Source organism: Muntiacus reevesi, chromosome 3, assembly GCF_963930625.1.
Source record: "Muntiacus reevesi chromosome 3, mMunRee1.1, whole genome shotgun sequence".
Lineage (NCBI taxonomy): Eukaryota > Metazoa > Chordata > Mammalia > Artiodactyla > Cervidae > Muntiacus > Muntiacus reevesi.
The window spans coordinates 199,495,709-199,567,797 of record NC_089251.1 but is presented as its reverse complement, the minus strand read 5'-3'; positions in this window follow the sequence as shown (position 1 = coordinate 199,567,797).

Sequence of the window (72,089 nt, the reverse complement as noted above, 5' to 3'; positions counted from 1 at the left end):
TTTTCTTCTCTGAAGAAATGTTTTCAGCCTGTTTCCTTCTCTGAAGATTAAGTGGGAAGCCAAGAACCCAATCCACTAAGTCAATCATTTTCTCCTGATCAAATGCCCTTTTTCTTCCCTTACATCAGTGTAAAGACTAGGCCCCTCTTGTTATGTTTATAGTAAGTTACAGTATGAAGGCAAGTAATATAATAAGAAAATAATTACATATATATATGTATATATATAATTATAATCACTAAATTGAGGAAACAGTTTCCAATACACCAGTAGTATAGTAAGAAACAAATGTATGCATCTCCAAACTGGGGAAACATGTCTAAATCCAAATAGGAGTCCTCAGTCCCAGCTGATGGAATTCTCCAGGCTAGAATACTGGAGTGGGTAGTCTTTTCCTTCTCCAGGGGATCTTCCCAATCCAGGGATCTAACACAGGTCTCCTGCACTGCAGGAAGATTCTTTGCCAGCTGAGCCACAAGGGAAGCCCAAGAATAGTGGGTAGTCTATCCCTTCTGGAGTGGATAGTCTATCCCTTCTTCAGAGGATCTTCCTGACCCAGGAATCAAACCGGCGTCTCCTGCATTGCAGGCGGATTCTTTACCGACTGAGTTATCGGGGAAGCCCAAAAGATATGCAATATCTTAATAAGCAATATATTAACAAAATGAAGTCAAATACACATCAGCAAATTTGGGGAAACACTTAAATCCAGATTCAAGCAAAGTCGGAGGTCCCTCAAACAGCAAACTGGAGTCCCCAGTTAAAAGGTCTCAGATAGTGCGTCCACCTCACGGGCGAGACCTCGGAGCACCATCTGAAGGAGTACCATGAAGTACTATGGAGTACCATGAAGCACTATGGAGTACCATGAAGCTCACGGCTTGGCGATAAAAGTGGGACTCCTTATGGCTTAGCTTGTAACCATCAGCTTACGTGCAAAGATGCAGCTCTGGCTATTACCTTAAATGCTTGCATTTCTAGTCCTAAGTCTCAGTGTTTACTGATCCCTGGGAACTGGCCAGATTCCCATGCCCAGGAAGCTTCATGACTTATTCCCTTCCTTGTGACTCCCTCCCTTCCTTATCTGTTGGTTCCCAAGACCTGTTTCCACCGTTTGTGCAGTTGGGCATGTAACTCCTTCAGGGCAAAAGGTCTAGTGTTGCCTCTGCAGTCTGAACAAGACGACTCCTTTCCCCAACAGAGGGCCTTGGCGGTCAGTTGGTGGATGAACAGAGATCTTGGGCTGCATGGTTTTTCAGGGAGCTTAGGTGGCCCAGATAGTACGGTGTCTATCAGGGGCAGATGGTCAAAACTGTCTGCTCTCAAACATCTAAGAGGGTTCTCTGGGCCACCCTGCAGATGGTGAGGTCACTATGGTTGGGTAGGACATTTTACAGATGGACCTCTTGGAAGCACTCACATCCTTGAGTGTCTGGCTGTGTGCATTTGTTGAAACTCATTGAACTTGATAAAAAAGAGATGCATTTCAGTGAGTGTAAGTTATAACTCAGTGAACCCAAAGCCAGGGCTTGGTGACAACCTAGAGGTATGGGGTGAGGAGGGAGGAGCCATCAAAAGGAGGAGACATGTGTCTCCTATGGCCTATGGCCGATTCATGTTGATTACGGCAAAAACCATCACAATATTGTAAATACCCTCCAATTAAAAATAAATCACCAGCCCAGGTTGGATGCATGAGACAAGTGCTCAGGGCTGGTGCACTGGGACGACCCAGAGGGATGGGATGGGGAGGGAGGTGGGAGGGGGGATCGGGATGGGGAACACATGTAAATCCATGACTGATTCATGTCAATGTATGGCAAAAACCACTACAATATTGTAAAGTAATTAGCCTCCAACTAATAAAAATAAAAGGAAAAAAAAATAAAGTAAATAAATAAGAACGATGAAGTAAAAGCATGCCCTAAGCCCTAAACATCTGGAGTCCCACTCCCTGGGTTGCTCAGGCTGGTCGTCTCCAACCAAGCTACCCTCTTGACCTCTGGACTGATACCATTCTTGGTTACCTTCCCTGGTAACCAGGAGCTGGTGTGATGGCTGAGGGAGAGTTACATGTGCTTCGTGATGACAGTGGAACCGGGAGTCCTTTGACAAGCTGTGCCCCCGTCTGTTTCATTACCTGAAGCTGCTCCTGTGGTTGCCAGCTGAGCAGCCACAGAGCTGCCACTCAGGTGAGCTCAGATCTTGGAAGGGAGGCAGCCGTGAGCCTGACCGCAGCCGCTGAGGCTGCCAGAGCTGGAGCTGCAGGTTTTACAGAGGCCTGATGTTTTCAGGATTCCTCTCATTTTACCTGCCATATGAAGCGTGGAAAGATAATGCTCGAGACCCTGTTCTCTAAAATTTGATGCTGAGTGCTCATCTGAAGCCCAGTGGCATCAGATTCTCATGAGCATTGGGTAGCCAAGGCTTGGCACTATTCCTGACCAGCAGCAAACCTTGAGCAAGTCACTTAGTTTCTCCAAGTCTCAGCCTCCCCACTGGTAAAATGGGAATGATAAGATCTGGCTCATGAACGGGGCTGGGTTTTGCTAACTCTCTCTGAATTACTTGTAGCTCAAGACTGGCTCCAGGACACTCTCCTCCTGGATGCAGCTCAAGTAACCTCACTGTCCCTGTCTCCCATCCCTTCCTGTGAAGTTCACAGCCCCGATGGCCTCAACCACACTAAAGTGTGTTGCTTTGGACTCACCATTGTTGAGTCAGGAGCTCTCCTCCATTAGAATGTAACCCGCTGTGGGTGAGGACCAACTTTTATACCACCTTATCCATCACACTCTCCTTGGTGACTGCATCATTCCCTGGTTGAATTTTTTCCATAACACGCACCATCATCGGAAATAATCTCTTTATTTATTACTTGTCTCTCCCACTATACTGTAACCCTTCGTTTACATTTACCTCCCTATCCCCTAGTATCTAGAAAGGTGGGTGCCACAGAAATCACGGGGTCTCAGTAATATCTGGGAACAGATATGCCCTTCAGCACTCCCCAACTCCCAGCGTAGAGCTGAGCATACCTTGGACTCAGCATGCACTTTCTGGTCTGTCGGCTGGTTGATTGAATTATATGTAGAGCCAGCCCCTGTCAACAGATGGTCAGGCATGGGATTATGAAGGTCTCAGGTGTCTGGCCTGAATGAGGGACATGGCTGATTTTATGGGCTCATTTGTGGTTGCTGATTGTAGCAGTATCAACAGAAATGGCTTCGGCTACAAAGGACAGCATCATCTATCACTAAGGTCTCTCGTCAGTCTGCTTTGAAAACTGATTTTTATGAAAGAGGGTTTTAATGGGAATGCCAGGCTTGTGGAGTGGGAGTCAAAGATAGAGATGGAGGATGCTCTTGAGGCCTTTGTGTACCTATGAGTAATTTTTATTTTTTTAGAATTTAGAGGCAAATTCTAAAGGGGGAATTGGCAGATTTTATCCTCCCTTAGTTTTCAAATAACATAAATCTTGTTTCCTCAATAAGATTCTAGGTTAGGCCATCAATTTCCTTTCTTTTTCTTTTTCATCATTGTTTATACCAGGATATTGAATATGGTTCCCTGTGCTATACTGTAGCCTTGTTGTCTGTCCACTCTCTGTACAACCGTTTGCTTCTACGAATCCCAAACTCCCAGTCTATTCCTCTGCCGCCCACTCCCCATCTTGGCAACTAAGAGTCCTCTGTGAGTTTCTTCTGTTTCATAGATATGTTCATTTGTATCCTATTTCAGATGCCACATGTAAGGGACATATAGTATTTATAGTATTTGTCTTTCTCTGTCTGACTCATTTCATGTAGTATGATCATCTCTAGTTGCATCCCTGTTGTTGCAAGTGGCTCAATTGTCTTTTAGGCAGAAATGCATTTTGTGGGAATGACCTTTGCCCCAGCCTATGTGACAAGACAGGGCGTTGCTGCAGTGCCATTGATGGTCAACAGGACCACGTCCCATTCCTCCTTTAGGTCATTTTTGCACCCCACCCCCCACCCCTTCCTGCCAAGGGTAGAAGTTTCCAGAATCAGTGAGTCTGCCTCTAGGTCATCTCCTTCTCTAGGTATATAGAACTTCTACTGCCTGACCCTTAATGATGTCAGTTCATATGCCTGAGACCACACAGCTGGTAAGCGATGGGGTGGATTTGGCCACTGGGCAGTTAGACAGTGGGCCCGATAGTAACCGTCTATTATGCCGTCCTGCCTCTCAGGAGAAAGGGAGCAGTGAGAGAAACCACAGTCTCTAGGACCCAGGCTGGACCCTTTCAGCCCAGGAAGTCTCTTCCACAGGAGTTATTACTTATCTGCACATGGCCTCTAGCAGAAACCAAGTGAAACCCAGCAGGAACCAGACAGATCCTAGGACGTAGCTCCTGATTCCACCTGACCATGCAGGCAGGATGTCTACAGAGTCAAGTGAACCTATTGGACAGTCTGTCACCTAGAGACACAGATCTGTGAGTTGCGGGGGGAGTTGTAGACTTTCTGGAGGAGGCAGATGGATGTATTTCAGAAGATGGGTGGGGCTTCACTGTCTAGAGAGGTTGGTGTCCTCGGAAAGTGTCCCGGCTGTTAAATCTAAGTGCCCAGGTGGAGGCAGGTGTGAGCATGGGGTGGGGACGGGGAAGGCAGGGTGGAGATAGATTTGGGTTCTTGTCCACCCTCTTAGGTGATTTGATCTCTCACCTCCAGCTGGGTCCTGTTGCTCTCTTGGCACCCCAGGACATCCAGCATCAAACTGTCTTCTGATCAGGGTCTGGAGCCAAAACCGTGCTTCCATCATCAGAAAAGTGTCGGTGGAGGGAGGGTCCAGGGCAGACACCATCAGGGAGGCATCAGCTGCATCCTTCTCCTCCTGCCCAGATCCCGTTTCTTTCACAGGGAGATGCTCTCAGCTTTCAGCATGGCTATGATCCCAGGACAAAACCAGGTACAGTCAGAGGACAATGGGCCTGCCACGGGGCTTTGCTAGCTCTCTCCTACTGAACTTGTGATCCTGCCAAGATGGAGATGATCACATTCAGTTGTTTAAGATTTGAAATAAAATTCAGCTTTGCTCCACTGGATTAGAGAATCTCCAAGAAAATTCACAGAAAGAAAGATACTAAAATGAGAGGCATCCCCTCATTCTCAGCAAAGGCTGGTCCCTTCAGTCACAGTGTGTGAAGCGGGGACTCTCAGGGGCGGACCCTCCGGCTCCATTTCCTCTCCCTTCTCTCATTTTAGCCATAAAAATACACTTTGAAATGGTTTTGCTCTTGAATGTGTTTCTCTCTATTGTTGAAAATGACAACGCTGAAAAACAAGGAGAAAAAAAAAATATATACACCGTATCCTGGAAAATTGCATGATTTGGTGTTGCAAAATCCTATATTTAGTGCTTCACTGGAACTCTTGTGGTCCAGAGCCACAGTAATCGGTATAATTTCCCATAGGAGATGTATTTAAGGGAGATCTAAGTGTTTGGTCTTTCTCTGGTGTTGCTGATGATGACAACAATGTAAAAATGCTAACTTTTTAGGCATGGTGTAAACCCATTTAATCCTTCCAACAACTTATGAGCTGCTACTGTCTTTTTTTCTTCCCCCACATTGTGCACATGTAAGATCTTAGTTGCCTGACCAGGGATTGAATCCACACACCCTGCCTTGGAAACACAGAGTTCAAACCACTGCACCATAAGGGAAATCCTTTTATACCCTCTTGTTTTGGTTCTGCCTAGTGGCATACAGGATCTTAGTTTCCTGATCAGGGGTTAAACCTGAGCCCCCCTGCATTTGGAGTGTGCAGTCTTAACTGCTAGACCCTCAGGAAAAGTGAAAAGCGGACACAGTCATGTCCAATTCTTTGTGACCCCAAGAACTGTAGCCTACCAGGCTCCTCCATCCTTGGAATTTTCCAGGCAAGAGTACTGGAGTGGGTTGCCATTTCCTTCTCCACAGGATCTTCCCGACCCAGGGATCGAACCCAGGTCTCCTATATTGCAGGCAGATGCTTTACATTCTGATCCACCAGGGAAGCTTGGACCACCAGTGAAGTCCCCCACTGTTATTTTTCAAAAGAGATCACTCAGGCTCAGAGAGATTGGGTAGGCAGTTAAGGTTCCCCAAATGGGAGATTTCTCCTGACATTCACACCCTGGTTCACCTGATTCCAAGACCATGAATCTTTGCCATCACACTCTCAGCCGTTGTCAAGTAGAACGGCCACTGCTTTAGCAAAGAATTCTCCACCTCTCTCCAACCTGGCGATGTTTTCAGAACATGATATCAATAGCAATTAATTCATAAAGTCACCATTCTCCTTCAGAAAATCCACTGATCAAGAATTATTACCTTGTAAGTGACACATTTTTATTTAATTAAGAACGCTCTGGAGATGGCATGTAATTTCATGCTACATCTCCTTGGCTTGCTTAATACTTTAAAGCAACTATATCACTGAAAGGATTTAAAAGAGAAATGGCTCCAGGGGATATAAAAATCCTTAAATGTGTGCATCTAAATAAACTGGTCGCACCATTAAAGGACAGAAAAAAGATTATTAAACAGTCTGTAATTAAACTATTGATTCTTTCTGCATGAATTAAAAAGCAAAAAAGTATTAATTAACAGTGAATATATGAGATTAGGCTAGGAAGATACTGAAGTGAAGCACTCAGTCCAGTGCTGAGTAGTCTGTTGTTTTCCATTTAGAAGGTTTATGTTTGAGGAAGAATTATAAAAAGACAAGTTAATGTTTCTACTTGAAGCTGGAATTGTTTTACTTAAGAGCTGGGGGTCTTTTCTAGCATTTCTGTGAGTTTCTGGCGCTGCGGGCTTGTGGGGGTAGGGGGGATCAGGAGACCATGGTCGGTCACCACCCTTCTCTCTGCAGCGGATGGGCCAGCATCCCGCCCCATCCTTGTGTGGCGCTCTGCTGCAGCGCGGCCAATGCGGCAGCGAGTTCTGCCTGTAGACGCCCCGCTCCCTGCTCACCGTTCCACCAGAGACTCGTCTGTCTTTCCCAGGAATCTGTCCTTTGGGAATTCTTGTCTTCTTTGGGGCTGACCTGTTCTGCTTGTTGTCTTTCAAAGTAGTTGCGTCTACCTGCAAATTGGTGGGAGTGAATTCAGCAACATAATCAAGTGGTCATAAAAACTACAACCAATTTAACTTTATAAAATCAGCTGTTCTCTTTTCCCTGTTATGGTGGTTGCCCACGGGGCTTCGCTGAATTTGTCATATTCCTACTGGTCCCGCTGAGAAATAAAGGTTGTGCTTAAATGGAATTCACGTGGCAGAGATATTCAATTGTACGTGGAAGGACTTTATTGAAGTATCATTCATTTACAATGTTTTGTTCATTTATGCTGTATAGCAAAGCGTTTCAGTGATACCTGTGTATACATATTCTTTTCATTAAGGTTTATTACAAGGTATTGAATATAGCTCCTTGTGTTATTCAGTAGGACTTTGTTGTTTATCTATTTTATTATTATTTTATTTTATTTATTTATTTTAATTTTTATTCAAAGGTTTATTACAAGATATTGAATATAGCTCCTTGTGCTATACAATAGGACTTCGTTGTTTATCTATTTTATTTTATTTATTTTTTCAATTTTTGTTTTATATTGGAGTATATTTTACTTACAATGTGCTAATTTCAAGTGTATAGCAAAGTGTTCAGTTATACACATACAAATATCTATTCTTTTTCCATTTAGTAATTATAGAAGAGTGCATAGAGTTGCCTGCACTACACCTGCACTACACCATAGGTCCTTGGTTATCTATTTTAAACATAGTCGTGTGTATACGTCAATCCCAAGCTCCTAGTCTATCTCTCCCTCTGCTCTTCCCCGCTGGCAACCACACATTTGTTCAAGTCTGTGAGTTCAAGTCTGTGAGTTTCTGTTTTGTAAACAAGTTCATTTGTAGCAAATTTTTTTAGACTCTGCATGTAGACGGTATAGTGTGATGTTTGTCTTTGTCTGACTTATTTAACCTAGTATGATCATCTCTAGGTCCATCCATGCTGCTGAAAAATGGCATTATTTCATTCTTTTTTTATGGCTGAATAATATTCCAATGTATACATGTACCGCATCTTTATTCATTCATCTGTGGATGAACAGTTAGGTTGTTTCTATGCCTTGGCTCTTGTGAATAATGCTGCTATGAACATAGGTGTGCGTGTATCTTTTTGAATTACAGTTGTTGGTTTTTTTTGTGTGTGTGCATAGTTTTTTGTTTTTGACTGTGTCACACAACTTGTGGGATCTTAATTCCCCAATCAGGGATCAAATCTGTGCTCACTGCAGTGGAAGTTTGAAATCTTAACTACTGGACTGTCAGGGAATTTCGTCAAATTAGTTTTGTTTGGACACAAACCTGGGACTGGGATTGCAGGATCATATGGTAGTTCTGTTTTTTTTTTTTTTTTTTTAAGGAACCTCCATACTGTTCTCCACATTGGCTGCACCAATTTACAAGCCCACCAGCAGTGTAGGATGGGCCCTTATCCCCCTGTATGTGGAAGGATTTAGTGTCCTACAGATAATGCAGTCCATTCACAAACTCTTAACCCAGTGTTGTAGAAAGATGGCTATATGATCAGAAAGAAGACAATAAGAAACAGTCTGCAGGTGGAGCAGAGTGAGGTGGCTGCCGTGGGGAAGCCTACACCGCGAGGGTGCTGGGGCCACCAGGAATAGTGTTTATTTCTAGTGGAAAAGCATCAGCCATGCACGCAAGAGACCTGGGAGAGTCATGCCTGGAGGCTGCCATGGGGAAATGGCCCTTCAGCGGAACGAGCCTGGGGCTGAGAAGGTGCTGAAAAGAGATGCATTTTTCCTGTCAAGGGAACTTCAGATACACAGTTCCTCTGAGGGGCAGGGACCTCTGAAGAATTCATGCATGATCCTTATGAGACAATTGTCTTTAAATCCTGGCCAAGCCCAGAGAGCTCTGAGGCTGGGCATCAGAAGACGATGAATGGAATAAGGACCTCCCTGCCTCCTCCCATCTCCTTCCTCCCCTGACTCCAGTCCCTGAATGGGTAGATAACTTAAGTAGCAAAGAAGACGGAGTCATAAAAGGGACAGATGGAGACCCAGCGAATTCCACCTAACTCCTCACCTTCCTTTTCTGCCCCAGCCCCTGGCCAGCAAAATGCATGAGCTGGGAGAAAAGGAGCTTCCATTTTCACCGAGAATGAAGTTTGTGACTATTACGGGGAAGCCCATATTTCTTCTTGAACCGAGCGTGTATTTATGGCTTGAAGCTGTGGGGCCTCTGTCTTCCTGGGGGTGTCCAGTGGGTTACGTGAGCACTAACTGGTGTGAACAAGCAGAGCCTGGGGGAGGCAGTTTTATAATTTCACTCCAGAATCCTGTGTCTTCAGTAAACTGGTCTCATAACAGGTTCTTCGGCCCCTGTTATGTGCCAGGAGTTAAGCTGAGGGCATCGAGCATCTCTTCCTACTTCGTCCTTCTCACAGGAGGCCCATAAGGCGGATACAGTCCATCAGTGAATACTCCGACTCTCCAACACGCAGGGCCCTGGGGCTCAGCCAAACTGCAGGGATCCCTTTGCTCCAAGCTTTAAACACAATTGTACAATTGGATGCCATCACTCCACAAACGGAATGCATGAGCTTCCCTGGAAGAGCCTGGAATGTTCTTATTTTGTGTGTGTGTTTTTTTTTTTCCCATAAAGTATGAGACGATGGATGAGTCTCCCTGGGATGCCCAGCTGCTTCTGTGCCACGGGGCTCAGCTGGGTTCTGAGCCACTGGAGCAATTGGTTTGCATGGCAGGGACTGTACTCTCTGCCTCTTTCTATTAAGTCCAGATTTAACTGGCTGGACCAAGTGGCTGGAGACTCTGCGCTCCGACCAGGCAGGGTGCCATCCCGACAGGTGGGCTCCATGGGGCAGATGCCAGGGAAGTAGGAGGTCTGAGGAACAGGGTCCAGACAGCTGCCACGGAGCGTCAGCAGAGCCCCTGGGGTTCAGCCCCTCCCACATGACGGCCGCTGAGCAGTGAAGTCTGCAGGCCCCGAGGCGTCACCCCTCATGCCTGCCCTCCCCCACTGCATCTCCTCTTCAAGTAGCTGCTGCTTCTGGCTTCTGGTGACATTTCGTGGTTGGATTTGTCTTTGGATTGGAATTATTGCTCATTAAGAAGATAGATCCTCTTACGGGGGAAGGGCTGCCAGGACCAGATGCTGGCAAGTCACCTGTTGCTCCCTCCATGGCTGAGGAATCACGAGCCTATTTGTGTGATCCAGAAATCCATGTTGATTCACTTGCCATTGAGAAAACCCTCACAAGCCACACACTCATCGCACTTGTCCTCAGATGCACATTCTAAGATGAGTACTTTCCCAACTGATGGATGAGGTAGACCAAGTTTGGACCAAAGCAGTTCTTTTCCTCCACAGCAGTGACGCTCATCTTGGTTTGCATACTCGAAATGATTGCTATAAAATCCTTAGTACTGTCATAGTGTCAAACCCAATTTTTGTTGCTTCTTAAGGATTGCTCCCAATGAGATGAAGTTTGTGTTAATTGTAGAGATGTCATCACAGGTACTTTTTGTTCCTCACTTAGTTCCAGTATAAGAAAATTTGGAGGAAGCATGCCTCTTGACCCAAGAATCTGAAAAACAAGAATCCTTGCTATGTTTTCAAACAACTTCTAAGATTTTCTCTCTTAGAAATGTAAATGGAATAATATGTACCTTATCCCTTCTTGCTTTGACTGCCGGGAAGCTCAGCACCATATTTGGAGACTAATTTTAACGACTGTATGGCAATAAAATATCTCTTCCCTGGGTATTATATTCTGGTTATATCATTTTAACAATTTTTCTGATTCTGATTTTTAAAATCATATTTCTATGCTAGTTTACTGAATCTGTATATATAGCAAGTTGCTGTAAATCCTTTATGGAAGTGATGGAGGAAATATATAAATATAAAGAGCAAGATACAAAGATGGATCTCTTTTGATCTCAGTTTCTTTTTGAGTTTTTGTTCATTCACTGTCATATCCGACTCTGTGACCCCATGGGCTGTAGCATGCCAGGCTCCCCCTGTCCTTCGCTATCTCCCTGAGATTGCTCAGATTCATGTCCATTGAGTCAGTGATGTTGTCTAACCATCTCATCCTCTACTGTCCTCTTCTCCTTTTACCTTCAATCTTTCCCAGCGTCAGGGTCTTTTCCAGTGAGTCAGCCCTTTGCATCAGGTGGCCGGAGTATTGGACCTTCAGCTTCAGCATCAGTCCTTCCAATGAATATTTGTGGTTGGTTTCCTTTAAGATTGACTGGTTTGATCTTGCAGTACAAGGGACTCTCAAGAGTCTTCTCCAATATCACAGTTTAGAAGTATTAATTCTTCGATGCTCAGCCTTTTTTATGGCTCAACTCTCACATCTGTTCATGATTTACTGGAAAAACCATAGCTTTGACTAGAGAGACTTTTGTCGGCAAAGTGCTGTCTCTGCTTCTTAATATGCTGGCTTTTTGAGACACAATGGCAATAGATGACACATTTGACAAAAAAAACACCTTGCAAAATTTTAAAGTAGGTGGCCAAGGGCTGGCTATCTAATTTTTTAAAAATAGTTTTATTTTTCATTTTGTTTTTAAGTTTAACTTTAATAGCAGGTTCATTTCTTATTTTTAAATTTTTTTTATAGAAGTAGAGTTGATTTATAATGATTCAAGTGTACAAGAAAGTAATTAAATTATATATAAGTATACACATGTATATTTTTTCTTTTTCAGATTCTTCTTCATTATAGATTATTATAAGATATTGAATATAGTTACTTGTGCTATACAGTAGGACCTTGCTGTTTGTCTGTCTTATATATAGTAGTGTGTGTATGTTAAACTTAAATTTCCAATTAATCTCTTTCCTTCTTTCCCCTTTGGTAGCCATAGTTTCTTTTCTGTGTCTGTGACTGATTCTTGAGTTCTGAACCCAAATTAAGGATGTAAAACTGTCCTGAGGGTAGAGACAGAAACCTGGGGAGAGGGATGCGCTTGAGGTGATTCCACCTCTCTTTGTCCCAATTGACGAAGAACCTTAGCTTCCCACGGCCTGTCGGGCCTGCAGGGGCGCTGTGACGGCCTCCTCCTGTGGACGTGGCCGCGGGCCCACTGTCCAGCTGCTGCCTGGAACTATGGGCGGCTGCCGTCAGGCAAGCTTGCCTTCCAGAATATTCAGCACACAGGCTGGGAGGTTGTTCCTCATGGGCAGGAAGGAAGGGAGCTCCCTGAAAGGAGGGTTGGCCCAGAGCCGTTTAACATTCTGCCCCAAAGACCACCCTGGGGAATGGAGGATCGCCCCAGAGGGCCAGTGTGACAGGCCCAGGGACATCCCGAAGCAGCAGTGGGCTTGGCCAGACGGGGACGAGGCTCCGGCAAGACCACCGCCCCTCCCGCGAGGGAGTCGTCAACTGCTGCTGCTGAGTCGCTCAGTCGTGTCCCACTCTGTGCGACCCCAAAGACGGCAGCCCACCAGGCTCCCCCGTCCCTGGGATTCTCCAGGCGAGAACACTGGAGTGGGCTGCCATTTCCTTCTCCAAGACGTCGTGAGAGCATCCAGCAAAGAGCAGACAGCTCTACCCTTTCCAGGCCAGAGAAGGAACCTCCCCCCGTGACCACATGGAGGTAGAAAGTCCTCCTTGTTCACCCTTTCTGTCTGTTCCTCCACTCTGAGGATGGGGAGGGGGCTCCCCATCCCGGCTCCAATAGGAGGGCAGGATGGACTTTCAGGAGGGACAGAAAAGAAGTCCCAGCCCCCTCTCGTGTACCCCCCATTCTCCCCGCTCCTCCATCCCTCGGCAGCCCCCTCCTTTACCCCCAGCACATCCTCAGGGAGACAGGAAAGCCTGGACATTCACCTAGGCGCCACATTTCTCTTACTTTATGGGCCTGGGCATTCCGATTTCTGCATTGTGACTGTGAGTGAGAATTTGCTGTCCTGGAACATTTTATTTCCTAAGAAGATTCGCTGCTTTACACTTTTGTCCAGGGGCAGGGAAAAAAACTTCAACCCTAGTCCTATCCTCCGGCCTTGACCCAAGTTCATCAATTTGACAAGAGGCATCACAGGCAAAAATAACATTTGCTCTCGGACGTATCCCATAGGTCCTGCGTGCCCAGCGTGCTGGTCTTCACCGTGCCGCCACCCCCGTATTTGCCGCAGAAAACCTGGATCAGTACCCAGTCCATGCCTGTCCTCGCGTCTCACCTCAGAGCGCTTGCTTTTAGAGCTGTGATATCAAGGGCCAGCCTTAGGCAAAAAACGCTCTTTGCATCCTTCCTCCTTCATCTCTTGTGACCTTTCTAATTTCTCCTTTCCTCTCCTCCCCTCTCCTCGCGTATCTCCCCTGTGACTTGTCAAGGTGCCCTTTGCCCGATGGGGGCCCCTCAAGTCCTGGTCTGAGAGTCCTGTGACGGTTCAGTCTGACTCTGAGCCGGGCGGACACCCCTCTGTCTCCCAGCAAGTGCAGAGTGCTCAGCTGCCCGTTTCCTCCACATTCACACATCCTGAGGACTCAGCTCCTCCGCGTTCCTTTGTGTTGTGAGCCGCAAGGTCTGAGGCATCTCCTGATTCAGGTCAGAACGGCATCCCCAGGGGCAGGCTTCCTGCCAGGTCCTACCAGAGCCTGCCATCCGAGTCGCGCAGTGTTCCGGGCGCTCACCAGACAGCAGGGGAGACTGATGCTCTGCGGTGATGCAGCGTGTCCTGGGCCCCGCAGCTGACAGGGATGGGAGCCAGGGCTGGAAACCACAGCGGTCTGAGGCCGGCCCTTCACTCTTCACACCACGCAACTGCCTCCTCCAGACTTAGATGAAAGGCAGCAGGCGAAGGAGGTGCTGGGGACACTGATCCGGTCTTTGGGGGAGATGACTCCAAGGAAGGGAAAAGATGGAGACAGTCTGAAGGTGGAGAGAAAGGAAGGCTGAGTTCTTCAACAGGAAGCCGGGAGGGACAGGGTCCACGGGGCTGGCCGGGGTGCCAGAGGGGCTCTTTGCCGGCCATCCTGCTCATTTCTGATGCTAGGACACCAGGAGGAGTGACATGGGCCTCTGCTGCCCACGTGCTGCGATCTGTTTGTGCACATCCGCGTCTGCTTTCATACTGGGCTGGACCTCAGGCATGTCCTGGGCCAGGGCTCACAGATTTGGGGGAGGAAGCCTAGGGAGCTGGGGGAATGAGAACTGGATGTGCCAGGGCAATGTTGTCCAGTAGAAACTCAGTCTGGGAGGTACGTGCATAGTCCGAAAGTTGTTAGTAGCCACAGGAAAATAGGGAAAAGAAATAGGCAGAACTAAATATAATGTATATTTAATATTAATATACATGATGTATTGTATGTATATGCAATATACATACTATATAATATGTATATTTAATATGCATGTATATTAGATGTTAATTATTTAATACAATGCAGACATTCCCTGATTCATTGCACTTTGATTTCTTGTGTTTCCCAGATAGCGCCTTTTTACAAACTGCGGGTTTGTGGCCGCCCTGCTTTCAGCAAGTCTGTTGGTGCCATTTTTCCAGCAGCATCTGCCCACTTCGTGTCTCTGTGTGACATTTTGGTAATTCTCACAATGTTTCAAATGTTTTCATTATGATTGTACTTGTGATGAAATTTTTGTTGTCACTACTATGGCTTGCAGGTGATAGCTTTGTTTTGGAATAAAGTATGTGTGCCGTTTTAATTAAGGTATACACTTTTTTTTAGACACAATGCTATTGAATGATTAATGGGCTACATACAGTGTATATATAGCTTTTACATGCAATGAGAAACCAAAAAAATCATGTGATTGGCTTTGTTGAAATATTTGTTTTATGGTGGTCAGCAGAGCTGCTATATGGTGGTGGAACTGAACCTGAAATATCTCCAAGGTATGTCTTTATATTGAAAATTTTTTTCAATATGTAATGAGATTACATTATAGTATATATTATATTAATGAAATATTTTGCTATTTCTTTGTTACTAACTCTCAGAGTTGGTATGTATCTTATGCTTGCTTCGACCAGCCAGTTTTTAAGTGCTCAAAGCCACATGTGGTCAGTGGTTACCATATTGAACAGTGTATTATTGGATGTAGCCATTCTAGAGAAAACCCAAGACTAAGGTTGGTATAGTGGAATATCCTTTCCTCATTGAGGGTCTGGAGCCTCACATGGGTCCCTGGGGTCAGGGGTTGGTCCAGTGGGGAATGACCGTCAGTGGCCCAGGGATGAAGATGGGATACATTTCAGCAGGCACCAGAGGTCAACACTGATGAAGCCAAAGCAGCTAGAGACCCTGGGCGTCCATCCCATCCCCAGCGCTGGCCTGTGGTCCTGCATGCGGCTTCTCTGGGTGATGGCTGGTCCAGCTCAACTCCAAGCCTCAAGACTGCGGCAGGCACCCTGGAGGGGAAAAGGCAAGCCACCCATTTCAGATCTCATCACATGCCCTGCCTTCGCAGGGGTCATATCTAACCCTTCATTTCCCCACTGTGCAGGCTCTGACATCCTCTGTCATGCCAGCCTGGGAGACAGTATTTGTGTGATTTCCTCTGCTCCAGCTGCCTTCTGGGTGTTTCACCCAGGGAAATCCAGGTGGGCTGAGCCCAACGGGAGCTGCGGCCCTGGGGAGGGTGTCTCGGAGGCAAGGTTCAGCTTCTGGCTTGGCTGCGTGGCCTTGGTGTGTCTGGTACCTTGGCTAGGAAGTGGGAGTCTGATGATGCTGGGAGAAGGTAGATTAAATTCCCTTCTGGCTCTGACTTTATTAAGCTTCTGTCATCTCTCCCTCCCTCTCTTCTTCTCTCTGTCTGTCTGTCTGTCTCGTACGCATACACACACACACACACGGCTTGGTTGTCCATGATGTTGGGGAGTAAGTGTGACATTTGTGAGCACCCCATCCCACCCTACCCCACACCTCCTTTTGGACTCTTTTCCATCTTCCAGCAGTTTCTCCACAACCCAGCACATCCTGGTGTTGCTATATCCCATGCAGGCAGAGAAAAAGCAACTCTGGCAAACCCATGCCTATTTAAGACCCAGATGAAGTCTAACAAATCATGGTTCCTCAACACACTCTGGATTTTTCATATCCAAGCAGAATCCCCAAAGTTCTCTCTCTGGACAGCATCGCTCACCTCATCTCCCGTACACTTCTGCCATCCTAAAAATACCCTAGCTGGTCTTCATTCTGCTTTGAAGTTTCTCCCTCCCACAACTGAAAGAGCCAGTCATTGTCCACCCAGGGCTATTTCTCTCTAGGAGTAGCCACGCAGGTCGTGCAGTTGTGGACCAACTGGTGGACGTGTCTGTCTCCTCACTGACCAGGAGCTTCTCCAGGAGAAGCACAGTTTATATTCATTTCATCCCCTCAGACCCAGAGAAGAGCAGACTAGTATGTGTTTCAACTAGATGTTGGTATTAGGGAACTAATTTTATACCTCCTAAGATGATTTCATCTTAGGAAATGCAGGAGGAAACCATGCCTAATCCAAAGGTACGCCTTGCAGAAGACTGGACTTGAGACATCTTGCGGGGAAAGCATATTTGAGAGACCTGGTGAATCCTGTGCTTTTCTAATGATAGATCATTGCGAGAATATATGTTTGATCCCTGGATTGGGAAGAGCCCTGGAGGAGGACATGGGAACCCACTCCAGTATTCTTGCCTGGAAAATCCCATGGACAGAGGAGACTGGCGGGCTACAGTCCACACGGTGGCAACAAATCGGACATGACTGAAGCCACATAGCACGCACACACACGCATGCATGGAGAATATGCAAAGAACTCTCTGCTTATTTGATGCTTAAAAATTAAAAGGATGGAGACTTGTTAAGAATCTGCCTTGCCATGCTAGGGACATGGGTTCGATTTCAGGCTGGGGAACTAAGATCCCGCCTGCTGCATGGCAACTAAGCCTGTGACCTGCAACTGCTGAGCCCAGGCACTCTGGAGCCCGCGTGTCATGACCAGAAAGAAGCTCACTCATCAGCTAAGACCTGATGCAGACAAGTAAATAAACAAATGTTTTTTAAAAAGGTTATATTTTTTCTAGGAAAAATATTCATACAAGCTTGTATCATTGTAAGAAGATTTAGAAGCAAACTACACTTTTTGCACAGGCACAGAACCAAAGAGGGATTTGTTCCCTAAGTTTTTTCACAAATATGTAGAAGTAAACTCACTCACCACTTGAGAATGGCAGTATTTTCAGGAGCAATGTCTCAGTACAATGGAGGTCTGGAGGAATTCTAGAAAATGCAGGGTCAGACTTCAAGTCATTGTGAACTTGCTGAGGTGACATCACTGAGTTAATTGAGAGGTTTTCATGATCATGTCCCCATCATGAATTATACATGCATCTCATATTTAAAAGGATGCACTGCTCTTCTGTTTTATAAAATGGTTTTTCATTTTGCATTGAAGTATATATTGGTGAAAGCAAAATTTAGAATTCCTTGACTGTTAGAAAGAGACTGATGGTTCTTATGACTCTAGAGTGGCTCGTGATTGCTGCTGAATGTCAAGAAGGAAAGAAGCACATATTGATTTGTTCTCTTTCAGATGAGTTCCTAAGTTTGAAACCAGCCAGTTCCTAGCAGGGTTACTGATTCTGTGATAGTTTTCTCCTGTGCTCCTTCCCACTTTAAATGGTGTTTTCAGTGTATGAGTGCCCCAGGAAGAGGCAACGGAGAAAAAGGGGACTGGTGGCAAGAAATGCCTGTGGCATTTAAGAGATGCAGTCTCAACTTAGCACAAGTGATGGGAGCGGGGAAGCCTGCTCCATCCCAACCTACTTGTGAATTTCCCATCATCCTCAGCACAGGGATCTGGACACCTGCCTCCCTGGATGCCAGCCTGCCAGCAGGGTCTTGCTACAACAGGAAGAATAACCGGAAACATGGTTCTTCTTGTGTGGACTCAAGTAAGACTTGTGTAGCCCCTTCAGAGATGGAGGAGAGAGTTAATCCCTGAATTACACGCCGAGGAACGGTGTTCCTTCCCAAAGCCCAGAGCTGATCCACTCTGGCTGAATAAAGCTATTAGATGGGTGAATTCATTGTTTTAGCCGAGTAGATAATTCTCTAGCACTGAAGGAATGATCGCTTTGGGTTTATGTTCTATTTCACACAATGTGCAAGGGTTTATAAGTTAGTGTTAATTAAACTTTTATTACTTGATATAAATCGATGTTTCTAAGTGCCTTCTGTAGATGTCAGACAGCCTTTTAAAGAAAATAACTCCATACTAGAAGCTGCCCAGATCGGCATCCAGAAGCATCTTGACCATCAACAGGTTGAAATTTCCTTTGGGAGGATTGGATGAGTCACGTGCTGGTATTTGACTGACAGGTTCTCTCTAGGAAAAGTTGCAGCAGGGAGTGTAGGTGGGGGTGGGTGTCTGAGCCTGCATTTCCCCAGCCAAAGTGGCTACATATTTCCAGGGAATAAGTAGTAAGAATGGTTGCAACTGCCTGACCAGCACTAGTCTGGGAGGGTACCTCTCCGGCTGCTGTGTGGCTGTCTCTTTTTGGGGGCAAGACTACTGTTTCCATCCTCAGGGACTCCTGGGCCAATTCCCGCATGTGATACACGTGGTTTCCTGGCCTGGGAACAGGCTGCAGGGTCTGCTTGGCTGATGTTCCTATATTCAGCTGCTTTTGTTGCAGCTGGGAGGTAAAGACAGTGAATATGCTGGCAAAGAGTTTATTTTAATCTTTAGGATAAAAACTAGATCCCCCGAGCCTTTGTGTTTATAAAAGTAAATGTTTCTGAAATAGGAAAAGACTTACGACTAGCTCACCAGGAGCCAAACCAATCACCCACAGCTCCATTCAATTTGGCAGCATTTATTTGTCATAATCCCCTTGAGACTGATCTTAATACTGAATATGTGTTTGCTCCTAATGTGTGGTTACTGTACTTTTTCCCAGGGCAAGGATCCCATTGTCAGCCTTTCTTCGGGGTCATCAGATAATTTAAAACAAGACAAAGTCTCACTTGGTTAACGAGTCCTAGGGGGTTTCATTCATATCTTGACGTCCATCTGGGCATCTTAGGTACCAGGGTGCCAATATCTCTTGTCCAGCTCCAAAGTGCAATTCTGGACATGACTCAGGCCCAGTCCCACTCAGTTGCAGGCCACTTCTAACACCATCGCCAACAGGGAGTCTGCCCATGTGTTTGAAGTCGGCCGGCCTGTGATGGCACCTGTCACTTGTCACACATTTACCCTGGGGACTTCCCTCCCATCTCCGTGTGAGCTCCTGGCATCTTGGGACATTTGCTATGGCATCCAGGAACTGGAGTAACTGATGCTATCTCAGACAAATCATCTGAATGACAAAGATGACACATAATTAAGTGTAAAGCAAAATATTCTGAGGCAAAGGGGCTTGTTATCATATGTAGCTTATTTAGTGATAAGAATTTGTAGAGCAAAGTTTGGTAAACTTACCTAGTCCTGGAGCGACTCTGACTCCACCTTTTCAGTTCTGGTCCAGATGTCCAAGGGCCTGATGGAGCTCCGCTCTGCACTGTTGCCTATTGTAGCTGTGTAGTTGCTGACTTCACTGGGAGTGATACGTACCCATATCTGGTGTGTGTTAATATCTGTTTTCCCTTCCTTTTGTGACACATGGACATCATGCTTCCTTGCTCCTTGCAGTTAGATTGTGACTACTTCTGAACCAGGAAATGAAGGTGGAAACAATGGGTATTGATCTGAGTGGAGGCAATAACAAGCCCATGTGATTCTCTGAATGTCTCTTGCCCGCTTCACTGAGCTTGGAAGACTCCTGCGGGAGTCTTCAATCAAAGACAATCAAAGAAGCCCAAATCATCAAAGTCTTGGGTGCCACTCAGGCCTACACTGAGCAAGAAATTACCCTCTATTGTGTAAAACCATTGAGGTCTGGAGGATGTTTCTTACCACAGTGGATGTGGGTCCTATCTTGATGACTGTCTTTAGAAAGTGCATTTGTATGGTGTGGTGCGTGTGTGTGGGTATCAGCATGGAGGTGTGTGCCTAGTAGGGACCAGTGAGAGTGAGTCCTCAAAGAAATTTCCATGGTTGGATGAAGATACTGAACTATGCTAGAAAGGGTTTGGCTTTTCACTAGGACTAAGGGAAACCAGGATCTTCCCTAGTAGCTCAGCTGGTAAAGAATCCGCTTTCTATGTACGAGACCCTGGTTCAATTCCTGGGTCAGGAAGTTCCCCTGGGGAAGGGATAGGCTACCCAATCCAGCTTTCTTGCCTGAAGAATCACCATGGACAGAGGACCCTGGCAGGCTACAGTCCATGGGGATGCACAGTTGGACACGACTAAGTGAATAATTACAAGGGAAACCATCACTGAGAAATGATTGCCTTAGAGCAGAAGTCGAAACGGGGGAGGGCTGTAGGGAGATGTTCAAACCAGAAAAATGTGAAGCATATATGGATCTTTGATATTTGGTCCATAAGAAATGGGACTAATTTTTATGTTTCAAGGTTATGTTAAATGCAGTTTGAGGAACCACTTACCAAGGGTGGTTCTTCAGACACATGTTCACATCCTCTTGAGACTTCTCATTATAACGTATTTGGGTTTGACTTCCAATTGCCAGCTGCTTTGCCAGAGGGCTTTCTTGAGTGGCCAGAGCGAGTTCTGCCCACTGTCAGTGTTAGCGTAACAGCTCTGAGAGCCTCTCTTAGCCAATGTGTGAGCAGAGGTGGCTTGTAAATATGCTAGGTTTCCTGTGGTTTCTGCTTCCTAGAGTTCTCGTCGCCCACAGGGGTGGCTTGTTTGAGAATGTACCTGTGAAGGGCTGTCCTCCTTGACTTGCCTCCCTTCTCCACTCTTCTGCTGGGGTATCCTGGAGGTACTTCCCCAATAAACTTCTTGTACTTAAATGCTTATCTCTGCCTGTGCTTCTGGGGGAATCCAAACCAAGACAGTTCTTGAGAATGAATGTTCACATCTGCTGAGTTAAAGAAAAATAAGGATAGGGGCTTTTGCACATTCTTGCATTGAAATGGGATGATAATCATGTAAACATTGGCTAATGTTGGAGTTGCGCTCCATAATTTGTAAGGTCCTTTCAAATATAAGCAAGACAATTACCTTGAGAAGTAGATTCTATTTTCTTATTTTATAGAACTATTGGGGCATCTCCCCAGGTAGCACAGTCATAAAGAATTTGCCTGTCAATGCAGGAAATACAAAGAGACACAGCTTTGATTTCTGGGTCAGGAAGATGCTCTGGAGCAGGAAATGGCAACGCACTCCAGTATTCTTGCCTGAAAAATTCCATGGACAGAGGAGCCTGGTGAGGTAAAGTTCATGGGGCTGCAGAGAGTTGGACATGACTAAGCAACTATGCACACGCACATAGAACTGTTGGAAGTTCATATAAGTTAAGTGCTTTAACCAAAGCTAAAATGGAGAGAAAGAATTTGTCACCTGTGTAGCTTTCAGTTCAGTTCAGTTCAGTTCATTTCAGTCTCCCAGTCTTTCTGACCCCATGGACTACAGCATGCCAGGCTTCCCTGTCCATCACCAAATCCTGGAGCCTACTCAAACTCATGTCCATCACGTCGGTGATGCCATCAAACCATCTCATCCTCTGTCGTCCCCTTTTCCTGCCACCTTCAATATTTCCCAGCATTAGGGTCTTTTTCATTGAATCAGTTCTTTGCATCAGGTGGCCAGAACATTGGAGTTTCAGCTTCAGCATCAGTCCTTCCAATGAACACCCAGGACTGATCTCCTTCAGGATGGACTGGTTGGATCTCCTTGCAGTCCAAGGAACTCTCAAGAGTCTTCTCCAACACCACAGTTCAAAAGCATCAGTTCTTCAGCACTCAACTTTCTTTATAGTCCAACTTTCACATCCATACATGACCACTGGAAAAACCATAACTCTGACTATATGGATCTTCATCGGTAAAGTAATGTCTCTGCTTTTTAATGTGCTGTCTAGGTTGGTCAAAGCTTTTCTTCCAAGGAACAAGCATCTTTTAATTTCATGGCTGCACTCACCATTTGCAGTGATTTTGGAGCCCCCCAAAATCAAGTCTGTCACTGTTTTCATTGTTTCCCCATCTATTTGCCATGAAATGATGGGACCAGATGCCATGATCTCAGTTTTCTGAATGTTGAGTTTTAAGCCAAGTTTTTCACTCTCCGCTTTCACTTTCATCAAGAGGCTCTTTAGTTCTTCTTCACTTTCTGCCATAAGGGTGGTGTCATCTGCATATCTGAGGTTATTGATATTTCTCCCGGCAAACTTGATTCGAGCTTGTGATTCGTCCAGCCCAGCATTTCGCATTATGTACTCTGCATAAAAGTTAAATAAGCAGGGTGACAGTATACAGCTTTGACATACTCTTTTCCCGATTTGGAATCAGTCTGTTGTTCCATGTCCAGTTCTAACTGTTGCTTCTTGACCTGCATACAGGTTTCTCAGGAGGCAGGTCAGGTGGTCTGGTATGCCCATCCCTTTAAGAATTTTCCACAGTTTATTGTGATCCACACAGTCAAAGGCTTTGGTGTAGTCAATAAAGCAGAAATAGATGTTTTTCTGGAACTCTCTTGCTTTTTGGATGATCCAGTGGATGTTGGCAATTTGATCTCTGGTTCCTTTGCCTTTTATAAATCCAGCTTGAACATCTGAAATTTCATGGTTCATGAACTATTGAAGCCTGGCTTGAAAAATTTTGAGCATTACTTTGCTAGCATTTGAGATGAGTGCAGTTGTACAGTAGTTTGAGCATTCTTTGGCAATGAAATGAAAGCTGACCTCTTCCAGTTCTGTGGCCACTGCTGAATTTTCCAAATTTGCTGGCATATTTAGTGAAGCACTTTCACAGCATCATCTTTTAGGACTTGAAATAGCTCAGCTGGAATTTCATCACTTCTACTAGCTTCGTTCATAGTGATGTTTCCTAAGGCCCACTTGACTTCACATTCCAGGATGTCTGGTCTATGTTGGCGATCACGCCATCATGGTATCTGGGTCATGAAGATCTTTTTTGTATAGTTCTTTTGTGTAGTCTTGCCACCTTTTCTTAATATCTTCTGCTTCTGTTAGGTCCACACCATTTTTGTCCTTTATTGTGGTCATCACTGCATGAAATATTCCCTTGGTGTCTCTAATTTTCTTGAAGAGATCTCTAGTTTTTCCCATTCTATTGTTTTCCTCTATTTCTTTGCACTGATCACTGAGGAAGGCTTTATCTCTCCTTACTATGCTTTGGAACTCTGCATTCAAATGAGTATATCTTTCCTTTTCTCCTTTGCCTTTAGCTTCTCTTCTTTCCTCAGCTATTTGAAAGACCTCGTCAGACAACCTTTCTCATTTCTTTTTCTTTGGGACGGTTTTGATCACTGCCTCCTGTACAATGCCATGAACCTCTGTCCATAGTTCTTCAGGAACTCTGTCTATCAGATATAATCCCTTGAATCTATTTGTCACTTCCACTGTATGATTGTAAGAGATTTGATTTAGGTCACACCTGAATGATCTAGTGGTTTTCCCTACTTTCTTCAATTTAAGTCTGATATTGGAAATAAGGAGTTCATGATCTGAGCCACAGTCAGCTCCCAGGCCAGAATATTGGAGTGGATAGCCATGACCTTCTCCAGGGGATCTTCCCAACTCAGGGATCAAACTCAGGTTTCCCACATTGCAGGTAGATTCTTTCCCAGCTGAGCCACAAGAGAAGCCCTATGTAGCTTTCAAGCTGGGCAATAGGATGTCAGGGATGAGGAACAGGAGTTGCAAGAGGTGGGGACTTTGTCACAGGACATGTCTCTAACTCGCTTCCAGAGTGGAGGGAGTTCAGCTCTGATATCCACTCAGCCTCAGGAATTAAGTTTGATGAGAGTTGTTTCAGCATAAAGGAGGCGCATCTTGTTTCCCATTCCACACACCTAGATTCATGAGCTTCTGCAGGGTTTTCTTCTACCTGGATTCACTTCACTTGGGTCCTGGATTTTAATTTGGAATATACAGTCTCTCTATAAGCTTGTTAGGGCTGCTGTAACGAAATATCATAGGCTGGGTGGTTTAAATGACAGATATGTGCTTTCTCACAGCTTTGGAGTCTGGAAGTTGGGGATCAGTGTGTTGGTGGATTGATTCTCCAGAGCTCTCTCTCTTTGTCTTGTGGACCGGCATCTTCTGCCGTGTTCTCATGTGTCTCTGTCCTAATCTCCTTCGCTTATAAAGACACTAGTCATATTGCATTGGAGCTCACCCCATATGACCTAATTTCACCTTGCTTACCTCTTAAAGGTCCTATCTCCAAATATCCTGAGGTACTGAGATTAGGATTTCAACATAGAAATCTTAAGGAATACAATTTAGCCCACAAACAATCTCTTAATCCACAGATCAAGGACTTGGAATTTTAATTCTGTTTGGAAGCTGAACCTCACCTTTTCTACCAGCCCCAATGGGTTGGAAGGAACTTGATAGCCTTGTTTGCTCAATTTTTAAAATTTAGTAGATACTGATTATGCATCTCCTATGTGTCAGGTCCCACAAATGGAAGAAGAAACGTAGTTGACAGAGGGTCACGATATAGTGGTGATGCTGAAAAATGCAGCCTCTGTTCTTTGGCGCAGAATAGAGACATGAAGACAGAGTTTTGGAGGAGTAGGAAGGGTTAGTTTTATCGCTTTGCCAGGCAAAGGGGGTCACAGCTGGCTAATACTCTCAAGACTGTGCTTCTCTTTCTGAGAGATAGGAAGGGTCTTATAGTTTCAGGGTGGAAAATAGAGCTGCAGGTAAGGGTCTGGGGCTGGTATAGTCTTGCATTCTTCTTTTCTCCTGGAGACACTGAAATCATTAGGGCTGACATCAGATGGTTCCAGAGCAGGTTTAGGTGGTCCTGGAGCTTATCACCTTCTTTCTGGAATAAAGAATGCTCACAGTAGAAAGAGTATTAGGGAGTGTTGTCTTGGAGAAGTAAACATCAGATGTGTAGTACAACTTTAGCTAGAGGGCAGTCACTATCAGAGAGCAATTAAGAAAGAGAGGGGGGGAAAACATCCGTAGAAACCTGCTGAATGGGTGGAAAGAATAGGGCTGAATAAGGGCTAGCCTCATGGTGGTGGCTCAGCTAGTTCCTGCCGTAGCAACGGGAGAGGGAGATGCAGTGATGCAGGGTGATGGAGCTACATAGGACTACGTTGGAAGATAAGCCACTTCCTTTCCTCCTCTCTCTCCACCAAGTGTGTAGGAAGTCCTCCGGGCAGCCTTCCTCTACGTGTCCTGGTCCCTGGCCCACCTGTATTCCTTCCTGCCGTGCAGAATGTTTCAGCCCCTTCCCACCTGTGAGCCAAGATCAGCAGAAGTGAGGCTCTGTGCTGCCAAGAGAAGTTAGAAGTTGGTGGAACTGCTGTCAGGAAGCTGCAGGCGAGGCCTGAGGCTAGCAGCCTAATGGGCTGAGGAAAGGACTGGGGGCAGCACTGTGTGACCTCAGCTTTCAGGGCCTGTGAAAGATGCCCTGACAGGTAGGATGAAAGCTACGGTGTTGCTATGAAAATGGGTTCTGGGCATAAACAAACGCAGTGAGATTTTCCATTGCAGAGTCTGCATCTTTGGTTTCATGTTGGGGTCAGTTTTGTCCAGAAGGCTAGTCGGAATTGAGACCATTATGGGGTCAAGAAAGCTGAATCAACACGAGGTACTTCACGAAGGGAATTTAACGTGAGGAACTGCACATAATGTGGGGTCTTGGAGGTCTCTAAAGGAGGCAGGACAGAGCTGAGTTTGTTAAAAGCACTGTCCACTGCTAAGGATGGTGGGACAAAGTAAGAGAATGGGGTTCCATAACCCACTGGGGGTGAGGGTTAGAGAAGGCCCTGGGAGCCGGGTGTACCCTAGCTGGAGCTGATGCCTTTGAACCTCAGAAGTTCAGAATAGTCTCTGGGAGGCTCAGACCTCTAAGGAGGGCCTACTGCTGGGTTGGCACCTGGTGGAGTCACAACAAGGTGGGTTCTCTATGTGCCCGACTGAGCTGAGGGCTGGAACCACCTCTGCAGCTGAAACGTGGGCCCTTCCTGGGGCAATCCTGGCAGGACTAGCCATCAGAGCACATTTCTGCCCCAATGCCTGTCTTCTGGTCTCTCTAGTGGCCCCTGAGGACAGAAGCCAGCTGACAAGGGAAAATGCAGCTTGCAGAGTCCCAGTCCTGGTGTCACATGCGGAGGGTAGAAGGCAGATTTGGAGCAGAGACCATTCCTAGCAACGGGCATAGCCCTGGACCAGTCCAGCCCTGGGTCTGTGCATCTTGACTTTTACCAAGGCAGTCTCTGTTCCTCAAGGACAAAGCCAGAGGGGACCAGAACTGCAGCGTGAAGGTCAGCCTGGGAAGAGTTTTCTGGCCTAGTGAGAGGAACATATTTTTAGGCATCGCAATGCTGTGGCCCCCATGTGGGTTCCCACTGTTCACGTACAACGTGAAGCTGAATGCCTCCAAGTCCTCATTTCATCATCTATAGACTGTGATCCTAATGCTCCTCTTAGAGACGCGTGTGAAGGGCTAGGCAGAGTGTCTGGCCCTTGTCTTCTGTTCCCTTGTTTTCACACTTGTCTGGACAGGAATGATGCTTGCTCTTCCAGTCCCACAGGGATCAAGCCATTAGCCATTGCAGCACGAGCTCCATACCCAGATGGTTCACCCTGAGGGGAATTCAGGATGGAAAACAACAGGACGTATTCTGTGCTTTGGATATTGGCCCTAGGTAATTAAGATGCATATCTAAGGAATAATTCCACTGAGCCTAAACTCCTGTTATCTTCCCATACATAGAAAAACTCTAAAATCTTAACTCCAGTTACTTGTTTTTTGCAATTAGCAGGAATCTTTTGATGTTATACTACATTTTCTTCTTTTTTTTTTCCTTTTCAGTGAAAAACCCTTATATTTTCTGACTCCTCCCCTACCTCTTCAGAGTAATTCCAAAGAGCAATCAAGAGATGGTCTCCTGGGCTATAGTTCTCAGAATGTTTCCCAAAGATAAACTTAACTTGAAGCTTTTAGATTGTACTTTTTCTTCATTTGTCACTTGCAGTAGTGTCCAATGCACATTCAAATTCCATTTGAGGTCCAGATGGCTTTAGGGTCACAGCCACGAATTGTCTTTATTGACCAAATGTAGGATTGTTGAGCTGGTATCCGGGTTGACTTTGTCTGGGACAGGGTTTTCTCTCAGGAGTGACATGGGGGAGGTGCAGAGGGACCAAAGGAAAGGCTGTCCTGTTGGGAGGCATCATATCCCCTCATCACAGAGAATGACATGAATCCTCAAACAGAATAAAGCCAGTCCCCAGAATCTCTTTGGCATGAAAAGCATGATGCCTCTTCCTGCTTAACTTGGCTTTTATCTTCTTCTAAATTAATTAGCTGTGAAAGGGGAAAAAAATACACCCAAGATATTGTATTTTAATTCTGATTTTTGATGCATGGTTTGGGAGCCCAGCTGACAGCATTTTTAGCCCTGGTGATGTGATGGAGGAGCTGTGGTTCTTTCTGAGGGGGTGTGAATGCAGCCTTCTTTCCCTTTACTGAGGGATCCTTTCCTTCACAGGAAACCGTATCACACACACCAACGTACACACATGGACATACTACACACGTGTTAGCATACACAAAATTAGCACGTCAGTTTGCAGAGGTTTTTTTTTTGGAAAGATTTGCAAAAAGAAATGAGATTTCCCAGCCAGGGCTGCTGCAGTACACGGGGTCACAAAGAGTCGGACACGACTTAGTGACTGAACAGCAAATCAGGGCTGCAGTGAGTACTTGAACAGCCTGGACTTCTCTCTCTCTCTCTGTTTCTCTCTGCCTCTTTAGCTTTTTGTCAAGGGGCTCCTTCGTGAGACATAATTCTTGACACAAATAGCCTGCATCTTTAAAAAACTTAGAATAGCTTTTTGCCCATACTGCTCAGGGTAACATTAGTTCCACAAGACTCTAAGTAAAGGAGAAAGCTGTATGGAAAAGTAGTTCTGTGTCCAAATGAGCTGAGATATAACCCTGTTAAACAGGACTGTGGGACTGTAGGGAACTTTGTATGCTAATGTACCCCGCAAACCTGCAGAGGGGACTGCTGTCGGCAGAAGTTCCTTCCTAAGGTCATTTGACACCCACTTCTCCTACCCTTGTTTTTTCTTTCTTCCCACATAGTATCTTCCCATCCCCATGTCCCAGAGACACCAATCTGAGATCCTTGTTTCAGCGTCCTATCTTCTTTCGTAATTAGAGTGTGGTTGGTTAGAGTGGGGATGTTCAGGGCTTATGACCTTGCTCTAGACTCTGGTCACAGGATGGACGTTCGTTCTGGGTGCTGGTTTTCCTGTGCATGTCTGCATGCACAAGAGGAGACACCTCCTGACTGGGAGCGCACCTCCCGTTTCTCGTTCTGATACTGGCCCTGATTATGAAGAAATATAGGTTGCTCTGAACCTCGGGATGTGGTGAGTTGAGCAAGACACTGTAGAGAGGAGCTTAACACTTTTAAACTTTTGTAAAAATTCACATTTTTGAGCCAGTGCAACTCTTATTTCATTCTGCTGGGAGGACTTGTGGGGCAGTTAATCTGTAATTTATTTTATTGATGGAGTTTTTTCCAACTCTGTGAGATAGAATTGATATATAATGTTCTGTAAGTTTAAGGTATACAATGTTTTTTTTTTTTTTTTTTTTAATTTGGCTGTGCTGGGTCTTAATTGTGGCATAGGATGTAGTTAGTCAACCAGGGATTGAACCCAGCACCCCCCGCATTGGGTCCAGTCTTAACCACTGGACCACCAGGGACGTCCCTGTGATGATTTGATATATGTGTATATAAGGAAATGATCACCACAGTAAGGTTAGTGGACACACCCATAACCTCACAGAGTTTCCATTTTCTTGCAGGAGAAGGGTGAGAACTTTTAAGATCTACTCTCTCAGTGACTTTCAAAAGTACAATGTAGTTCAGTCTCATTGAATGTAGTCATCACACTTCACATTAAATTGCAAGAACTTTTTCATCTGTTGGCTGAAAATTTGTTCTCTTTGATCACCTACATCAGTTTCCCTTATACCCCCATAACTCCCATTCCCAGCAGATATCAGTTTGCCCTCTGTTTTTATGAATTTATTTATTTTTTAAATTCCACAGGTAAGTGAGAGCATCCAGTAATTGTCTTTTGTCTGTCTGGCTTATTTCACTTATCATAAGCCCTTAAGGTTTATCCATTTGGCATAAAATGGAAGAATTTCCTTCTTTTTTATGACTGAGTAGTATCACATTGCATATAAGTGCCTCATTCTCTTTCCATTCAATGAACACTTAGGTTGCTTCCATGTCTTAGTTATTATTAATAATGCTGCAATGGAGATCTAGGTGCAGATATCTCACAACGATAGAAGCTTCATCTCTTGCAGATATACATCCAGAAGTGGAATTGCTGGATCATACATCAGTTCTAATTTTATTTGTAAAGACATCTGTACTATTTTCCATAGTGGTTGCACCAATTTCATTCCCACTAAGGGTGTACAGTGTTATTATTCCACATCCTCACCAGCACTTGTTATCACCTGTTTTTTGATAATAGCCAGTCTAATAGATGTGAGGTGATATCTCATTGTGGTTTTGGTTTGCACTTCCCCAATGATTAGTGATGTTGAACACCTTTCCATGTACCTGTTGGCCATTTATTTCTTTGGAAAAATGACTATTCAGGTCCTTTGCCCATTTTTAACTGGATAATAATGTTGATTTGCTATTGAGTTGTTTGAGGTTCTTATGTATTGGATTGGACAAAAACTTTGTTCAGGTTTTTCTGTAACATCTCATGGAAAAATCCAAACAAACTTTTTGGCCAATCCAATATTTGGATATTAACCTCTTATCAGACATAGAGTTTGTAAATATTTCCACCATTCTTTAGATTATCTTTCAATTTTGTTGAAATTCATTGTTTCTTTCACTGTGTAGAAGTTTGATGTAATCTCACTTGTTTATTTTTACTTTTATTGTTTGTGCCTTTGGGTATCAAATTAAAAATAATCCTTGCTAAGACCAATGTCAATGTATTTTGCCTAACTTTAAACCTTTAATCAATTTTGAGTTAATTTTTGTAAGTTGTGTAAGATAGGGGTCTGGTTTCATTCTTTTGCATGTGATTATCAAGTTTTCCAAATACCACAAGTTTAAAAGATTATCTTTTCTCCATTGAGCATTCTAGTTCCCTTGTTAAATATTATTTGACCATATGTACATGGGTTTTGGGCTTCCCAGGAGGCACAGTGATAAAGAATCTGCTTGCCAATGCAAGAGACATGGGTTTGATCCCAGGATTGGGAAGATCCCCTGGAGGAGGATATGGCAATCTGCTCCAGTATTCTTGCCTGGGAAATCCCATGGACAGAGGAGCCTGGGGGCTACAGTTCATGGGGGTCGCAGAGCATTGGACATGACTGAGCAAACACAAGGTTGTTTCTGGGCTCTTGATTCTTTTTCCATTTGTCCACGTGTCTGTTTTTATGCTAGTACTCCACTATTCTGATGACTAGCGATTGCAGTGTAGTCTGAAATCAGGTAGCGAGAAGGCCCCTCCTTTGCTGTGCTTTCTGAAGATTGCTTTGTCTACTTGGAGGATGGGGGTGTCTTTTGATGGACAGTTTTGCCTGGTATAGTATTCTTGGTTGACAGTTTTTTTCTTTCACTATTTTAAATATATCGTCTCACTTTCTCCTGGCTTGCAAAGTTTCTGCTAAGAAATGTGCAGTCTTGTGTTTGCTCCCTTGAATGTGGTGAGTTTTTCCTCTTGCTACTTTCAAAATTCTCTCTTTGTCTTTGAGTTTTGACAGTTCATTTATAGTGTGTCTTGCTGTCACTCTTTTTGATTCAAACTTTCGGGGATATTTGGGCCTCCTTTCTGGATTTCTAATTCTCTACCCAAATTTGGGAAATTTTCAGCTGTTCTTACTTTAAGTGCATTTTCTGTCCCTTTCTTTTCCTCTCCTTCTCATTCAGAGATGCCTGTAATGCAGATATAGTTTCTTTTGATGTTGTCTTATAAGTTCCATAGGGCTTCTCAATTGTTTTTCATTCTTGTTCCTTTTTATTCCTCTGACTGGATAATTTCAAATGACCTGTCTTCAAGTTCACTGATTCTTTCTTCTGATTGCCCACACCTGCTGTTGAAGCTTCTATAGAATTCTTCAGTCATTGTAATTCTTCAGCTTTAGAATTCCAGCCTGTTTATTTTTGATAGTTTCTATTTATTTGTTCAACAGTCTCATGCATTGTTCTCATGATTTATTTGGCTGTCTTTCTGTGTATTCTTATAGTTCATTGAACTTTTTAGAGAATTATTCTAAATTATTTTAAAAGACAGTTCATTTTTAAAAGACAGTTATTGGTGATGTCATATTTTGCCAGATTCTTTGTAATCCTTGTATCTTTGTGTTTTTATTTGAGTAAGCACTCTCCTCTTCCAAGCTTTCAGTTTTTTAGGCTTGCTTTAGCCGAGAAAGACCTTCACCAGTCAGCTCAACTTGTAGTACTAGATGGGTCAGCTGTTAGCCTCTGTGGGGAAGAGGGACTTTCTATCGGAGCCTCTTATTGCGTGAGCTCACTGTGCTTGAGGTCAGGGAGGATGCTATTGGCTGAGCTCCATGTTTGAGTGGTTCTCCTGGCTGAGCTCTGAGTTCAAGACCAATAGGTGGGCCGCCTGGTTGGGCAGGGTTGGTGGCTTGACCATGCCATCAGGTGTAACCACTAGCTGGGCTCTGTAATCACCTCTGGTGGAATGGGGTCTCAGTCTATGTTCTTGGCAGGGGGCGCCCCTGGTTGCACTGTGCAGTTGGGCGGTTCTATGACTGCACTCTGCAATCACTCCTGATTGAGTGGGTCCTCAAGCTGTGGTTTGCAACTGATTGTGCCACTGACGGTACTCTGCAACTATCTGGGTTCTCAGACCAGGCTTCCTAGTTGAGTGAAACTGGAATTTGCTTTCCTGTCCAAGCAGAATCTAGAGATTTCACAGGTGGTACCATCCATTGGCTAGAGATCTGTATTAGACAGAACTGCCCACTGAGCTTCCTGTTCAGACACTTCTGCCAAGCTTGGCTCCACAGATATGCTAAGTCACTGGCTGAAATTTCTGCTCTGATGCCAAATTTGAGTGCTGGTGGCTCTCAAGTGTTGCAGATGCCCTGCCTCCCTTCTCTGTCTCTATCTGATCCTCAGTGGTTTAACTCTGCAGATTCAGTGATCCCTATGCAGGAGACTCAAGTAAGCCTCCTAGGAAGTGTCACATGATGTTAGGAGATCTGAATGTCCATTTCAGTCACTGAATGTCCACTCTCTTTTCCCACTGAAAAAACTGCAGGCCTGTGGGGGCCCTTTCACTGTGGTTTGTGATCATCTGGAGGAGAAGTGATACAGTCAGAGTAAAACCACTCCTTTTACTCTTTTAATGTGGTCCTTCTTGGTCTTTGTGATTTGAGGGGTGCTTCAACCTCACTTGTAGGTTCTGGGGTTTTTATAACGGTGTTTCTGCCATGAATAGCTCTTAGTTGGTCTTCTTGTGAGAGGCACTGAAGTTGGGAATGACATTCGTTACCATCTTGATGACATCACTCTTGAGACTTCTAAAGAAGGAAATACATATGGAAGGCTATGTCTGCAACCTATAGCACTCGTGAATAGCAGATGTGCCTCCCTCCCCTTGGGCTGAGTCTAATCTGTGATTTAAATGCCTTTGGCTCCTCACATTTTTTTGAGACCACAAGAAACCAGGTTTATAAGAGTAGTAACACCATATTCTTGTGCTCTCCTTCATTATATCCACATAACTCATCATTCTGTGCACACCAGCAAGCATATGAACAGATGTACTCAAACCCAGAGTCAATGTCAGGACAGTCTTCTACTTTAGAAAAGTTCAGCATTTCCTCATCTGTTGTGTTAACCTGTTAGGACTCGGAAAATTAGATGATAGCAGGAGGTTTTGAAATGCTGACAAAAAAGCATTTACTTTGCTCTTCTGAACCTTTCTCTTGCTACATTAAGCCAGATATTTTCAACTTCCATTCTATTTTCCCCCAAATGCTCAGGGAGAGTTCATTTCTCCAAGGACAATGAGAAACACAGAGAGTGAGCAAGAAGGAGGTTGACTTAATTTGTTCTTAAACAAGTGGTTGGAATGCAGGCACCAGAGACAGACTGCACGTGATTAGCAAAGTACAGAAGGAATCATGTTTGAGAAGGGAAGAGAATGATAGTGTCACTTATAGTCCATGGAGGAAGTGGTCACCTGAAAGCCCAAGTGGTAGTGGTTATCAGAAAGTCCAGTGGGTCTGCTTCTTAACCAAGAAATCATCAGACGCATGTTACACACCACTCTCAGGAGATGTGTGGCTAATCTGACAGCGCACACGTTTGGGATGCATGAAGACAACGTACTAGAAGGCTAGTGATGATGAGTGTAAAAAAAGGTGACTGCAAAACATCATGGAAACTGGGCTAGTGTGGGTTTTAGAATCTGTTACACCTCCTGGGTTCAAATCATGGCTTAGTCACTTACCAGTGGGATGAGGCACATTATTTCTTGGAGTCCAGCTTTTCCATCTGTAAAATAAGGGCAAGGGTGCTCCCCTAGTGGGGTTGTTATGAAGTAGAAATAACATTACAGTAGGTGAGGGAAAAATAGAAATGATTGTGAAGACAATGGGATATATCTAAAACTGTATTGATTCTTGGCTGGGGATGATTGATACCTGATGTGAGTTGGCAGAGATGACCTGAGAATTCATTTCTTTGTAGGGAGAAGGGAGAGTGAGATGAGGTCACATACATTTCCCATGGAATAGCTTCATGTGAGGGGCTCAGATAGAGAAACTTTCTGTTCATTACAGAATATAAATATACTCACTGAAAGGCAGAAAGTAGGTGGATGAAATCAAATAGCCTAAAGGTAGCATAAAAGAAAGATAAAGTACAAAACTAGATAAAAAGGATACTATCTCATATCAAGTGAATCCATGCAGCAATTCATCCACCATTTTTTATGATTGCATTTTAGGGCTTATTGGAGCCTAGAATATAAGCGAGTAGGATGACCAGCTCTAGGAACAGGAGGAAGGGTACCTCCTTCTTCCTCTTATCTTTCTGCGAAGGCCACAGACACAAGCTAAGCCTTTCAAAAATGAAAAAAATGGTATCATGATGTTTGTCTTTTTCTGACTTATTTGTGGAATATAAAAAATGATACAAATGAACTTGTTTACAAAAACAGAAACAGACTCATGGATGTAGAAGATAAACTTATGGTTACCAAAGGTGCAAAGTGGGGATGAGAGGAGGGATAAATTAAGAGTTTGAGATGAACACATTCACACTACTGTATGTATATAAATAGATAACAAGGACCTACTGCATAGCTCAGGGAACTATACTCAGTATTTTGTAATAATTGAAAAGAATCTGATATATATATGACCTCTGGTGGCTCCGGCAGTAAGGGATCTGCCTGCAATGCAGGAGACCTGGGTTTGATCCCTGGGTCTGGAAGGTTCACTGGAGAAGGGATCCCCTGGAATCCCACTCCAGTATTCTTGCTTGGAGAATTCCATGGATGGAGGAACCTGGTGGGCTACAGTCCATGGGGTTGGAAAGAGTTGGCTATGACTAAGTGACTTTCATTTTTTTTCATATGTATCTAAGAGTTTGAAATACATACATGTGTATATATACACACATATATAAACTGAATCACTTTGCCGTACACCTGAAACTAACACAACGTTATAAATCAACTGTACCTCAGTAAAAAACTTAAAAAATGAAGGACGGCCCTGGCAGTCCAGTGGTTAAGACTTGGCCCTCCAATGCAGGGAGTGTGAGTTCAATCCCTGGTTGGGGAGCTAAGATCCTGCATGCTTTGTAGCCAAAAAACCAAAGGATAAAACAGAAATGATATTGTAACAAATTCAATAAAGACTTTAAAAAGTGGCCCACATCAAAAAAATCTTTAAAAATCCTGGGTGAGAACAGAAACTTGGGAGCCTAAGCAAACAGCTGACTGGGGTGTGCCTTCCTCAGCCTCTTTCAGAGCTGGTCCTGCCCCTCAGGCCTCCCTTCGCCCTCTTGGCTTGTTGTGGGGTGATCATTTGCTGTGTCTGACCGCGCTGACCCTCGCAGGTTGTTGCCAGCCTACCAGCTTCTCTGAGCAGAGTCTGCTCCCTGATTTATAGTGGATCACCTTCTCCCAGACGTGTCCCTGGACAGGCTCGTCCCGATGTGTGATCACTCCAGAGAGAGGCCCGTGGGGGCCGCCTTCCCTCTCTAGGTGCGGTCCTGGGAAGAGGCCTCCAGGAGCGCCTTGGATGCTGAATAGAGACTCAAGACTTAAAGAGAGGAGAAAAGAGAAATGAGGTCTAGGTCACCAAGCTCAGGCTGGTGTCAGATTGTGGCTTATACAAAATTATTTTAATGAAATATAGATATCTTCTAGATTGGTGATTCTCAAATTCTGGTCTGAGGATGGCTAGTAGGTCCCCCAGGCAGTACAAGGGGAGCCTTGAGGTGAAAACTATCTACTTTCGTAACGCTAAGATGTTACAGCTGTTCTTTTTTAAACTCCTTTTATCAATAGATTAAAATAACACTCTATGACACATGATGACATCATCTTCCTGTATGCTAGGTATCTTGTGGTTTAAAAAATTTCTCAATTTGAATTTCTAATTTGGCAAATGTTGGCAAATATAGTTCAGATAAATAAGACCTCTTTGGAGATTCTCAATAAATTTTGAGAGTAAAGGGGTCCCGAGATCAAAGTGTGTATAAGAGCTGCTGTTCTAGGTTATTCTAGGAATGGCTGTGCTGAGGTGGGTGGGGTTGGGAGAGAAATTCACCAGGGTGGAGATGATGAAGATTCTGTAGGTTTTGTACAAGGACTGATGCAGAGACACAGTTGACCATTGCACTAATGAATTTCATTGGCTCACTGCTTTGTTTACTCTACAAATTTTTTAGTGTATTGTTTAACAGACAGTCTCTTGTATCAGGCTGTGTGCCTCCAGATCCTGGTTTAGCCACTTTAACTCTGTGACCTTGGGAAAGTTAATGAGTTTCTCTGTGCCTCCCCCTCGCCTTTATGTTCTTGATCTTTCTTTACCTTGCTGTGTGTCCTGGGAAGGTGATGGCTGGGCTAATCCTCATAGATGCTGACGTTTAAATTTCTCTGTCCTCTGATTTTCCTTTGAGTTTGGCCACTGGGAGGCATCAGCAGGGGATGAGCAGTGGGAAGAGAGAAAAATAGGTGTATTTCTTCTGCTACTTCTTCATTGCCTTGGTGTTGGTTTTTGCACTGGCTGGGTCTCCAGGTCTTACTATTTCCTCTCCTTCATTTCAGTCTAGGCTGCTGCAAAACTTTGGGCACAATCCCATCCTGATACCAAGCAGGACTCCATGAGCTCCTGGGCACAAAGACTTTCTGTGTCCCCCATCTAATTGATTCGGAGAAGGCAATGGCAACCCACTCCAGTACTCTTGCCTGGAAAATCCCATGGACAGAGAAGCCTGGTAGGCTGCAGTCTATGGGGTCACAAAGAGTTGGACATGACTGAGTGACTTCACTTTCACTTTTCACTTTCATGCTTTGGAGAAGGAAATGGCAACCCACTCCAGTGTTCTTGCCTGGAGAATCCCAGGGATGGGGGAGTCTGGTGGGCTGCCGTCTATGGGGTCGCACAGAGTCGGACACGACTGAAGCGACTTAGCAGCAGCAGCATCTCTTTGATGATAGGAAATGGCCTTCATTCAGCCTCCATGACCTTTTCTGAGTTCCAATAGGCAGACTCATTATTTGGTAATCAGGGAAGGGAGGAAATGTAGAGACAAGGCTGGAGCAGTCAAGAAACAATAGCGCAGGCTTGGTGAGGGTCCTGGTTCCTCATCAGGGGATGCACTTAATATCGTTGTGCTGTTTTGCAGATTCTGAAACCCCCTCTAGGTAGGAGAAGTTAATGATTAATGATGGTATGCTGCCAACAAGCACGTAGACACCAGACCAGTTGGAACCTGAAGGTTGATGATGCTGACTCCTACATATCTCACTCCCAACCAATCAGAAGAATGTCCACAAACTGATCACTCCCTCTTTGAGCCATTACTATGAAACATCTCACTGTCTTCTCTAAGGAGGGTCACAGTTTTTTGAGACAGTAGCCTGCTCTGTCCTCCTTAGGCTGGCAAAGTATTAAAGCTATCCTTTTTCACTGCACCCCAAACTCTGAGATTCAATTCAGCACCAGTGTACAGAGAAGCTGAGTTTTGGGGATCAATCCTTTCTGTTCTCCTCACTCTTGCATACACAATAGTCTTTGTTAAGCTTTCTGCAGGATACCGGTGAGCTCAACATGTTCCCCACGGGGATCCCAGCTGACAGGCTAGCCAGTAGTAAGTTCTTAGAAGGTGTGAGTGGTGATGACTGTGACCTCCTACATTTGCTGTTGCCTGGGCTGATGGCTGGCTGCTACCACTGCTTCTAAGATTCACCCTGTGCTCACTGCTAAGATAGATACAAAGTAGGTTTTGTTCTTAGGGAGATTGCAATCTAGTTAAAAGGGTTGTACATTTAGTGACCTAAGAGTTAAGCAGAAGCCTGAAGCCATAAATGCTGAGTGCTTACACGGCTAGTGCTGGAAATAAGCTCTTCAGGAGTATGGAGGAGGAAGAGCTGGTTTTTGAGAAATGGGTCACTTTTCAGTAGGATGAGAAGAGTGGAAGTCCTGCAGTGGGATGAATGCAACAGAGATGCTCTGAGAAGGCAGAGGGCATCTGATTTATGGGAATGGAGCTTGCCAGAGAGGCGAACAAGGAGGCTGGAGTCTGATCACCTACAGCTGGGTGTGCTAGTTGCAGAGTTAGGTCTTATTCCTACTGGAGGTTTGTAAGTTGTGTAAGCAGGGCTGAAGTGATGGTGGTGGTGATGGATAAAATGTATAAGAGGTCCAGATGGGGGCTGGAGGAGGGAGATGTGATGTGACTACAGGGGGAGACCTGCAGTTCTGGGTAGAGAGTGATGTGACTACAGAAGGAAGACCTGGAGTTCTGGGCTGGGATGTGGCAGGGAAAGAAGGGAGCTGGGCAGCAGAGAGTGTGAGGCTGAGCTGCCTCTCCAGGCCAGCCGGACTGCTGAGCCTAGCGCCTCCTCTCCAGTTTGAGAGGGTCAGAGAATGCTCGTGAGGACCCTGTGGGATGGCCTGTCGTTCTTCCATTCACACCATGAGTGACTTTGGGAAAGTCACTCTTCCTCTGGGCATCTGTCTCCTCAGCTGTAAGGTGAGGGTTTGACATATCTGGTTACATGCTTGTGATCTGAGGCATTTAAGTCTACACTGCAAACGCGATGCACTTTTAACTCTCTTTGATGGTATTTCAATTCCAGGGGAGATTTTATTTTCAAAGAAGAAACTGATAAGAAGAAAGGTTAGCAATGCCGAGCTCCTGCTGTTTTCCAGGTTTTGTGCTATGCAATGTCCATACACTGGCTTACTGAACTACCCCAGCAAAATTCCTTTGGTTAGCATTGCATTTGACCGAAGTAACAGAAAATCCAACTCACTGTGGTTTAGAGCAGTAAGGTGTATTTCTTTTTTTAATATAACCAAAAATCTGGAGGCAGTTGCCTGCTGGCCTTGACTCAGTGGCTCAGATATGTCAGGTAAAACATACATATGCTTATTTGGCCTTTCCTTCACGGCCACAGGAGGGCGGCTGCAAGTCCAGCTGTCACCTCTGTGAAGGCTGGACCTAGGGAGAGGGTCAGCACCACGTGTATCTGCCAGTCTTTTCTTTTCCTAAAAGGAGAGCGTTGCTACTCTCCATCATCTACGTAGCAGAATACTGAGCCCTATAACACTGAGCCACGTTCTAAACACAGTCAACATGACTCTTCCTGAGAGCCTCCAGCTCCCTCTTCTTTCCTGTTCTGAAGCCAAAACAACTTACTTTATCTTTGCAGGTGACTCATCCCCTCAGGAGGCACCTGTCTTCTAGTGAAATCAAGTATCAAGGCAAGCTGATGGCTGGGGGGATGTCCACTTTGAAGAGTGGCCTCTTGGTTTCTTTTGTGTGCTGAGATTAGGCCTCCCCCTTCTTGATGGGAATCAGTGATGCTAACCATATTCAGGAATACGATGCAGCATTTAGTTGTGATTCAGGATCGCAGTCTTCTTTCCCCAACCTTCCTGCCAGAGTCGACTCAGTGACCTCCCGCTCCTCCCATCTGCTGTCTGCCCCACCCTTTCTCCTTTCTGAGTCTCCTTCAGGGGCTACCCAAAGCCGAGGAGGGATGCTCCAATTCGGGTTTAGCCCTGCCTGAGTGGTGGCCCTCACTGCGTCAGCCCTGCCTCTCTGCCCGTGCCTGTGAGCGATGCCCGGCCAGCGCGCGGGCAGGCGTGGATCCTGGTCCTGACTGTGAAGATGAGCAAGTAGCACTGAGACGTGAGCGTGGTTTGTTCTGGGTTTTTCTCCTCCACTGGAAAATGACCAGAGAATTATACTTTGCAGACTTAATTTAAATGGAATCAGAGACCTTGAAACAAGCTGCAAATGAGAACTAGGTATGGAGAGCTGGAAACATGAAAAGCAAACTTTCTACTGGTCTCTGTTTCTCTAGCGTGAAGCAGTAGGCCAAGGGCAAGGTCAGCGAGTGTTGCCCGGGTGCCCTTCTCCTCTCTCCCCTTCTCTGGTTTTGATTGCTAGTTTTGTTCCAGCAATCTCCAGTGTCAAAGCTGACTCATGGTAACACCCTTATTCTCATTAACAGGCCACTTGGGGGTGGATCGTATTGGGCGTGGAGTGGTGTGGGAATTGATTAAGGGCAGGTCCCAGGATATATTTTCTCAGTCCCTGGATATTCAGCTGAGGGAAGGGCTTGTCCCCAAGGTTGGAATCAAATCCGAGCCTGTAACTGCCTAGGGAAAGACTCTGATCTTGAGAGGCCTCAGCCTGCAGTGGCTTGAAGCAGGATTTCAGTTCCTGGTCAAAGATGGAAGTCAGATGTTGGCGGTGAGGAGAACTGTGAATCCTGATTGCTAGACCAGCGGTCACTGACAAGGTCCTGGTCCATACGGCTTTGCAAAAAAATGAACTCCCCCCCACCCCAGCACACACACAAACAGAAGGTAGTGATACAAATAAAAGTGTCACAGCTCTGTAATGCATTCTTCTACAATACTGAAATGATTCTTTGCTTTTCTTTCTCATTATGGATGGTGAGACCTGTGACAACAGGGTCCATGCCTCATTCCCTTCTGAATCCCCAGTCACAGCACAGCGCTGGGCCCAGAATGACCCTCACTACTCCAATACCAAGCTACATTAAGCCAACAGTAAGGGCGTATCATCCGTTGTTGGAGGAAGACCAGCCAGGGCTCCTCTTGGTGCAGTTGGACCCTCGGAAGCCCCACATGCTGCTATGAATCTCCAGCTTGATGGTCTCTTAAAACAGAAATGGTGTTTGAGCTGCTGTGGCGAGCATGCCTCTCTGTATTCCTTTCTGACAATTGCTCCCATTTAGTATTTGTGCCTAGATACACCTGTTCCTGCCGGCGGCATTTAATAGCCCACTTGACATTTTCCATTTTTTGGATGGTTGGTCCTGTTAAACTGTTGTAATGAAACAATGAACACTATTTTTTTCATCTTCCTCACAATCTGTTTCTAAATGGACTGTGTATCAAGCTTGCAATGGCTAGATACTCCCTGCACTATTGAGGTGGTGGCTTGAGAGAGTCGGTGGCAAAGTGGGCATCAGAGCTGGGCCTTGGAGAGGGTGTCTTCCAGCCCTTTCACTGGGAGGAGAGAAGCCACTGCTGGATTCACATTGTTGGCAGCAGAGGTGGCATTACTACCCTCATTTATAAGTTTATTTAGTTTTCAATCATCAATAAAATTGTCATGGAAACTTCTAAACCACTGAAGTATGAAGATAAGAATAAAAAAATTAGTCCACATTTTTAGCACCTGAGGCAATGATAATAGTTTCACTTCCTTTAATAAATATGTAAATCTGAAAGAAAAATATGTAGTATATAGACAAAATGAACAGTCACTCATAATTCAGTCCCCAGAGTTAAGTACTGTTAGCAATTTGAAGTGTTGTCTTTGGAAATGCTTTTTTTCTCTAATAAATAATAAAAGAAAGGGCTTGTGCTATTCATCTTGTTTGGCTTTTTGTCCCTTAGCAATATATCATGAACATCTTTTGGAACCAATATGTACCCACAATCTCAATTTGAAGGATTGGTTAACAGTCCATTGTATGGATATACCACAATTTTTTAAATCAAAATGGTTATTAGACTTCCAGTTATTAAACTTCCAATCTATTCCTTGGGCTTCTCTGGTGGCTCAGATGGTAAAGAATCTGCCTGCAATATGGGAGATCCGGGTTTGATCCCTGGGTCAGGAAGGCCTCCTGGAGAAGGGAATGGCAACCCACTCTGGTATTCTTGCCTGGAGAATCCAGTGGACAGAGAAGCCAGGTGGGCTACAGTCCATGAGTTCGCAAAGAGTTGGACATGGCTGAGTGACTAAGCAGCACCAGCAATCTATTCCTAGTTTTTGCTGTTATACATAATAATTTGATAAATATCTTTGACAATGGAAGGAGACACCTTTGTACTCTTATTTATTATTTTATAATAAATTATTATTTTATTAGATAAATTTGCATAAGGGTAACTTGCAGGTCATGGCTTCCCCAGTGGCTCAGTGGTAAAGAATCCGTTTGCCGTGTAGGAGACACGGATTTGATCTCTGGGTCGGGAAGATCCCTGGGGGAGAGTATGACAGAGTATCTCCAGTGTTCTTGCCTGGAGAATCCCATGGATGGAGGAACTTGGCTGGCTACAGTCCATAGGGCTGTAAAGAGTTGGACGTGACTGAAGTGCCTGAGCATGCAGGCACGCAACTTCTGGTCACTGTGTTCACATGTCTTATAAATCTTTGACGTGGCCCTCCAAATTGCATTGCAGAATATCAGGTTATTTCTTATAGATGCATAGGGGAATGCCCATTACTCTACACCTTTTCTTAATCCATTCAAATTTTCCTCTTATTTCATCAGTTTTGGTCAATACATGTCTTTGAAAATCTGCCACTGCTCTGAGATTTTAAAATTTACTATTATACAGGTATACATAGTTTCCTCTTTTACTAAACCAGTAATCATTTCACTCCTAGGACGACAAGTCTTTTCTCATTCTTAATATTATGTGAAGGAGAGGACGCTTTGGGAAGATGTCAGAATGCTTCCCTCTCCCTCTGTTGTATGGAAATTCTTATCCGAAGTTTGTTGTGAGAGCTTGGGGGGTAAACTTTTCCCAGGGTTTGCTGGCAGAGCTCCTAGAGGTAAAACTCGCAGAAGTGTGGGACCCTCTTCAAACCAGCCCCCGTGGAGTTTTTAACTCTCAAACTTGTCCACACAGAGCAGAGAAGCCACTTGGATTTGTCAACTGCAGTTGGTTGTCCCACCCAGTACTCGCTCCCGTGGAGGTCTCTGCTCCTCTGAGTTGAGACTCCCTGAGTCCACCTGTCTTGGAGCAGCAGTTTGCTGTGGTCTCTGTTCTTGATGAACCTGAGAAGAGCTGCTGCTTTTAGGTTTGTTCAGCTCTTTTCTCATTGTGAGGACGGGAGCAGCAACTCCTGAGCTCCTGATATGCAGGAAATCCTTCACTGTTAATGCTCGGCATTTCTGGTTTTCTGTTGTTGTTGATTGCATGGTGAGATATTTGTCTATATTATGGGTCTTTTTCACAAAGCAGATTCTTTTATTGGTGCTGCTTTTGGGAGCTGAAATAAATTATCTCCAGCTTTTATATTTAACAATTCTCTCCTCTTTTTTTCTTTTGGTTTTATTTTGTCACTATTCTTGCTTTTTGAAGAATAGGTAGTTTATTTTTACTCCATTACCTCTTGATTTTACTTTGATCGCTTTGTTCTGCTAACCTCCTTAGGGAGATGGATGATCTGTATGTTACTAAGTCATAACCTTCTTCAGGGCAACGAAGAAGAAATGTGTGTTTTCTTCACCATTTTACTTCAGTTCAAAATACAGTATATAGCACAAAGAAAGTGCATAATCGACAGTGGTTGAATAAATGAATGAATAAACAGATGAATGCTAGATTTAGGGTGTTTGCCTTTTTTATTGCATATATTTTCCCTGTTTAAATTTATTTGGCTGTTTCTTCAACATTACATTTTCTGCATTAAAAAAGTGTTGCTTCTTTGACCAAATTGTACAACAAATGCAATTTTATATCTTGCTTTGTAAAATTTAATCTGGCTATCATATTTTTAATAAAGCTTTAATAACATTATTATGGATTCATTCCTATTCACTGGATGTATCATATTTTACTTAACTATTAACCTATTGATGTAAATTTGAGATATTGCCAATTATTTTTGCTATTAAAAGAAATTATGGGAATATTTTTATGCCTGGAGTCTTTCTAAGGTAGGGAAGTCTTTGGGTCGGAGATATGAATATTTGTTATATTTTAACACATGGTTTTCCCTAAGTTAGTTCAAAATTTGGCAGTTTTTGCTGTACAACAGAAACTAACATAATGTTGAAAAGCAGCTATGCTGCAAAAGGAAGAATGATTAAATGAGATAAAATATAAATACCTCGTTGCGCAGAATTAATGCTTAATTAGTGTTAGAAGAATTGGCAGCCACCAGCAGACCGTGAAGGTAGCCGCCTCTCTGCAGCTTTGCCGATTCGGGGCGCTGTTCATTCCTGTCTCTTTTCTCTGGCCCAGTGATCCTCGTCCTGCACTGCCACGGCTTCATCTCTCTGGGTCTTTAGAAACGTCCCCCAATATCTCAAATGCTAAGGAGTTGACAGCATGAAAGATAGAACATTGAGATAATTCACTTCATTATTTACTTCACTTATTCTTCTATTTTTAAAAAAATTAAGATTGATTAAGCCTTTTTAGCGTCCCAGAAGTATGCAGGAGAAAATAAGCCCCCAAATGGCTCAATTATGATTGAATATATCTCATAGACTGAAAAAGTCAAACCGTGCAGAGTGGAAGGAAATGGAAAGTGAAAGCTCCTTTCCCATTCATTTTCTGTTCCTCTCGCTGGAGGTAATTCTTTTAAATATGCCTTTGATTCTTTTTAGAGTAAATTTATATATATTTAGTAGGAAATGCAGAATATTTTATAGAATCTAAGATGCCTTGTGCCAGTCATTTTTTTTGTTTTGGTAGAAATTGCCAATGAATGTTCTTCACAGAAACCTTATGGCTGCTGCCTCTCTGGCAGTGGTTATGAGAGATTCTATACTGTAAGAAGAGTGTTTCAGCAGACGGATGGATAAGGAAGTTGTGGTACATATACACCATGGAATATTACTCAGCCATTAAAAAGAATTCATTTGAATCAGTTCTAATAAGATGGATGAAACTGGAACCCATTATACAGAGTGAAGTAAGCCAGAAAGATAAAGACCATTACAGCATACTAACACATATATATGGAATTTAGAAAGACGGTAATGATAACCCTATATGCAAAACAGAAAAAGAGACACAGATGTACAGAACAGACTTTTGGACTCTGTGGGAGAAGGTAAGGGTGGGATGTTTCGAGAGAACAGCATCAAAACATGTTTATTATCTATAGTGAAACAGATCACCAGCCCAGGTGGGATGCATGAGACAAGTGCTTGGGCCTGGTGCACTGGGAAGACTCAGAGGGATCGGGTTGGGGGGGAGGTGGGAGGGGGGGTCGGGATGGCGAATACATATAAATCCATGGCTGATTCATGTCAATGTATGACAAAAACCACTACAATATTGTAAAGTAATTAGTCTCCAAATAATAAAAATAAATGAAAAAAAATAAAAATAAAGAAAGCATTAGCTTGTTCATCAGAGAGTCAATGAAACAGGGTGTATATATTTTAAAATCTATGTAAAAAGGTCATATTTTTTAGAGTGTTCTATATCTTGTGTGAAAGCTAAAAAAATTACATCAGTTCACACAATTAGCAATTGGAAGAGTAGGATTTGAAACAGGTTCATCTGCTGTGAAAGCACATTTTTAAGAAACCTGTTTCTTTATATTTCCACTAATGTGACTGCTAGAAAACTTTATTTATTTTTGTAAAATTTATTTTATTGAGATACTCAGTTAAGTTCAGTCACTCAGTCATGTCCAACTCTTTGCGACCCTGTGAACCGCAGCACACCAGGCCTGCCTGTCCATCACCAACTCTCAGAGTCCACCCAAACCCATGTCCATTGAGTTGGTGATGCCATCCAGCCAACTCATCCTCTGTCGTCCTCTTCTCCTCCTGCCCCCAATCCCTCCCAGCTTCAGGGTCTTTTCCAATGAGTCAGCTCTTTGCATGAGGTGGCCAAAATATTGGAGTTTCAGCTTCAACATCAGTCCTTCCAGTGAACACCCAGGACTGATCTCCTTTAGGATGGACTGGTTGGATCTCGTTGCAGTCCAAGGGACTCTCAAGAGTCTTCTCCAACACCACAGTTCAAAAACGTCAAGTCTTCGGCGCTCAGCTTTCTTTATAGTCCAACTCTCACATCCATACATGACCAATGGAAAAACCATAGCCTTGACTAGACAGACCTTTGTTGACAAAATAATGTCTCTACTTTTCAATATGCTGTCTAGGCTGGTCATAGTTTTCCTTCCAAGGACTAAGGATCTTTTAATTTCATGGCTGCAATCACCATCTACAGTGATTTTGGAGCCCAGAAAAATAAAGTCAGCCACTGTTTACACTGTATCCCCATCTATTTGCCATGAAGTGATGGGACTGGATGCCATGATCTTAGTTTTCTGAATGTTGAGCTTTAAGCCAACTTTTTGACTCTCCTCTTTCACTTTCATCAAGAGGCTTTTTAGTTCCTCTTCACTTTCTGCCATAAGGGTGGTGTCATCTGCATATCTGAAGTTATTGATACTTCTCCCGGCAATCTTGATTCCAGCTTGTGCTTCATCCAACCCAGCGTTTCTCATGATGTACTCAGCATATAAGTTAAATAAGCAGGGTGACAATATACAGCCTTTATGTATTCCTTTTCCTATTTGGAACCAGTCTGTTGTTCCATGTCCAGTTCTAACTGTTGCTTCCTGACCTGCATATAGGTTTCTCAAGAGGCAGGTCAGGTGGCCTAGTATTCCCATCTCTTTGAGAATTTTCCACAGTTTATGTGATCCACATAGTCAAAGGCTTTGGCATAGTCAATAAATTGGAAATAGATATTTTTCTGGAACTCTCTTGCTTTTTTGATGATCCAGTGGATGTTGGCAATTTGATCTCTGGTTCCTGTGCCTTTTCTAAAGCCAGCTTGAACATCTGGAAGTTCACAGTTCACATATTGCTGAAGCCTGGCTTGGAGAATTCTGAGCATTACTTTACTAGCGTGTGAGATGAGTGCAACTGTGCAGTAGTTTGAGCATTCTTTGGGATTGCCTTTCTTTGGGATTGGAATGAAAACTGACCTTTTCCAGTCCTGTGGCCACTGCTGAGTTTTCCAAATTTGCTGGAACATTGAGTGAAGCACTTTCACAGCATCATCTTTCAGGATTTGAATTAGCTCAACTGGAATTCCATCACCTCCACTGGCTTTGCTCATAGCCCACTTGACTTCACATTCAAGGATGTCTGGCTCTAGGTGAGTGAGTGATCACACCATCATGATTATCTGGGTTGTGAAGATCTTTTTTGTACAGTGTTTTTGTGTATTTTTGCCACCTCTTCTTAATATCTTCTGCTTCTGTTAGGTCCATACAACTTCTGTCCTTTATTGAACCCATCTTTGCATGAAATGTTTCCTTGGTATCTCTAATTTTCTTGAAGAGATCTCAAGTCTTTCCCATTCTATTGTTTTCCTCTATTTCTTTGCACTGATCGCTGAGGAATGCTTTCTTATCTCTTCTTGCTATTCTTTGGAACTCTGCATTCAAATGGGTTTATTTTTCCTTTTCTCCTTTGCTTTGCACTTCCCTTCTTTTCACAGCTATTTGTTAAGGCCTCCTCAGACAGCCATTTTGCTTTTTGCATTTCTTTTTCTTGGGTATGGTCTTGATTCCTGTTTCCTGTACAATGTCACAATCTTCCATCCATAGTTCATCAGGCACTCTGTCTATCAGATCTAGTCCCTTAAATCTATTTGTCACTTCCACTGTATAGTCATAAAGCATTTGATTTAGGTCATACCTGAATGGTCTAGTGGCTTTCCCTACTTTCTTCAATTTAAGTCTGAATTTGGCAATAAGGAGTTCATGATCTGAGCCACAGTCAGCTCCCGGTCTTGTTTTTTCTGACTGTATAGAGCTTCTCCGTTTTGGCTGTAAAGAATATATTCAGTCTGATTTCGGTGTTGACCATCTGGTGATGTCCATGTGCAGAGTCTTCTCTTGTGTTGTTGGAAGAGGGTGCTTGCTATGACCAGTGTGTTCTCTTGGCAGAACTCTATTAGCCTTTGCCCTGCTTCATTCAGTACTCCAAGGCCAAATTTGCCTGGTACTCCAGGTGTTTCTTGACTTCCTACTTTTGCATTCCAGTCCCCTATAGTGAAAAGGACAACTTTTGGGGGTGTTAGTTCTTGAAGGTCTTGTAGGTCTTCATATAGCTGTTCAACTTCAGCTTCTTCAGTGTTACTGGTCAGGGCATAGACTTGGATAACCGTGATATTGAATGGTTTGCCTTGGAAATGAACAGAGATCATTCTGTTGTTTTTGAGATTGCATCCAAGTACTGCATTTTGGACTCTTTTGTTGACTATGATGGCTACTCCAGTTCTTCTAAGGGATTCTTGCCCACAGTAGTAGATATAATGGTCACCTGAGTTAAATTCACCCATTCCAGTCCATCTTAGTTGGCTGATTCCTAGAATGTCGATGATCACTCTTGTCATCTCCTGTTTGACCACTTCCAATTTTCCTTGATTCATGGACCTAACATTCCAGGTTCCTATGCAATATTGCTCTTTCCAGCATCAGACCTTGCTTCTATCACCAGTCCCAGCCACAACTGGGTGTTGAGATATAGTTGATTTACAAATGGACTTTTCAGGTGGAACAGTGGTACAGAATCTGCCTGCAAATGCAGGACAGACAAGAGACGATGGTTTGATACCTGGGTCAGGAAGATCCTCTGGAGTAGAACATGGCAAACTACTCCATTTTTCTTTCTGGAAAATTCCATGGACCTAGGAGCCTGGTGGGCTACATACAGTCCATGGGGTTGCAAAGAGACATGACTGAGCACACACACATGCCTGTTGATGTACAATGTTATGTTAATTTGGTGTACAGCAAAGCGATTCAGTTGTACATCTCTGTGTATGTGTGTGTGTATATATATATATATATTGTTTTTTGTATTCTTTACTACTTTTGTATTCTTACTACTTTTGTATTCTTACTGCTGTGTTTTATCCTAAGATACTGCATATAGTTCCAATAGTGGGGTTTGGGCAAGGGATTGCATGCCCTGTGAAGGAGTGAGCTGAAAATGTCACATTTTGGCAACGTGACCTTCAGTTCCGGCCGTTTGGAGCCACAGGACCTTCCCAGGACAAGCTCAGAGGCAGGTGAAGGACTCGCAGTGGAGTAGCTGTGGCTGTGGCAGGAGGAAGACTATTGCATCAGCTCTGGACTTGGCCCGCTGTAAAATGTTGAGCCAATCATTCCTTTATGCCTCAGTCTCCTTATCTGTAAAAACGGGACAAACTGAAGTTGAATACAGATGTACCTTCTAACTCAACAGTGCTATGATAGTTTCTTTGATCCCATAGTTTTGTCAGGTAGGAAGAAAATTTCTTCTTAGGAATTGATGTTCAGGGTTGAAGCCTTTTCAGTTTCTGCTAGATAGCACTGGAAAAGTTTCCTACTTAGAACTCTCCAATGGGGACTTTCCTGGTGGACCAGTAGTTAAGACTGAGCGCTTCCACTGCAGGGGGCATGGCTTCAATCCCTGGTTGAAGAACTAATATCTTGCATGACGAAATGCATGATAAAGAACAAACAACAGAAACCAAACAAAAAACCTCACAAACTATCAGAAGGAAATATGTCGCCATCCTGCCTCATCTTTTCACTTTGAGCCACTGCCTCAAAGTGGCTGAAAGCAAGGAAAGTGAGCAAGGTGGCGGTCTGAGATCAGAGTGGGCGCATTCAGAGCAGAAGGAGCCTTGCATCCTGCCCCCTGGCCTCTGATGCTACGGATTCTTGCCTGCAGATCAAGCCCTGGCAGGACAAAGACCTGCTCTCCTGGGGCTCACATGCCCCCAGTGCTGCTTTGCGCTACGTCGCTCAGTCATGTCTGCCTCTGCAGCCCCACGGACTGTAGCCCACCAGGCTCCTCTGCCCATGGGATTCTCCAGGCCAGAATACTGGAGTGGATTGCCATGCCCTCCTCCAGGAGATCTCCTCGACCCAGGGATGGAAGCCGTATCTCTTATGTCTCCTGCGTTGGCAGGCAGCTTCTTTATGACTGGCACCGCCTGGAAGTCCCCATATTCCACCAGGGAAACAAATAGATAAACCCACAAAACTTACGCCCTTATGTCAGGTAATGATTCTGCAAAGTGCTTGGGAAGATGAGGCAGGTTGAAGGCCTAAAGTGACCAAGTTGAGGTTAAGTGACTGTTTTAGAAAGGATGGTTGGGGAAGCCTCTCAGGTGAGGTGACACTTGAGTGGAAGGAGACCATCTTTCTCGGCAGAGGAGCAACAAGGATAGAGACCCCGAGGGAAAAATGAGCTTGGCGTGTTCAAGAAAGAGCAAGAAGACCCAATTTTCAGGGAAGAGGTTAGTGGGTGATGAACCCAGACCTCTTGGGATGCCTAGGTCTCATAAGCCTTGCTGGTCACAGCAGGGAGTGCAAATTTTATCCTGATCTTATTGGGAAGCCATCAGAAGGTGTGAGAGGAAATGAAGCATGTTTTGATTTTTGTTTAAATATGGATTCCCCATGAAAAGTCAATTTTAGGGGCAAAGGTTGGGGCAGAGACAGCCCCTAAGAGGATTCTGCAGAGTCTGGAAGAAATGGAGGCAGTTGAGCTTGAAAAGGTGGTGGTAAGATGCTGAGAGGTGGCGGAATTCTAGATGTGTTTTGATAGAGGAGCCAAAGGGAGTCATTGCTATACTGAGTGTGAGGGGTGAGGGAAAGAGAAAGAACAAGAGTGACACAGAGGCTTCAGACAGAGAAAGAAAGATATAATGTGACATTGCTTATATGTGGATCTAAAATAAAGGTACAAATGAACTTATTTACAAAACAGAAATAGAGTTACAAATGTAGAAAACAAACTTATGGTTAGCTTCGGGATAGGGGGTACAAACTGGAAAAAAAAGAAATTGAAATGCAGGCTGCTATACATAAAATAGATAACTAACAAGGACCTACTTGGTGTATGGCACAGGAGATGCTACTCAGTACTCTGTAATGCCCGATATGGGAGAATAACCTAAAAAAGAGTGGGTATGCATGTATGTATAACTGGGTCTCTTTGCTACACACCTAACCCTAATACAACCTTGTAAATCAACTGTACCCCAAGTTAGAATAAAAGGGACAGAGATTCTTTCCACTACAACTGGGTGAACGGACATCCACTCACTGCAGCCTGGCTGGGGTGGAGGAGCAGGTCCGTTTGAGACCTGCCTGTTACATGTCCACAGGGAGATGCTGGGTGTGGCAAGAGACACATGAACTCGGAGCTCAGGGCTGTGGTCTGGATGAGGGAATATTTGAAATATTGAGAAGCCAGCAGCACTGGGATATAGCTGTCACGAAGGCTGTGGGACCAGATGAAGTGTGAGGCATCCTTCAGCGACTGAGTCAGGAGGGGGGTCACATCCATGTCACACTTGGGGTGGCCCCAGGCTTGGAGAAGTTAGGAAGGGTCCCTGCTTTGACCTAAAGTCTCTGCTGAACCTCCATCCCAGTCTTTCCAGAGAGTTCTCAGCTGGGCAAGGGTAACATTAATAGGGGCTTCCCAGGTGGTGCTAGTGGACAGAACCTGCCTGCCAACGCAGGAGACGTAAGACATACGGGTTTGGTCCCTGGGTTGAGAAGATCCCCTGGAGGAGGGCATGGCAACTCACTCTAGTATTCTTTTCTGGGGAGTACCATGGACAGAGGAGCCTAGCTGGTTAGTCCACAGGGTCTCAGAGACTCAGACACGACCGAAGTGACTTAGCACACACGCATGCAACATCAATAAGGCAAAGGCAAAGGCAAAGGCTTTCCTTTCAAGTCTTTGTTAAAGCCTATTACCTCCTGATTAGAACTAGAGGTAAAGAGAGATGAGGAACAGCACTGCAGACCTCCACCACCCTGATGCCTCAACTGGAAACTGTCCTTGAGAATAAATTCAAGGTGTCCTGTGTGCGACGCGAAACACCTAATACGCCATGCGGGGAGAGCCTTCTCCTTCCTGTGACAGTCACACTTGGGTGTCATAGACACAGGCCATGCTGGTGGTAGGATTTAGGCCCCAGGGACATGCACTCCATGGAGACATTTAACCTGTTCAGGAGGCTTCTGGCTGTCCTGTGAATCCACCTGAGGTTTCAAGTGCAGCTGCGCAGAAGAATTTGCAGTCCACAAGTTCCCTCCTTCACCCTGGTCCGTGGTCCCACCTACATACGTTGTCCATGCCACTGGTCAACATGCGTCTGAGGTTGGGAGGAATTACTAGACCTCCATCTGTCTAGTGGGACCTCTTTGGGCCTCTTTTCTCTCTGTTAGTCCTCCATCCTCAATAAAAGGCCTTCAGGATGCATGTGACAGTGAGAAGGACATAATAGGCACCCAAGGAAAATTTTTTGAGTAAAGGAATGCTTAATAATTTTGTAAGTGAGTCAAGACTGCATAGGCTTTGCTTTTCCAAATAAATGAGAAATATTTGAAAGAAAGTTCTAGCCTTCAACTTACCATTTCCTGGGACCAAGAATTTTGAAGGATTTGAAGATGAAATTTGTTGAATTCATTCAATTAAAAAATATTTATTGATTCCCTATGGGCTAAGCACTCTTCTAGGTATAGAAATACAACAGTGGGTAAGACAAGTCCTTGCCTTCCTGGCTCCCCAGGGGGTGTAATGGTAAAGAATTTGCCTGCCGATGCAGGAGATACAAGAGATGCAGGTTTGATCTCTGGGTTGGGAAGATCCCTTGAAGGAGGAAATGGCAACCCACTCTAGTATTCTTGTCTGGAAAATTCCACGGACAGAGAAGCCTGAACGGTTACAGTTCATGGTGTCACAAAGAGTTGGACATGTCTGAGCACACACATGGACTGCCTTCCTAGAGTTTAGATTCTGGTGAGAGTAGACAGATGATAAATAGATAAGCAAATAAAAATGTAACAAGTCAGGTAGTTGTGATGCTATAAGGAAAAAATAAAGCAGAGGGAACAAGGTCTGAAGAAGGTGAAGTTTTGGATGGAGCGGTCTAGGGAGATCTTCCGCAGAGGCACATTTTGGTCTGAGACTTGAAAGAAATGAGGGATAATCACACATGAGTGGAACTCATTAGAAGGAACTGCACTGCAAAGGCCCTGAGGTGGGAACATGGTGTCCTTCCTAGGCAGCCAGTAAGGAGTAGATCGAGCTGAGTGGGAACTGCCAGAGGGCTTAACAAGAGCTCAGATACTATTTCACAGAACTGGGGGGCTGATGGCTTTTGAGTAGAGGAGTGACTTCATCTGACTTAGGTTTTCAAAGGATCAGTCTTACTGCTATGTGGATAGTGGATTGTGGGGGACAAGAACAGGAATGAGGAGACCAGTCAGAAAGTCTTGCACTGAGAGATGGAGCTGAGTTAGGATGGGATCAAAGGAGGAGATGAGAATGGTGAGACCTCAGAAGTATTCTGAGCCTCCAGGATTTGTTGATGAATTTGACGTGGGATGAGTGAGAAAGAGATGAGTCAAGGGTACATCTGAGAGCTTAAGCCCGAGTCACTGGTTGCCCAGAATGAGAAGGAAATAGATGGGTGCACAGTGGGCAGTGGGCAGGGGCAGGGGCCTGGGGAAGGGGACTGGGGAATGAACTGTATGGCTCAGAAGGTAAAGAATCCACCTGCAGCGGGGGAGACCTGGGTTCAAGCCCTGGGTTGAGAAGATCTCCTGGAGGAGGGCATGGCAATCCACTCCAGTATTCCTGCCTGGAGAATCCCTATGGACATAGAAGCTTTCTGGGCTTTGGGTTTGCAAAGAGTCGGACATGACTGAGCACCTAAGCACAAATGATACTTAAAGCCATGGATCTGGATGAGTTCAAGGTGGAAATGAGTCAGTGATGGGGAGGAGGCTGCCCAACCCCACACATGCAGCAGGGGTTGGGCACGATCTCTTCTGTTTTGTCCTCCTAAGAGGGAAATGACTAGCTTAGAATGCCTTCTCAATTGGGGCTAAATAGTCACATGGCCAAGCTGCTTTCCCTGTCAAAGAGGGTAAGATGCCTCTGCTATCTCTGCAGACCAGACGGGACGTTCAAAGAGCTACATATGACTCACATGTTTATCAGAAGATTTTCTTACATAAAACTCCTCATACCTGTCCTTTTGTCATTTCTTTCGCTCTTTTGCCTTTTTAACTTGTGTTGGCAAAATATACAATCAGGACATAATCAAAGTGCACAGTATTTTTGTTCTCCCAACAAGAATGCTTGTCTTTATAGATCCGCTTTTGGAGGAGGATAAAGAAGAAAATGTCACTATCCTCCCAGGCAGGTACCTAAAAGCACATAGGGTGTTATTTCTGCTGTCCTGGAAGAGAGGCAGTGTTTCAATGCTTCAGGAAGCTCTGGGCTCCGGGCAAGGGTTTTTGGTCTGTCTGTTTTCTAACAGCAGATTAGAAAGTCTCTGAGGACCTCCTTATAAAAGTTTGGTTATGGAAACCAGATGCTTATTGAAAGCTTATAATTCAAGGGGAAAGAACAAGAACCCTAAAGGCATGGTGTGTCCACTACCTGCCAAATGCCCTCATGAGGTTCTCGTGAGGATGTAGGGGCCGACTGAAGTCTTCCTGGAAGGTGGGCTGTTGTTTCTTTGAAGAAATAGCTCCAGGGACCCACTGAGTCCTCTTCTGGCAAGAAGCTCAGTTCTCTTCTGGGAGCCCTGAGTACAAGCAGGATCCCTGGGTGGGCAAGAGTAACCTGAACTTCAGTGTCCAGCTGGTGGTGGACAGAGACCCAAGGAGTTCTCTTGAGGTATCTGTGGCATCATTTCTACCATGTTTTATTTCCCAGATTCTTGCATTCTCCACGGCACCAGGGAATGTCATTTTGTTTTGACTGAAGATAAGGCGTACGGCAAGTCATATAAAGATTCCTTTTTCAAAAATTTACTTGTTTATTTTTGGCTATGCTGGATCTTCGTTGCCAAGTGGGCTTTTCTCCGCTTGCAGTGAGTGGAGGCCACTCTCTAGTTGTGGCTTGTGAGCTTCTCACTGTGGTGCCTTCTCTTGTTGCGGGCTCAGCTCTAGGGTGTGTAAACTTCAGTAGTTGTGGTCCCTGGGTTCTAGAGCTCAATAGTTGTGGTTTCCAGGCTTATTCGCCCCATGGCATGGAGATCTTCTTGGATCAGGGATCGAACCTGTGTCTCTTGTACTGGCAGGCAGATTCTTTACCCCTGGGCCACCAAGCCCCATATAAAGATTCTTAAAGTTTAAGGAGAATACGCTGGGATTTATTGATAGAGTGAGCTGGTCAGTCTGTCTCTCACCTAGCTTCCCCACAATAATTTTTTCAATGCTTTCTCCATCCAATGAATGGAGATAGTCATCAGTGGACATTTTTCCTTGCTTTAATGCTGCACTGTCCAACATGGTAACTACCCATGAGCCACCCACTTGAAATGTGGCTAGTCAAAAATGAGCTATTTTGTAAGTGCAAAATATATACCAGATTTCAGATTGGTAAAAAAAGTAAAATATCTCAGTAATAGTTTTATTTATTTATTAATATTTGATGACACAATGAAGTGATAATATTTGGAAATATTAAAATAAATATTTTATTTTGGAAAAATTAAATAAAATATATTAATAATCAATCTCACCTTTTTCTTGCTTTTTAAATAACATGGCTACTAGAAAATTTAAAATTGCATACATGGCTGGCTTATATTTATCATTTAGATAGTGTTGCTCTAAAGAAGAAAAGTGTCATTCCCTGGGAGCGCACAGGTGACTTGCCTTAGGGGATGAAGTTTCTAAGTTTCTAACTTGACCTGTTTCAGGGGTTTCCATGTTAAAACTCAGTCTCCATAGCATGATGTTCAAGGCCCTCTGTGAGCTGGCATTTTCTGCCTTTAAGCTACTGTGGGGTGAAGGCCTGTGAGCCTCCAAAATTCACTGGCGGATGCCTCAGCCCCACAGTGATGACGCTTAGGGCTGGAACCTTTGGGAGGTTTAGATGATGTCATGAGAGAGGGTCCCTTTATGCATGGGATTAGTGTCCTTATAAAAGAGAATTCCTAGAACTCCCGTACCCTTTCTGCCATGTGAAGACGCTGAGAAGCTGGCTGTCTGGGATCAGGAAGCCCTTACCAGACATCAGTTCTGCTGGTGCCTTATCTTGAATTTCCCGGTCTCCAGAACCACAAGAAATAAACGTCTAGTGTTTTAAGTCACCTGGTCTGTAACGTTTTGGTTACAGCAGACCAAATGGACTAAGACACAAACTTCATCTCCTGCACTTCCTTGTTTGTTGTTTTATTTTTTTTATTTTATTTCATTTTATTTCCATGTGGAAGCACTGACAGATTTGAAAAGAGGCAGCATGTTCCCCTGACTTTTCTGAAAGATCAATAGATGAAGTCTTTCCCACCCAAAGCTGATTTAATAAACCTCACTCCAAACTCACCCTAAGCCAAAGATAAGAAAAGGTTTGTGATGATCACTTAGAAAACAATCCATGTGTGAGATAGTCCGTGTTTAGATTTCCGTGACTCCTGTGCTTCATGTGCACTTCCTGTCCTCTCTCTCCGACACTGACTTCAGGCCTTTATTCCTCCAAATGAGATTCAGCGCACACGTGTGCAAATGGAAAAGGCAGGCAGTCTCGGTGCTGCAGGCTTAAAAGTGAAGTCGCTCAGTCGTGTCCGACTCTTTGCGACCCCGGGGACTGCAGCCCACCAGGCTCCTCTGTCCATGGAATTCTCCAGGCAAGAATACCGGAGTGGTAGTCATTCCCTTCTCCAGGGGATCTTCCCGACCCAGGGATTGAACCCGGGTCTCCTGCGTTGCAGACAGATTCTTTACTGTCTGAACTATAAGGGAAGCCCATGCGTAGGTGGCTGCCAATTTCAGTGGATGGATGGACATCTCTCAACTTGGTGATATCCCCCTTGCATCATGGTCAGCCCACGGAGGGTCACAGACTCCCAGGTTAAAATACAGACAAAACATGGGTATGTGTACATTTATGGGTCTAAACTATCAGAAAGTAAACCCACTGCAGAGGTTCACAAAATGAGGAAGAGGGGGTTGACGGTGAGGCTGTGGCTGTTTCGCTTGGCAGTAACAGTGCTGAGCAGATTCCCGGCTAGGAGAGGGAGGGAGGTGGGGAAGTCAGAGAAAAAGCAGACTTAATGAAAGAAATGCAGCTCACCTGAAGCTGTGTCATTGTTTTCTTGGGATTGTACAAGGCGCTTTGAACTGCGAAAACTTCTTTCCTTCACGTTCTTCCAAATGTGCTGGAATATAACTGGTGATTCCGAATACAAATGAGACCTCTTTCGTCTCCACCGCCAACCCCAAAGTCACTGTACACACCCGCAGCCCGCAGAGAGCAAGCCCTGCGCTGCCCACTGCAAACGCCATCCCTGTTGAGTGGCGCTCATACTGCCCTGGACAGTAGACTCGCAGCTCTGAGCCTTTGCCGCCTGCTACCGCTTCTTTCCCTGGATTTATCATCCATTCAGGGCTCCCTCATTGCTGCCTGAACACGCACACTCCAAACAGGGAACTTTGCATTAACTGTGGGAAGTATCTCTTCCGGAATATCAAAACAAGAGTGATGATGACAGCTATCACCACAATAACTGGTGACAGCCTTCTATTGCCTGCCTGTTCTTGGTATCCAAGACAGCTTACACTTGAGTCTCCATTCTGAAGGCCATCCTTGGTTTCTTAAAAAGTCTAAATGGCTTACCTCTTGAGTTTTCTCTCCTCAATATAAGGAAACAGGAACATTCCCCAGCAGTCTCTGGTAGAGAAGAAAGGAATCAAACCCTTTGCTCTGCGGTGGAATCAGATTGATACCTGGGGGAGCAAGCAAGGGAAGCAGTGCTTTGGGGTTCCTTCTCTATGCCACGTACTGCCTGCTTTTTCAGATTCATGTTTCATTAAATCCTCATAGCAGCCACCTGGGCATGTATCACTACTCACCTTTTACAGAAAAGGAAACTGCAACCTTGTGAGGTTAAATGCCTTGATCAAGGGCCCTAAGGAGGTGGTTGGGTTGGGATTAACTGCTTAGGTATCCTTAGAGATCTTGTAGAAGTCTTTTCAGGGAATTTTCTTTGCTTCTGTAATATTGCCAGCTGTCACTCCCGGCTGTTGGGGTCATGGATAGCATTGTCAGCTTCATGATTTTCATTGACAATTTGCTGCTTTTTATTTGTCCTAAGCAGGAAGATGAAAAGTCCTACCTTCTCCCACTACTCTTCAAAGTGTGAGACAGACGGCCAGGGAGGCCTGGGGCTATTGCCCTGAGTCACTCCATCACTGGGCCTTTAAAGAAATCCGGGATCCTCATCCGCAGGCGCTGGGCAGCAAATGCTCTTTACTCACGTGGTTCACCTAGCACTTCGCTCCCACTTGGATCCTCCAACAAGGAGTCCCTATTAGAGTCTGCCTGGCATTTTTATCCCTTGCCTTCATCTCTTGGCTCTTGGAATCCCTTATAGGCTGAACTATTATTATTGTTATAACTTAACAAGAGATCTATGCTCTTACCAAGGTTTCAAGTTCAATACACTATTGTTAATTATAGATGCAAAGTAGTACAGCAGACTTCTAGGACTTACTCATTTTGCATAACGGAAACTTTATACTTGTTGAATAGCAACCCCCATTTCCCCCTCCCCTAGCTTCTGGCAACCGCCATCCCATCTTCTGCTTCTGTGTGTTTCACTCTTCTGAGTAACTCTAATAAATGAAATTATGTAGCATTTGTCCTTCTGTGAATGGCTTATTTTACTTAGCATAATGTATCATGTGTATCCATGTTGTCACATACAGCAGAATTTCCTTCTTTTATAAGGTTTTATAACATTCCATTATGTCTGTACACGTGCACACATGCATACATATGTCATATTTTTTTATCTATTCATCCACCGATGGACATAGGTTGTTTCTATATCTTGCTTATTGTGACTAATGCTACAATGGATACTAGAGTGCAAATCTCTTCGAGGTCCTGATTTCAGCTCTTTTGGACAAATATCCAGAAACAGGATTGGGAGATCATATGGTAATTATATTTTTACCTTTCTGAGGCATCTTCTATGTTTTCCACAGTGGGTGTTCTAATTTACACTCCTACCAAGAGCACAAAATGGCCCTGATTTCTTCTTATCTTTACCAGCACTTGTTATCTTACGTTTTTTGGTGATAGCCATCCTAAGAGACGTGAGGTGAGATGTCATTGAGGTTTTTGATTTGCACTTCCCTGATGATCAGTGATACTGAACACCTTTTCATGTACCTCTTGGCCATCTGTATGTCTTCTTGGGAGAAATAACGTTGGTTTTGGTGATGTGTGCACCTTCTTTTCTGGCTTACTGTTTGCCTCTCAGCGTGTGAATTCTCCAATACCGCCTCCCTCCAAAGCTCTGTAAAAGTGAGAGTTTTGCTCCCGTCTCACCACTCTTCCCAAGGCTCACAGGTCTCCTCAGTGGGCCTGATCCCTAGGTGTCCTGAGCACATGGGGGCAATCAGGAACCATATCTAATGCTTTTTCTCCTGGCTACTCAAGATCCAGGTGTTTTTTTGCCTCTTAACTCTATCTGAATTCTGGAGACTCAAAGGTCTGTGAAGTTTGAGGTATTACTGTGTACAATTGTGGTTAGTTTGGGGGATGTAAAATATGCATATTTGGTTGAAAAATATAAGTACAAAAGTATGCGCTCATGTGTGTTTATGTGTATGAGCACATTTTTTGGTGTCCTTTTTCTTTAATAGCTAATGATTCCACAGAATAAATACTCAGTTTCTTGCAGTTTCTATCTTGAACTTGCCTGTGAACTAGATGGTGGGACTCAGGAGCCTTGGCTGAACTTTTGGTTTTCTGTAACACCTGTCCTTCCTGGAGAGCAAGAGAGAGCTCATGAGGAGAGAAGAGTGTTCTGAGGGGACCAATAAAAAGGGAAGCTGGAGAACTTGAGCTTGTATTTTGTTTACATTTCATTTTGCCCAGAGTGTAGGTAAAAATTACACCCTCCAGCATAATTCCTTCGTCAGGTGGAGCAAGCATGAATGGATTTAATTTCTATGTTGCTCTGTCTTGGTAGCCCTTTAATCTGAATCCCTTGATCGTCCAGAATAGTTTGGCAGTGCTTGTATTTCAGGACAAAGCGAAGTGAAGAAGTGAAGTGAAAGCTGCTCAGTCATGTCTGACTCTTTGGGACCCCATGGACTATACAATACACAGAATTCTCCAGACCAAAATTCTGGAGTGGGTAGCCTTTCCCTTCTCCAGGGGGTCTTCCCACCCCAAGGGATAGAACCCACGTCTCCCACATTGCAGGCGGATTCTTCACCAGCTGAGCTACCAGGGAAGCTCCATGGCAATGCTTCGGAGTTATCCCCACGACCCCCTGGGCAGCTTCTGGGAAACCAAAGTCTTTGGGTTCCACGGGGAGTATGGTTGCAAAGCTGAAACTTAAAGGAATTGGTGGGAGGGTAGCAGCAGGATGGAGCCTGTGGCTTAATTTGACTCAACACGGGAAACCTCACCCGGCCCAGACACGGACAGGACGGTGAGGAACCGATAAATAATTGATAAATCATACGATTCTGGTCTGGAGAAATAGGTAGCTATTTTTCAGCTCTAGGAAGAGAGAAAGGCTGCAGTCAAATGTTTGCATTACTTGATGCAAATAGGAGGATTTATTTTCACCATATGCTTTCTCCTTGAACCACTCCCAGTAATAGATAAAAGGAACCGCAGAGCTGCCCACCTGGAGAGTAATGAGGCTCTCTTGAGTTGGTGCAAAGCAGAAAAACCATATGCAGAACCATTTAATTTTTGCTTTCCCTTTGCCAGGGAGAAAAAAGAAAAGGGGGGTGAATCAAAATCTCTTCAAAATCTGATTTGGCCTTTTCCAGTGGGATCATCGATCTTCTCTATCTGGTTTTGCCAGTTAAACACTAATAATGCACTTTCTAAGGCATGATCTGTGAGTGCAATTTATTTCAAAATTCAAGCCTTCCTTCTTAAGACTATTTGCTATAATAGGTACTGGAATAATATTGAAGATTAAATAAAAGAGGCACTTCAGAGAAAATAAATACACCAGCAGAGACTCCTCTGGAGAAACAATTTTTCCTTGTCTCCTTGCACCCCAATTCAACCAATATTTCCTAGATGATTTCAGCTTCCAGAAATAAAAAGAACTGAAGAAAAAGTAACTGACCCATCAGTCATGGCTACAGTTTATTGCATACACCAGACACTGGACTAGGCTCATTACACTCATGATATTTAATCATCATAATGACACCACTGACTGGCTATTATTATACCCCTTTCTCAGACTGAGAATTTCGTTCTGAAGACATCTGTGCTCACTTCTTCAAAAGGCCTGGCTAAGAAACCCCAATAGTCAAATGATTGGTTTTCTTCCTTTCTCATGACAGTTGATATCACTCCTCATGTTCCAATGACTATCACTTTTTGTCAGTTGAACATTTGATTAATCAATAGTGACTTCCTTTCTTCTCAGCCTAGGATTTCCTTGGAAAGCATCTCATAGAAGACAGCCCCAACTAGTAGGTAAGTGAGGGATCCCCTTCACAAGGGGTGCTTGGGTCAACAAAAGATGTGGACACACCTTTGCAGAGCAATGCTCAGAGATTCCTTGCAGACGTTTCTGATACAGTCCACTCATAAGGGCACTGCACGTTCATTTGGCATGTCTGCATGATGTTCGTGCCATTCATTTGATCAGCATGGAATTAGTCTTCATTTGTTTGGGGGCTACACTATTCTTCGCACCTACCCTGTTGCTTTTTTAGCTTCTTATACATTTCCTGGGGTGCTTAGTCCTCAAAAAGAACACCATTGTGATTCTTTATTCAACATAAAAAAAGCTATTTATTCATGTGACTGCCCTGGGTCTTAGTTGTGGCACATGAGCTCTTTGAACTTCGTGGCAGCATGCAGGATCATTAGTTATGGCACGTGAATGCTTAGTTGCGCTGTGTAGGATCGAGTCCCCTGACTAGAGATCAAATCCCAGGCCCCCTGCATTGGGAGCGAGGAGTTTTAGCCACTGGACCACCAGGGAAGTCCCTATTCAACATTATTTTTAAGCTTGTTCTATGTGTGGGCCATGATAGGTAACAATGAAACCAAAAAAGTAAATTAAGGTATACTGTCTGTCATCAAGGAGCTCACACTTCATGCAAGAGATAAATGTCTAAATAGCCATTTAGAAACAATATGGCAATTGTAGGGATGAGAGAGTAATTCAGATGGGGAGCTAAACCTACTTGGTGGATCAGGGAAGACTTCCTGGAGGAGATGCTGGGGTTGAATCTCAGTTCAGATTAGGTAGGATTAACAAGATAAAGAACTGAGAGTAGAAGGAATGGCAAGCAAGAGCATGGTGCACATGGAGAACTGCAAGCTTGATGTGAATGAAAGTGAAAATGTTGGTCACTGAGCTGTGCCCAACTCTTTGCAGCCCCATGAACTGCAGCCCACCAGGCTCCTCTGTCCATGGAATTCTCCAGGCACGAATACTGGAGTGGGTAGCTAATCCCTTCTCCAGGGGATCTTCCCAAACCAGGGATCAAACCGGAGTCTCTTGCATTGCAGGTGGATTCTTTACCGTCTGAGCCACCAGAAGTACACATTGAAAAGTAGGGGGTTTCGAGAGATGAGACCAGTAAATGAACCATCACCTTAAAGGACTTGCACTGTGGTTATGGGGAGACTTTGAAGTGTTTTAAGCTGTAGACGTCAATGTTCATAGGTGCAGGCAGATAGGAAGCCCAGGGGTGAAAGCTGGTAATTCATTCCTGTTTTCTTATTTAACCTACAGACAAAGTCTCTGCAGAAGATCAAAGAGAAGTGCGGTGTTGCTGCATGATCACTTTCCCAGCCACACTTCCTGTCTAGCATTGGTCTTGTGAATTAATGGCTTCTTTACTCACAAAGGAAGAGATGGATCAGGATGTCGGAAGAAACAGAGAAATGTAAGTGGCTTAAGAACCATTAAGAGATTAAAACCAAGAAGCTTGATCCTGTCTGGCTTGAGCAACACGGTGGTTTTTGTGATGTAAGTAGAACTGACTCTCTAGAGTCACGAAGATCAAGGATCATACTCCATCTCCAACGTTTAAGCTTGGGAAAGGTACCACCACCTCTCTGAGCCTCGACTTACCCTTCTGTCAGGACAGGTAATCATGTCCAACTGATAGAGCTTTGGTGAGGCTGCTCCCAGAAGAGTGACTGGCAATGGTAGGCGCTTAGTGAGTGTGAATTATTTCCCTCCATAAATATCAGATGTTTCATTGGTCTCTGAACTAAAGAAGTTTCATTTTCTCCCAATATTATGTGGGGTGGAGCAGGGAGTTAGCGCTGGCAGTGATGCAGTTCAATGACTCCTAGCTCTGAGTATGTGTGAGGCTCTGTGCTAGGAGCTTGTCCCCTCTAAACAAAGTTTGATTCTTGTATTTACTCTGAACACAGGTGCACACTTTTATAAATGAGGAAACTGGGTCCTCAGAGATTCGATGGCTTGCCTGTGATCCTGTGGATAGAAATGTTCAAATCCAGGATCTTATCAAAATTACCCTTTTCATTACTCCAAGCTTCCTACTACACACCAAGAATTTTGCTGGGCACTGGGGAACTGCAGAGTTCAATAAGACATAGTGTTACTTTCTGAGAAGTTTATGGATTAATGAGATAAGGGCGACTGATATTTTTAGGGTTCTTAGAAAATAGTGTGCATATACAGAGAGAGATGTGCTCAGAATGCTAAGGGGGCCAAGTGGGGAGGGGCAACTAAGGGATGGGGGACCCTCCGTGAGGCTCTGGTTTCCTCGGAGTCCATCATCTGTGGCCTGGAGACCAGATGCTAACCATTAGATGAAGCCTCAGGGCCAATTCCATGGGATTGCTTCTGTGGCAGAAACATTGGCCCCGTCTACAAAGACTTCCTCTCTGCGTCCTCCTGGGTGTGGGTAAGCTTACTCTGGGAGGTTTGTGCCTCATTGAGAAAGGCACAGCTCTGCGTGGTTTCCATCCACCTGCTTGGTCTCCAAGATGAGTTTTCCTTTGAATGGGGAGAGGAGCCCATTTCCGCGCCACCTGTCAGCCTTTAGCGTGCCGCTGTGGCTTATTACTGTTGCTGTCTGCTGCCAAGGAGACGTGTGCACGCTTTGAGAAGCAGCTCGTAAAAGTTAACATTCGGGGAAAGGAGGGCAAGCTGGGAGCCGGAGTGGAAACGTTTACTGTCAGTGCAATCACGACCCTTGTTCTCGAGCCTCATTCTCCCATGTCCAGCAGGGCTACCGCTTCCCACCCACCCACATTCTTCATCCTCTTCTTCATGCCACGTCTACTGGGCTTGAATTCTGCCTCACTGCATCGCTCAAAGTCATTGCTGAGCAGGGTCAGCCACGACTGAGGAACCATTGACAATGTGTTGACAACGTGAGATACTGTTATCTCACGTATTGACCAGGTTGTAAGTGGGGGCTGGCGGATGTTTAAGGAGATGCCAGACAATGGATTTTCTGCTGTGAAAAAGGAATGACTTCAGTCTGATTCACTTTACTTTATTCATTCCCATGAGTTTTCTTGAGTACCACCAAAGACTACAGAGAAGCATGACATGGTCCCTGGCTCAAGGAACTGACGAGGGGTTCCGTGTGCATGTGTGTGTGTGTGTGTGTGTGCACGTGTGTCTGTGATGGAATGAACAGATACAAATGAGATAGGGCATGTCCTGTGTTGGGAAGAAGTGCAGGGTGGTGAGGGGCCCAGGGGAGGGATAGAGTTCCTCACTATTGGCATGGGGCCAGGGGTTGGGATGGGTAGTGGGCATGGGATTTGCATTTAGGGGAAAAATCACCCTGATTGGAGTGTGGAGGAGTGGTCAGAGCTGTTCTAAAATAGAAGGCTACTGCAGCAGTCCAAGGAAGAGATGGATCAAGGTGTTGGTTCAGACAGAGAAAAGTAGCTGGTTCAGAAACTGTTGAGAGGTTAAAACTGGTGGGCTTGGTCACCCATTACTATGGTGAGTGAAGGTGAGGCAGGTGTCAGGATCACACCAACAATCTGGTTTGAGTGACAGGGTGGTTAGTGATGTTCCTGGATGAGACCTGATTTCCAGAAGAGATCAGAATGGGGGGATTGGCGAGGGAGAGCAAAATTCTGATCCTTTGAGTGTGAGATGCTTTGGGATCATTCAAGGGAAGGTGCTAATTAGGAAGTTTTACACAAAAACCTGGAACTGAAAAGACAGGTCTGGACTGGTTTTCTAAATGTGTGAGTCACCTTGGTTTCAGGAGTAACTGAAGTTGTGGGCATAGAAGAAGGGGTTTTTATTTTTAAAAATTGAAGTGTAGTTAATTTACAATGGTGTGTTCATTTTAGGTGTACAGGAAAGTGAACCAGCTTTTATGTGTATATGTATATATGTATCTATAACTTGTTGGCTATCTATTTTATATACAGTACCGTGTACATGTCAATCCCAGCTCCTAATTAATCTCCCACCCTTTCCAGTTTGGTAAAAGTAAGTTTGTTTCCTGTCTCTGTGAATCTATTTCTGTTTTGTGACTAAGTTCACTTGTATAATTTTTTTAGATTTCACATATGTGTGTGCTCAGTTGCTAAATCTGTTCAACTCTTTGCAACCCCATGGACTGTAGGCTGCCAGGCTCCTCTGTCCATGGGATTTTCCAGGCAAGAATACTAGAATGGGTTGTCATTTCCTCCTCCAGGGGATCTTCCTGACCCAGGGATTGAAACCACATCTCCTGCATTGCAGGTGGGTTCTTTACCACTGAGCCACTAGGGAAGCCTGTCACATATAAGTGACATCATATGATGTCTTTATCTGACTTAGTTCACTTAGTATGACAGGTGAACTAAGTCCACCTAGGACTTAGGTGTCTAGGTCCATTCATGTTGCTGTAAATGATACTATTCCATTCTTTATAATGGAATATATATATGTAATGGAATATATATGTATATATAATGGCATATATGTGTATCCATATATATATTATGTGGTATGAATATATATGTACCACATGTTATTCATCCATCACCTGTCAATGGACATTTAGGCTATCTCCACGTCTTATCTATTGTAAATGGTGCTACCATGAACATTGGGGTGTTATGTATCTTTTCAAACTATAGTTTTGTCCAGATATGGAATTGCTGGATCATATGGCAACACTGTTTTTAATTTTTTGAGGAACCTCCACTGTTTTCCGTACCGATTGCACCAATTTACATTCCCACCAACAGAGTAAGAAGGCTCCCTTTCATCATGTCCCCTACAGCATTTGTTATTTGTAGATGTCAGACTGTTCAATCATGGCCATTCTGACTGGTGTGAGGCGGTATCTCACTGCAGTTTTGATTTCCATTTCCCTAATAATTAGAAATGCTGAGAATCTTTTCATTTGCCTGTTGGCCATCTGCATGGAAGACAGCATTAATGAAGAAGAGAAGGACTGATTGGGACTAGGTTTTGAACAATTCCACTGCATACAGGCTGGAGGAAGAGGATAACCCACAAAAGAGATGGAGGTGGTACGGCAGGAGAGGAAGAAAGAGCAGCAACAGGTTGTTGGATCATAAGAACCCAAGGAAAAGTATTTTGTAAAGAAGGGTTAACAGAGTCTAAGGCTATTGAAAAACCAGCTGAGATGAGACCTAGAGCATAAGCACTGGATGTGGCTGCCTGGACTTCACTGGGGATATCAGCCAGAGCTATTTGAGTGGGAGGTCAGCCTCAGGTCCAGATCAGAGGGGCTAAGGAGTGTGTGGCGGGTGTGGAGAAGGGGCAGTGATGAAGACACTTTAGTGTTTGAGAGGAGGGGGATGAGTAGCAGCTGTGCCTGGACTAGTAATAATGGTGGGCAAAGGCATCAAGGCAGAGAAGTACCAGAGAGAGGCTGCAAAGGTTGGAAGGAAAAATGTGATAGCAAAAGATCCCACAGGTGGTAGGTGGCTGTGGGAGCCAAAGATGAGATGGAGGAGTGATTGTGTCAGCTTCTGTCCTTTCCTAGTCAAGGGTGGCGGGGTGGATGCTCTTGCAGGAAGAAGATCTGTGTGCTTGGCTGTAAGATTCCTGTCTGATAGCATTTGTTTTCTCTGTGAAACAGCAGGTAACATCAGCTGATGAGAGAAAAGAATGTGGGTAGGTGACCAAGGCAGAACTTCAGGAGAGTGGATGGATTTTATAAACAAATACTGTGGAGAGTGACAAGGAATGATGTAGGGTATGCTTGACATACCCTACATGACAAGAATGATGCAGTACGTTTGCTTGGCTGGATGTGGGCTCACTTGAGGTTGGGGAATCAAGACTGTGTAATGGATCTGAGATGCTCCAGTTGGCTTTTGCTGCTTAGACAGAGGGGTGGAGATGGCACCCAGTTGGGTTTTTCCAGGCTTGGGTTTTGTTTGGATGGTGAAAACAAAGGGCAGCAGATTGGCCAGATAGCCTAGGGCATGGGCAAAACTGTCATTAAAATCATAGACCATGGAGACCAAGTTAAATCAATATTTGAAGAAAGGAGAGAGAGGCCTGATGACCTGGGGAGGAACAAGAATTCAAGAACTGCCAGAGTGAGTGTAGTCCAGTAAGCAAGATGAAAGGTGCATCAGATGGTGGCTGAAGGGGAGAGATGGAGGGGAAGGAAGACCACTGGAGATGAGTGGGTCAAAGGACCGATTTCTAAGAGGCCATCTGCAGGGTCATTCGTGTGGATGTGGACATTAACAGATGGTGGCAGAGCCCGGGTGGAGATAATAACATGCACTAACCTTCGATGGATGAAGAGAAATGACTGACAGATAAGAACAGCTTAAAAAAAAAAAAAAAAAAAAGAACAGCTAAAAGCTTAAAGCGGGAGGAGGACAGGCCCTTTGTTAGTAATTCAGAAAAGCTTTCATTAAATGGCCCTAACCCTTCCTTCAGAGGGAATCAGTACATCATTGTAAGTATCCTGAGAGCATCTATTCACAATTCCTTCAGCATCTACCGATTGTTGATCATTTAGCATTGTTGAGCATCCTTTCTCTGCCAGGCACATTGCTAGAAACTGGGGTGACAGGTAAATGAGACACATTTCCCAGGGGTCAGACTCTTCAGTAGAAGACATGGATGCAAAGACAGGAAACTGCAATGCCAGGTATTGTGCTATTTCTGAAACAGAGAAGCACTTCTCATCATGGCCCAGAGGGAATGAGGAATGGTTTCTTATCAGAGATGGTGAGCAAGGTGTCCCAGAAGAGAGACTTGTTTAGACTAAAAACTGGAGAGCCCAGAAGTCCAACATCAAGGTACTGAATGGGTTGGTTCTTTCTGGGGACAGGGAGAATCCATTCCATGCCTTGCTCCCAGCTTCAGCTAACTTCTGCAATTCTTGGCTTTCCTTGGTTTGCATGTGTGGCAAATTGCATCAGTCATGTTGGACTCTGCAACCCCATGGACTGTAGCCCTCCAGGCTCCTCTGTCCATGGGATTCTCCAGGCCAAGAATACTGGAGCGTATTGCTGTGTCCTCCTCCAGGGGTCTAACGGACCCAGGGACTGAACCCTCATTTCCTACGTCTTTGGTGTGGGCAGGCGGGTCCTTTACCACTAGCTTCTCTTGGGGAGCCCTTCCTTGGCTTACAGCTACATAAGTCCCATCTCTGCCTCTGCCTTCACATGGCCTACTCTCTTCCATCACTCACCCTAAATCCAAGACTGTATCATCTGGAAAGCTTCAATTTTACCTCAAAAGCTCTACTTCTAAATAAGGTCATATTCATAGTCCACAGGCTAGGACTTGAATGTAACTTTTTTAAGTTCACAATTCAACCTCCTATACCCTCCCTGTAATTGGCATACGTTTATCCCACGGTCTGATACCTGGATGTCTTTCCTTTTTTTCTCAGTACCCAAGTCCCTCCGTATAACTTACCTGGTGTCCAGCTTATACCGTCCTGGGATCTACCTCCCCCCCTTTTTTTGTAATCTCCCCCCCAAAGTTGGAAAACCTTCTCCCGAGCCCTGTGCGGTCCTAGGCTGCTGGGCTGCCTGGACACTGTTTCCCGGCTGGTGGAGATCTTCTGCCCTGAGGGGGCCACTGGCCTGTGCCATCTCTCTCCACGTGGTCAAAGGCTCCAGCATCTTACCCTATACATCAGACCCCCTCCAGACTCCATGTTCTCCCATCACCACAACCTGCTTGCTGGGGCCTGGGCCTCATATTTTTCATCCTGGGTCTAGGAACCTGGCTTCCTGCCTCTCTGACCAATCACTTCTCCCTCTTCTCCCTCTTTGCGATGTCTTGGTTTTTGATTCTGGCTGTGACACTTGCATCCTGGCCTCAGCTCTAGTCTAACCTCACCCCAGCCCTGGATCCTAGAACCCTTCTGACCTGGCCCACTGTCTTGAATGTATACCTGTGTACAAATGAGATGGAACTCATCCCACACCGGCTGTGTTTTCTTTCCCAGGTCTCAGGTCCTCCTGGTTCCCTCCTTCTGATCATGTCACCAGAAAAGGCCTCAGGAGAAAGAGGACAACGCAGGTCTCACTTACTGAAGATCCAACAAGGTGACTGCCTCGTCCTTGCAGGATTCACCAGGCCTGTGCTGCCCCATGTCGGTATCTGCACATTTCAGAGTCTTTGCCCCTACTTACTACAGGGCCTTCCCAGGTGTTGCTAGTGGTAAAGAACTTGCTTGCCAACACAGGAGACATAAGAGATGTGGGTTTGATCCCTGGGTCAGGAAGATCTGCTGGAGGAGGGCATGGCAACCCACTCCAGGATCCTTGCCTGGAGCATCCCACGGACAGAAGAGCCTGGTGGGCTATAGTCCATGGGATCACAAGCAGCTGGACATGACTGAGTGACTTAGCACTCACACACTTACTAGGCGTCTGACCTTAGGAGGGGGAATTGTCTCCTCGGCTTCAGCCTCATCTGTAAAATGGGGACAATAATAGAACTTTCTCTATAGCTCTGTCTATATAGAACTGTCTCTATAGCAGAGACATTACTTTACCAACAAAGCCCTATCTAGTCAAAGTTATGGTTTTTCCAGTGGTCATGTATGGATGTGAGAGATGAACTGTAAAGAAAGCTGAGTGCCAAAGAATTGATGCTTTTGAATTGTGGTGTTGGAGAAGACTAATGAGAGTTCCTTGGACTGCAAGGAGCTCAAACCAGTCCATCCTAAAGGAAATCAGTCCTGAATATTCTTTGGAAGGACTGATGCTGAAGGTGAAACTCCAATACTTTGGCCACCTCATTCGAAGAACCGACTCATTGGAAAAGACCCTGATGCTGGGAAAGATTGAAGGTGGGAGGAGAATGGAATGACAGAGGATGAGATGATTGGATGGCATCACCGATGCAATGGACATGAATTTGAATAACCTCCGGGGGTTGGTGATGGACAGGGAAGCCTGGCGTGCTGAAGTCCATGGGGTCGCAAATAGTTGGACATGACTGAGCGACTGAACTGAACTGATAGCTCTGTTGGTTTGAGGTTTGGCCTGATGAGGGTCAGGATAAGACACGACTCCAGGGAAGATTATAATTGTACGTCTTGCAGGGATGACGACCCTGAGCACATTAACTTGTACACCATGTGGGGTCTCCTCAGTGTGGACTTAGGTGAAACTACCGTCAGACCACATAATTGGGTAAACTGGGACTTACTTGTGAAAGCGATTTGTTCTCTATTAGTCACGTCAGAAACACTTCCTGTTCTTTGTACCTTGACTGCTTGGAAACTCAGAGCTAAATCTGTGCCCGCTCTCTTGCTTGTGGATGGAGCCGGGTGGTCTGTTTCCCACTCAGTCTTTCTTTGGCTGTGTTTCTTTCATTTGGGTAGTAGATATGTTTGGAATTGCAGCCCAGCTCACACTGGCTTCTCCTCCTCACAGCTGGTGCTAGATTCCAGGTTGTAACAGTAGGTCCCCTATATGCAAATGAGTTCTGTTCTGAGAGTGCTTTTGGAAGTCCAATTTGTTCGTTAAGTCCCACAGAGTTAGCCTAGGTACCCAACTAACACGACCGGCAATTAGTACTGTATTGTAACAGATTTATAATACTTTCCACACAAATAATACATTAAAAAAATGCACAAAAAATAAAAAAAACCATTTTTAATCCTATAGTGCAGTACCTTGAAAATTACAGTAATTCAGGGCAACAGCTGGTGCTTCCTAGAAGTGCCAGCTACATCACCACTGCTTTTGTGTTTGCGTCCAGACATCCTCAGCTTGAGAAAAGATACTTCACTACTGCGCAGCTGTTGTTGTTTCCTTTTTTTTAAAAGGGGGTTATAGAAATGTATTTTTTATATAACAATTAATTCCATTTCTCAGTTTTAAAAAAAATCACTGTAAGGACAAAAATCCACAGAAAAATATAATCTCTATCTGTTCTAAAGTACACAAAAGCGCAATCACTTGCAGGGGAGGCCCATGCGTGACAACGTCAGACACGTGAACTGACTCACACGCTTGGACATGCAGACGCATGTGTGCGTCTTAGTAGGGGACTTAGAGAGCTCTGAATAACGCCATCCTCTTAGCTGTGTGCCCTCACACCACCCCCAATTCATTTGTTTAATCTGTAACACCAGTGGGATGCTATTTGGAGATGGAGTCTTTGGGAGGCAATTCCATTTAGATGAGGTCGTGAGATGTTCGCAATGGGATTAATTCCCTTACAAGAAGGGACACCGGAAAGCTTGCTTCTCGTGGTCTCCCTGCTCACAGGCAAGGAGTAAAGGCCACGCCAGACACGGTGAGAAGGCCCCTGCCTGAAGCCCAAGGAGAGAGGTCTCAGAGATGCTGACTGTGCCGGCCACTTGATCTTGGACTCTCAGTCTCCAGAACCATGAGAAAACAAAAGCCTATTGTTGAAGCCCCCCGCTCTGTGGCTTTTTGTCATGACGGCCCAAGTTAACACACTCTTCTGGATAATTGGCAGCCGTCTCTAACCTCTAAACCGGGCTAAAGACAACTGCTTCCCCGGAATCTGGGACCAGACCCAGAGAGAGTCAGCATCTCTCCAGGCAGCTCGAGCCTTAAGAAGTAGACTCAGAGGTTGCAGATAGCCACGTGAATGGGCAACAGGAAAGACGAACTGCTGAGAAAGCGAGAGAAACAGGTGCATGAGATAAATAGAGTGAGGGACAGGCAGCTGGTGCTTCCTGGGACCCAGAAAGAAGCTTTGTTACTGGCACTTTCTTTCCTGTGACCCAGTTCCTTTCTTGTTCTTGGGTTTCACAGATTAAATCTTAAGATTTTTTTTTTAATTTTTATATTGCAACATTCCTTTCTTGTTTTTCTTACAAAGCTATCTTGAATTCATTTCTGTTACTCTCAAACAAACAAAAACTCCCCAGTAAGCCTTTCACTCTGGCCCCTCACCATATACCAGTGTTTACATTTTGGTGTTGCATGATTTTTCGGAAGGTGCCTTAGAGGTCCTTTGTGAATTTGGGATTGTGAATAACTGAAAAGAATTCAG